Raw genomic sequence first — 69,916 nt, forward strand, 5'->3', positions numbered from 1 at the left:
CGGCCCACAGCTGCACTACCAGCTCCCCTGTCCCTGGCTGTGCCAGTGGGATTGGGTCTTTGGACTTGCGTCACCCAGGGATGCAGGGGCCCAGGGCGGCAGTTTGAGCCACTGCCCTGGGCCGGCCTCGGTGGAGCAGTCTCACTCCCAAGGCGGAAACCAACGCACAAGCCAAGTGGGGAATGTTTATTATTGCAGTTGCCCTGCTTGGGAGATGGGGAAACACACAGCTGGGAGGGGGATGCAGCTCCTCTTCCTGCAGGGAAGCTGTATACTGAGCTGCTCCTACAGGAGAAGGAGAAAGGGGCTCCCAGAGCTCCCCAATGCCATGCACTGTATAGCACCCGCCTTGCTACTGACTGACTCCACGAGGCCCTACCACCAATCGCATGGAGGGGCAAGGAGACGGCCTTGCCTCTGGGGAGCTCCCACAGGTGGATCCTGCCCCCCAGCAGGGAGTTCTGCCCCTGGGTCTCACGTGCCTTGGAAGATTAGGCCAGAGGCAGGGTTGGCTTGTAGGGGGTTAGGTGGGTGGGAGGGGGGAAGGAATGATGATGGGAAACCACGCTTCCCCTCTCAGCTATGTATAAAGCTGCAATCTGATGGCCCTACCGTGCAAAGACAGGCTCCCACCACAGCTGCTGCCCACAGAGGATACATGCCTGATAACCCCTGCTGACTGAGCAAGGCCCAGCCACAGGGAACATGGCTGCCCAGCTCCTGCTGTTTCCTCTTCTCCCTTCCCTCACCTCTTCTCTGCACCCTCTTTCCCCTCCTTCTCATCTCCTCTCTGCTCACTCAGGTCAGAGTCTGCTTCTTCCTTCAGGTTCCTGCTTCCAGTCCTCAGATTCCCACTCAGAAACTGCCTCTTACCCTGTCGCTGCCATTCGGCCCATCACAGGCATGAGGGAGCCAGAAATGGTCCCCACCCCACTATGGCCTATTTATTGCATTTACCCCACAAGGCAGTTCGGGGGATAAAAGCAACTCATCCCGACGTACTACAATCTATATAACTTCCAGGATCAATGAACTCAGGGGAGAAAGGCAATCTTTGCTAAGGATCCAGGACTTTGTCCCTTCCACTAAGAGCTGAGAAGGCTCCTAGAATGTATGCGAAAGCCCCAGTGGCTCCTCTGGTAAAACCAGCACAGACCAACCCTGCCATTCCTTACCTGGCTACTGTAAAACACCAGCAGAATTAGGGATTTAGGGCCCTCTCTGACCTCTTCAGAAAGCAGCCAAAAGGGCCCAGCCCCACTTATTTCTCTGCGTGGGTCACTGCGGAGGGATGGTCACTGTCACAACTGCAACCCTGCCCTCATTTTACCCCCATGGGCAGAGTTCTACCAACACCCGACAGAGGAAGGCTGGGATGAAGAAGATAGGAGATTGGGGGGGGGGGGGGGGCGGTGGAAGTGGGAGCGCGGTGTCCCCTCGGTGGCAGCAGCAGCAGCAGCTGGGACTCCCCTGTTAAGCAGGGCCTTCACCCCCACCCCCCAGCACTAGCAGCCCAGGTACCACCCCAGGCGGGAGGAGAGAGCCAGGGGAGCTTGTGCGCTCCAGCCCCTCAAATATAGCAGTCAGACGAGGCCTGCGTTACTCGTGTCCGGGCCGGAGCTGGGCAGAGGGAGCACTGCTTTGAGATTAGCCCCTTAGGGGCCTAACACGGATACCAATGTCACGATGCTCGCAAAGGCGCTAAGGGCAGCAGGCGCAGGCTGGCACGTGCGAAGCAGGACCTGGGCGAGCTCAGGCCCCATCACCCCCCCTCAGTCCTTTTTGAAGGCCGTGCCGTGGAGGTTGTTGTAGTGAGCCCTGATGTACACAGGCTCTGGGCTGTAGCGGTAGGAACTTTTGCTCATCCTCCTGCTGCTGGGCACCTCCCTGTAGGGGGAGAAGGCGGATTTGCGGGACACAGGGTAGTCGGACTCGAAGGCGAGGCCCCGCTGCAGAGCCTGGGGCTGGAAGGAGCTCGGCTGCAGGAAGACGGGATCCTCCAGCCCCAGGAAGGAGAGGGGATGGTGGCCTCGGCTGGTTCGCCAGTCTCCTCGCAGCTGGGATGTCTCCAGGGACGGGGAAGTCACAGGCCTGGTGCCCTCCTGACTTCGGCATGGCTCAGCAGGGGGCTCATTCTCACGCGCTGTCTCCTCTTTCTTCGCCACCAACCTGGGCAGCTGAACAGTGAGAGAACATGTGTTAACCCCCCGCCGGCCTATGGCGATGGGCAGATGCACTGCCAGCTGGCTACTGCCTCCCCTGGCCCCAAGCTGGGGCCAATAGCTGCCAAAGGGACATCTGAGTACTGAAGAAACCGCACTTAGCTCCTGTCTACTCTGCTCTGTAACTCAAGCCCACCCCTCCGACATTCACCATAAGAGTTGGGGTTTGCCCCAGTCTTTGGCCAGAATCCACTGCCACACTGTCCCCACCCCAGAGGTGGCTGCATTTCCCTGGCGCAGCACGTGGCGGAAGGTGCTACAGAAATAAACAGAGGAAGGACACGTCTGGCCCGCCATCCCCTGCCCTCCTTCCTCATTGGCATTCGGCTGAACCCCCCATTCCATCCCAGAAAGGGGGAGGAAACCTGCCCCACAGCCCTGCTCCAGACCTGCCCTGCGACCAGCCTCCCATCTCCTCGGTGGGTGCAGTGGGGGGGGGATGAGCCTCAGCCCAAAGAGGCCTCCATCTGGACCATGCTGCCCAGGGGGAATAAATCCCTTTAGCTAAATCCCCGCGCACTGGGCAGGGACAGGGAGGCTTCACTGCAGCTCTCACTCACCGAGTTCAGCCCAACTCGGCACAAACAAAAGGGATGGGAGGGGGTTGGGGAGCTGGCGCAGTGGCTCTGGGGGGTAAGGAATGCCAAGACTGCAAAGCATGGCCCCCGCAGACGCCCTCCCTGGCCTTCAGCATCCTCCCTGATTTCCCTGCAGTGGGAGACGGGGCGGCAGGACCAGCCACACCAAACTCATTCTCTGCTCAGTGGGGGGACCCTGTGGGGTTAGCTCCCCCCCCTCGTCCCACACATTCCTGCTTCAGATTGGAGCCAGCCAGCCTCCCTGCCCCCTCCCCACAAGTGACTGCTCCCAGCCTGAGAGGTCACTCTGCTCGTTCTGGGCCCGTGTGCCGAAAGGCGGGCGGTGTGCTGGCCAACGGGCCCAGTCCAGCCCTCAGGACCAACTCAGGTCTGGAGCTTCGGCAGCGCTGCTGGGCCCAGACCTGCCGTCAGACTTTGCTCAGGCTCCGCGGGACTTGCAGCTGTCCCACCCTCCCCCTCAGGCTCCAGGGGACTCAGACCTCTTCCCTCCTCAGCCCCAGACTCCCTGGGTCCAGACCTGCTCCCCTCCAGCCCTGCTCAGTCGCCAGGGGACAGGCTGCTGCCAGAGGCTGGGAGATGCAGTGATTAGCAAGAGGGACTTTGGCTGCCTGTGGAGCAGAGCTAGGTTCTCTCAGGGTGGAAACGCCTGGTTCTGACTTGTCTCTGCCGACTTGTGGGTGCCGGACTCCTGGGTGTTAGGGCCCCTTAGCTGGGATTTTCACTGTAAGGCTTTTCCAAAGGCCCCCTGGCCTCAGTGGGGAGATCCAAGGAGGACAAAGGTTCCCCCCTGGCTCATTTGCTCAAAGACAGAGGGTCAAACCTGCCTAGGGATGGGGAGGTGCACAAGTAAAGGCTGATGACACCCCAAAGACAGGGCCAGCGGCCTAGATCCAGCCCTCCTCCATCCCCAGCCAGGATCTGCCCTGCCCTACTCCATCCCCAGTCCCCTCTCTTCTCTCCCCACAAAGCCCTGGATCCTCATTCTCTACGCTGCTCAGGCCTCACACCCAACACAGAGCTGGGGCTCCGGGCCAGTCCTGCCCCTCAAAGCAGAAAAGCCTGCAGCCGGAACTCGACTCCAGACAGGTCCCCAGGGGGCAGGCAGTGGAGTCCTGTGGGTTCAGGGGGGCAGCCTGTATCTCCATGGACACATGACTAATGGGCTGAGAGCCCTGGGTCAAGCAAAGGGAGGGAGGAAGGGAGGCAGGAATCAGCTGGAGGGGAGAGGGTCATGCCCTGAACTTTCACCTTCCCAGGAATTTCTGGTCACAGACCCTGACTCTCTCAGCTGGGATTTCCTAGGAAAGGCCACGTGAGCCGCACTCTGGGGGTCTGGCTGCATCAGTCTGTCCAGTGAATGGACGGACAGACCCCACACGCAGTATGTGGCTTTTGGGCCAGCCAATCTGAGAGGCCACTTTAGCCAAGGGGTGTGACAGAGCACTTGGCTGTGCGCCTCCCACCTGACTGGCAGTAGCCCCTGCTTCGGGGCTCCAGACAACGCTCTCCAGCGACCCTGAATCACAGCACCGGGTTCACAGGAGGAGGGGGGCAAAGGACTGGGCTAGCAGGGGGGCTGCAGATCAGGACTGAGGGGCATTGGCAGGGCTGTGTGTGAGCAGGCCAGGGCTGGGGTGCATCGGCAGGGCACACCCCCCTCTGCACCATGGCCTGTGTAAGGGGAGCCAAGAGGCCATCACTTCCCCAAGCCCAGGGAGTGTCCCCAGCCCCCAGCTCATGGACTGCTACATTCTGAGCTGAAGGAGCCAACTCTAGCATGGCCCAAAGCAGCCCCAGGCTGGCGCTGCAGGGTCACACCTCTTAGCCCTGGGTAGGATTCCTTACACTCCAGACAGGAGGCCCAGCAGGGAGAAGATGCAGGCCCCAGCCCAGAAGGGGCTGATCCTGGCTAAGAGCATCCTGCCCTCCCACAGCCCCCTCTCCTGCCATGCCGAGGGAGGGGAGCTCTCAGAGGAAGGGATAAACTCACCAGCATGTGGCGGGAAAGGGTCTCCACCATGCTCCCGGTAACGCTGCGCCAGGCATCCCCCAGAACGCCCACCGTCTCTCTGGCTATGGAAGCTGCCTTGCGGGGAGTGAGTTGGAGCAGCTCCCCAGCTGTCCCCCAGGCAGCAGAGGGGACCCTCCTCACGCTGGAGATGGTGGCGAGATAGGTAGTTTGCAGGTTCTGAGCCATGCTGCTCACCAGGCTTGGAGTCTTGGCACCCTCGGCCATCTGCAAGGAGAAACGCCCAGCCACTCTGGTTAGCGCCACCCACAGCCCATGCTGGGGAGCTGCAGGCCCCATCTCTACCGTACAGCCCGGTCCCTCCCTCTGAGTGCCCCAGCCCCCAGCAGCCCAAGGACTGAATGGATGATTTGGAGTCAGTGCCATTGGCTTGGGCTGAGCGGCTTGCCCTGGGGGCTTTATCCTGCTCTCCCTTGCCCAACTCCCCAGGCCTCCAGAGACAAGACAAGCCTGCCCCCCCCCCATCCCCCTCAGACCCTTCAAGGCTGTATTTCCAGCAGAAGTTTGTCCAACTCCCCTGGTTGTGGCGGAGGTGAGGGCAAAGGAGCAGGGCTCTCACCCCCAACCTGCAGCTTCCCTTGTCCCAGCAGGCCTGCTGCTAAGGGAAAGTTTCCACTCAGCCGTCTCCAGTGCTTGGTCTCCGGGCCAGATCCTCGGTCCTGCTCCAGCAGCACAAAGCAGCTGTGAAGCCGCTGGATCTAGCCTTCCAAGGATTCCCCCCCGCAGAGGTGAATCCACCCACACGTGTCAGAGCTTCAGTAGCGGCTCTATATCACCCGCTCAGTGCCCAGTGCAAGGGGCACTCGTGGGCACAGAGGGGTGTGGCAGGGCACCCCAACTCACCAGCCTGAACTGCCCCCTAGGGCTAAGGGCCTACAACTGGACGCTAGAGCAGCCTCCCCCGCTCCCCCCCTTCACTGCACCCAACACAGCTCAGCCAGGCCAGAGACTTTGCATCTGCCACCTCCCTTTCCATGGAGAGTGGCTGCAAGACAGGGGCCTCTCCCGATCCTCCACCAAGTGACGGAGGCTAAAGACACTCCCTTCCCACCACTCCATAAGCACATCCAAACCCTCAGCTTGCAACGCCATCCCCACGGCTCCAACTGGGAGGGCACAAACGGGTGGGCTTCCCTTGAGGGCACAGGGGTGCCGGGGCCACCCAAGGTCACTGAGCCAGTTTCTTGGGAATAAAGACCAAGGAGCAGAGGGGCACAGGGAGCATGGCCCATAGGCACATAGTGACTTCTAAACAGAACTTTATGTGACAGTGTGGTCTAGCGGTTAGTGCTGGGAGCCAGGACTCCAGGGTTCTGTACCCAGCTCTGCTACCGATTCCCTCTATGGTTTGGGAGAATCACACCCTTCCCCCTCCCACCCCCCTGAGCTTCAGCTTCCCCTCTGTACCTGATCCCTGACCGTATTAAGGGCCACAACTGTTGCCTGCAGGGGGCTTTGTAAAGGATCCCCACGGGCCCATCGGAGCGGGTGGGCTCACCGCTCTGCCCCTCTCTGTACCTCGTTTGCTTTGGTTTCTTCTTTCTTCAGCTCCTCCTTCTCTTGCCCCTGTTCTGGCTCCTTACTCTTCCCCTGGCTTAGCCATCCAGCTGCTGCATTCTGCACGTCACACAAGACCTGCTGGGCTTTGGCTGTGCTCTGCCTGGCCACAGCACCCTGCCGAGAAAGAGAGAGAGTAGAGAGCCACTGCTCACAGATGGCACCTCACAGGGCCCCCACAGAGCGGGGCAGCTGCTGCACTAAGGCCGCACTCGGGATGTCACGTCTGCATCCCTTGTGCTCATCACTGGTTTCCGAGCCCAGGTGGCAATGCGGGATGGACAGCACAAGGTTGAGAGATCGGAGCTCATTCACTGCCCCTTGCCAGGGCTTCAGATTCCCACAGCAAAGCTGAGTGGCCAGACAGAGCCTGCAGTCCAGTATCAAGAGACGGGCAGCTGCTCTGACACACAGCATGACACTGGGCCTTTGCATGCAAGGGCCTCACAGTGCTTCACGCGGGGCAAGCCACCCTCAATCCACCCCTCAGTTCCCATCTGCCAGGGGGACAGCGCTGCTGACCCAGTGCCGATGGGGCTGCGAGGCTAAGCCCATTGATGCTTTGCAGGCTCAGGGACTACAGTGAGGAGATAAAGGCTAAAGGAAAGCCTAGCAATAAATACATTAAAACGCCAACATTGCCTCTGTCAGCCTCCTGTCCCCGCCCTGTGATGGAGCTGAGGGCCACACAGGGAACGCTCACCTGCCACTGATGTGCCGCCTCTTCTGGGTGCAAAGTAGCAACGGTTTAACTGATCCACAAGAAAGCGGCACAACAGATTGGGACAGAAGGTAAGGAGAATTCCAGAGCCACTAAAAGCCACGGGGGGATTTGGCAAGTCGAGATGTACCGTAATTACCCTGGATGGAATTTGGCGAGAACACACAGCTCAAAAGCCTAACTCTTTCCAAAGGTGACTTTAGATCTTTAATCACCACCCGTGGCCCAGAGCTTGAGTTAGGTACCATCCAATTCTCTCCCCGAACACCACTCCCTGCAGCACAGCAGCCTCCTGTAATGCTGGGGTACTGAGGGCAAGAGAGTCCTAACGAGTCGCTCACACCCCATCCCTTGAAGCAGCTCCATGTTCCTTAGAGGTCTCCCAGCCCAGCTTCACTTGTGAGTGCTAAGTGGAACGGCTGGCTGCCAGAATCCATTCTGGGTCAGGGCTGTAAGTGTGACGGCTTGTCCAAAGGTCAGGGGACAAAGAGACACACATGGGAAGAAATCCCAAAAGTGGCAGGAGGCTCTGGGGTTCTGGGGAGGGTGGGGGTGGTTTCCAGCCCCAAGGGAGCCGAGTGGAGAGACGGTGGGTGGGAGGGCGACTTTTTACTCCTGATTTTATCTGTGCTTCCGCTGGGGCCTGTTGCTTTGGGAAGGATGTTATGTCAAGGCCATTAATTAACATTCTACATTTAGAGCCAGTTAAAAATAATCCAGCCCATTAGTTTGGTTGGGCCTTGCGTGCACTGATGCCACAGAGATTACGGGGGCCCAGGTCCCTGCCAGAGCTCAGGATCCTGCCTGCCTTGGAGGGAAAGCGAGCAGCTGGCAGGAAAGCAGAAGCCAAAGAGCCACTTGGCTCTTGCCACAGAGCAAGCAGAGAGAAATACATTCATAACAGCAATGCCCAGTAACCTGCTCTCCACCAATAGCAAGGCCCTGAAATATACTGGCCAAGCTCCTAGACAGGGAAGTGGTGGATAGGCCTCAGCAGTTATAGGATGTTGGGTGGTAGGAAGCCTGGGTTCTGTTCCCGACATGAACTTGCTGTGACCTTGGTGACCTGGGCAACTGTGTCTCAGTGTCTCCTCTGTGAAATGGGGATAAAACCCTGTCCTACCCTGCTGGGAGGCCTGACTGATTAGGGTGTGCAAAGCACTGAGAGCGCCGCAGGGCCAGAATAGACAAATGCAAAGGTGAGAAGGGCCACAGAGGGGCACAGTATAATTCATTATGATGATGTTTACTTCCCTGTCTCTATGCTAGCATCCTTCAATGCAGTTCAAGAGATGGCGATGGGGCAATATAACTGCTGCTACAACACCCAGCACAGGGAGCACACAGCCCTGATTTCATCTAGGTCCTCCATTAAACCTTGGCTGTCGTTTGTGTGGGTTGGGATCCAGCAGCGAGCTGGACTTTTTATAGATCCCAGGAACCCTCAGCCCAGGTTTTACGGCAGATCAGTCCTGGCACTAAGATGCTAAACAGGGTCCCCAGGCGTGTGCCGTGCTGGGCAGGGCAGGGGCACTCACCAAGCCTGGGATCCATGTGGCCAGCTCCTGCCCTCTGTCTCTAGTGCGCTGGATGGTTCTGACGGTCTGCTGGTAGGCGCGGTGGGAGACGGTGCTGGCCAAAGCACCAATCCTGCCCCAGGTGCTAGGCTGTGGCTGTGGCTGCGTCATCTCAGACCCATGTACCCTTGTTGGGTCTCGAGCTAAAGGCAGAGCAAACTGGGAATGGGCATGGGGAGAGGTGGGAACGGCGCACTCGGCCTGCGATTCACCCGACCAGCTCTGCACCCCCTTTCCATGGGAGACTCGTCTTGGAACGGCCCTCCTGGGATCTCTGGGGTCGGTGGCCCTGGGATTTCTAGTGGTGCCCGGGAACAGGTCTCTGCACTGGAACTGTCCCGCTACACCAGCAGCACAGCAAAGCCCCTTGCAGTTCAGTACTGCCCGTCACCCTTGGTCTTTCATTTCAGAAACCCCTTTTCCACCCTCCACGCTTCCCCCGCAGCCCCAACCTCCCCACAGCCCCCTTTTCTCTGCTTTCAGGCCCCACCTGTGGGATACATCTGACCAGGATGATAGCGCCACCTTGTGGAAAGCTCAGCAGCTGACTCCCTGCCAGCTGCTTGGTTGCAGGAGGCAAATAGCACCTGGGTGTGAAGGGCTCCTCACGTGGGGCCCCTCGCACAGGCAGAATCACTGTGTCCTTGGATATAACAAGGAGGAAGGAACAACAACTGGCGGAGAAGGGAGAAGGGTATTCCCAGTGCCACCCCACCTCCCCATTGCTAGGACACCACCAGGGAATATCCCAAGGGAGTGAGGTGAGAGAGAAGTACACACACACCCTCACGCCGTTCCCATGGAGGCGTCCGCCAGGCGTGCGGGGAAGACATTCGAAAGCAGCTCCCTTGGGCCTGGCTAGAAGCAGCCATTGTGCAGAGAGGGGCTGGAAAAGCTGCCCATGTTCCTCAGTGCTGAATGGCAGCAAGCTCCGCTCACCTGGGGCTGCAGCCCTCCCACAGACCTGCCCAGGCTCCTGCCCCTCCCCACATGACCCCAGGCCTGGGCTGGGCATCTCCTGAGCAGAGGCTGACAGACCCACTGAACTGGCCAATCTGAACTGGGCTGTGACCCGTGCAAAGGCCACCGAAGCCATTTTCATGTCAATCTGATTTGAGGCCAGGTCTCCCCATAGGGGAAAGGCTTCTGCATTAGCACCCAGTGCCCCCCGCCGGCCCCCGAAGCGATCCCTTGACGATTGAAGAGGCAGGGCTACCTGGTTCATGCGCCTCTTCTGGCAGGAGAAAATCCACCAGCGTCTCTAACTGTCCCAGGGCTCTGTCTACCCCAGCAGCTGCCATGTGGCTAACCCGGCTGCTCCAGGTGTATTCTGCCGTGCTTCTTGCCGTGCTCTTGGCCAACTCATAGCCCTCAGCGGTCATCCCCAAGACCCTACCTAAGGTGCCAGCGATGGAGCTGCCAATGGTGCTCCTGGCACTTTGAATGGGGGTGGAGATGGAGTCCTTCAGTTCAGTTGCAATCTGCAGGAGGAGAGATGGAGAAGAGTCCTGCAACATGCTCCAGTCACCCAGGTCTCACTGCGGGAAGGTACAGCGGCCAATGGAAACTATGGCTGCATGGGGAGATGGCTCAGAAGCAGCCGCATAGGGGAGGAGCATCAGCGCCTAGAGGGGCTGGGTTGAAGGAAGCTGTAGGGGATGAGGCACGGAAAGCCACACGCTCTCAGGTGCAGCTGAGCAGGTGTGACATGGCCCCAGGGCCTGTGTGGCTTTAGGGATGACCCTAGCCCACCCCCAGCTGTGGATGACTCTCTGGGGGCCCACAGGAGACTAGCGGCTCCTAGCATGTTGCCCTATTAACCTCAGAAGAGCCCATCACCATCCAGTTATCACCCACATGGAATCAGAGAAGGACGCCAACACTCCCACTGTCCCAGGAAAACAGGGCACTCCTCCAGGAGATATGTGGGGTGGGCAACGCCCAGGGATGGACGGGTCCCACATGAGTGTGGGTGGTGCCCAGGAATAGATGGGTCCCATAGACTGATGGGGGAGTGGGGTTGGGTCTGTTACTTACTTTCTCCACTGGGTACTGGAGGGCAGGGATCTTCTGCTCCAGGTGATCCAAGCCCCTGCAGGCCAGGACGTTGGCAGCTGTGACTGAACCAGACAAAGCCTGGATATTAGCATGGTGGTAGAGGGCTCTGTGCTACATGGTGGGGAGTGGATGATGCAGTCGGGGTGCTCTCTCCTGAGTCCGAGCAGATCCTGATATCCCAGTACAATGCTAGCTGGCACTGTGCAGCAGGGAGGGGTGCAGGCGGCATAGCAGAGGGCACCCTTGCTCTCTGCGTCAGTATTAGACGCAATGCCCTAGAGCAGTGCGGAGGTTGGGGGCGGTGGGGAGCAGGAGGTGCAATGCTACTGGAGGCGCTGTCTTCAGTAGAAGATTTAAGTGTAATGTCCCAGCCCCTCCTCCCCGACAGGCTGAATGAGGCGCCTGCCTACATCCCGGAACCTGAATCGTACAGGCTGAATGAGTTCATACTGTTTGTAAAGCACTTGGAGGTGCTTGGATAGTGGTACAATGCATTAGAGATACTGCTGATGGATTCTACCCCCTCTGCCCCTTCCCTGGCTGTGGGGGGCATGACCAGCTGCATTAGCACCCTCCCACTCCACATCTAACCTGATGTGTCCTGGGTTTCCGCAGGACAGACATGGGTCAGAGGGGACAATCAAAGGGGCGTGGCCAGGTTCACAACAGACCACAGCCGCTGCCTGCTTGTGTCACGTTTCCCGCTTAGCACCACGCGGGTGGGTGTGGGTGAGGTAGTGGGAAAGACGCCTGGCTGAGTAGCTGGGCTGCGGCTGGAAGCTGGGTGCATCAGGGGCTTTGCTGCTCCCTGGCCCTGGCATACTGCAGCCAGTCAGAGTTAGCCTTTGCAAATAGCACTGGCAGGTCTGCCAGAGGAAATCCATGGCTGCCAAGCCAAGACACTGCTCTGAGGGGCAGGGTGGGTCCTGCTGTTCCAAATGTGTCCTAGAGAGAGAAGGAGCTCGAACGCTTTCGCTGTGTTATAGACACAGGTTTCCAATGGCTTAAACCAGCCCAACGAAAGCTTGAAGCTCAACCACCTACCTAAGCTTATGTGGGAAATATTTAGCACATGTATCGCACTATTCATCCTCCACTAACCCAGCCCAGGGACAGCCAGAGTCACATGCACACACACAAGCAGGATAGCTAAGAAATTTGCCCCAAGCCATGGAGCGAGTTGGTGGCAGGGCTAGGCATACAACAAGGCGTTCCCAACTCCCAGTCCTGTGCTTTGGCTGCTGGCCAGAATCTCTCTGCCGCAGCCTTCTTCTCACAGGCAGGGGGTTCTCCGTAGCTGCTCCCGTGTGCTGACAGACCCTGGTTCCCACATGCTCCCTGAGCCCCGCTCCACCCATGACTGGGAAGAATCCAGACTCACATTGAGGCTCCAGTCTGCGCACCACAGGCTCCATGCTCCACACAGCCAGCGAGCTGGCCCCCTTGACTCCTCGCTCATAGGCCGCACACACCGATGCCACGAGCGGGTGTGCCTCTTTGGTGCTAGTGTACGTCCTCTGAAGGCTTTCACAGGTCGCATTCACCACCGGCAGCTGCAAGACCCTCTGCAGCACATTCTCCTGTGCTCCGCAAGAAGGGGACAAGTTAGGGGATGGGGCGCAAGAGAGAGCCCTGCAGGAAACACTTGATCATATAGGAGCAGGAATGTCAGTGACACCCTTTATGCAGCAATGGCCACAAGTCTTTCCTGTCAACTAGGTCAGCGTCTAAGCTCCTGCCGTAGCTGTGAGCGGGAGCCCGGGGGCTTATCCTTTGTTTCTTTGCAGCTATCAGGATGGGCGGGGGGGGAAGGAGAAAGAGAGAAGTAGTTATTTAACCCTCATCTCCATGCACCCACGGGGACCTTACCCTGCTCTAGCACATCCTGTCACCATAGTGATGGGTGAGGTATAAGACCCTGAATAGAACAGAAGGGAGAGTGAGTGGGACACAGCACAGCTCCATTTAATGGCAGTGCTCTCTGCAGAAGAGCCCTCCTACATGCAGCTCCCAGACCGCATATTGGAAGGCTGTGTGCGCCTCTGTCCATGGGCTTGTTTGCAAGGGCTCTGCGGTGTGGCCAAGTGGGGTGATGATGATAATTCCCAGACAACAGTCAGACACCACTACAGCTGGACAGAGCTCTCTGGACTGAAAGCATTGTTAGAACATTGTGCTCATACTAAGCAAACACTACAAATCAAGACACTCCTAGTTAAGTAACAATACCTTGGCTCCAGTCTGCCCATTTACGCCTAGCCCCCATCACCCAGTGCAGCACATTCATCTGGACATTACAAATTGGAGAGGCGCTCCAAGTCACCTCAATCTAGGAGGAGGAATGGGGTAGATTGGGTTAATCAACTCCTGACAAATGGCAGCTATGAAGCAAGTGCTGTCTCTGGACTGCCTGTTGCAGGGAAAGAGATGTTGGGGTTTTCAGTGATCTCCAGGTGAGGGGGAGAGTTTGTATTTGTGTTGGTGCCCATATATGTTCAGAAATGATTGTAGGTCTGTATATACAATAAATATGGTAGTTGATGGTATTTCCAGTATGAACTGGGACAAGCAATCACATAACTCCTACAGTGAGGCCAACCCAACAGCTCTGGTTTGGTACTGAATTCTCAGCATGGTAGGAGGATTGTGATCCATACTGGAAGAGTGGGTAAGGCCAGTCACTGGGCATAGGAATTGTTGATGGATTGGCAGATCACAGACGTAGATAAAGGGTCAGAGTTAAGGTTGTTTCTGGACTCTGAGCTACTGAATTTTCAGGCTTTAGTTTTTTGGACTTTTTTTTGTTTTTTTTTTTTAGGGGGGTGCAACAAGGAAGTTGGGGTTTTTAATAACTACAATTTTCTAATGATGTTTATCTTAACTGATATTTACAATATTAATTGAATCAAAGATTTTGTCTGAGAATTTCTTAGATATTTTTAAGAGAAAGCATTTAAAAACATAGATCTTGCTGAAGATGATCCTTGTTTTCTTCCAGCACAGTATATTGCTATAGTTACAGATCTGTTGCAAAGACGATGCAGATTTTTTCAACGGAACACAATACAACATAATATTTGATTCAAATACTCCACTGGCAGTATTAGCAGTGGTCCATCTGATATTGCGCATGCACAGCGGTCTTTGCCTCTCCACCTCCTTCCCCACACTCACCTTCGTGCTTCCATTCTGCATTTTCTGGCTTCTGTTTGCTGCCATCATGCCACATCAGTTTCAAAGGGAAGTTCAGAACCTAGTCAAGGAGCTCCCTGGAAAAACAATGCTGGAAGTGGTCTCAGTGCCAGTCTCTGCTGGAGTCTCAAGCTGTATGGTACATCAGGACCTCTTACATCCTAGACTGGCAGGGGCAGAGAGCTGTGTTGAGGGAGCACATGCCTCTGGTGGGAGACCTGGTATTGCTTAACAGCAACTCATCGATCCAATTAAGCAGCAGAATTTGTGACTCCAAGAAGAGTCCCAAATGAGCCTCCTCAGTTAAAGAAAGCCGGGGACTTAAATAAGAGACAGAGGCATCAGCAAAGCTGGGGAGCCCAAAACTGGAGTAACCGTTCTGAGTCGGGACTCGCATGCATCGCAGAGCTGTGGGGGGACTGAATAGCAGAAGGTGCTGAGAGTCACGATTGAGGTGTGCAAGGTGGAGGGTTGGGGTGGGGACTGCAGGCCAGGACGAAGGGGCATTAGCAGAGCTGTGCACAGAACGAGGGATAGGAGCAGTCAGAGGTGCGGCAGGTCAGGATTGAGACGCACTGGCAAAGCGGAGGATAATGGTCGGGGCTGGATGAGCTGGCGCTGTGGTAGGTCAGAAGGCAGACACATTCCACCTACTCAGGAGCACAGCCCAGGGCTAGTTCAGATACAGATTTCAAGACACTCGATGCCCCGTCCAATGCATTTCAACAGCACAGTGCACACTCCACCCAATGTGGCCAAGGCATCCCAAAGCCATCTCAGGAAGGAGCCTATATCTATTTCCAAAACCCTAATGCCACCTTGGGGGCACCCCTCTGACTTCCCCTATTACCACTTCCAGCACAGATTCCTTCTTTCCCAGCAGTAGATTAGATGCAGAACTGTTTCTCCTGCTGTCCCTTGCCCCTCCCCTCCATGGCACTAGGGAGGCTACACTAGGCACATGCCTGCTGTTAGGTACTCACGGAGCAGCAGTCGGACGCTGTTGTCAGCAGAGTGCCAGGAGCTGAGAGTGTCTGGTTGTGCTGTCCCTGGGAGCAGATCCTCTGACATAAATGTGTCTTACCCCAGACAGTACCACCACAAAGCCCCACCTCCCAGCTCCACGGGTCAAGGCGTCTGCAGGCTGCTGTGTTAACATGACGAATGGCTCCCTCCGGCCATAGCAAATTCAAAACAGATGATTGCATAACCAGTCTGGAAAATACCCCTGCCGTTCTCCTTGCAGATCCCAGAAACCGAGATACAGGCCCTGCGTCTAACCTGACCCTACCAAAATAATGCAACAAATAGGGAGAGAAAAATCCCTCAACATTAACACCAAGGGAGCAATGGAAACATGAGCATTAGGCGGTCGGGGGACAATCAGGAAGAATAAGTCTTGCTTGCCAGACCTGGTGGCTTTTGCTGACGGTGACAATGCCAGTGGATGGAGAGCAGGAGGGCTTGTATATTTGGGACTGAGACTGTAGCTCACAAAATCTCACTTGGAAACTTTGTCCAATGAACTAAGACACTGCTGTGTGAATCGAAAACGGGCGACAACGGAGATGGCTAAAAGAGAGCGTGGCTAGGACTGGATTTATTTAACTTCTTTAGTTGGAAGTGGCACATCAGTACAATTCACAGACACGGAGTGGGAATGAGTGGTGAATGCCAGAGGACACAGAAATAATGCAAAGGGCCCTAATGAGGTGAGAAGCCCAGGGTCAACTTAATGGGAGGGAGGAATCCCAGGGGTCAGCAATCTCTGAAAGAGACTGGTTGTTTGCAGATATGATGCTGTGGGTGTCTTGAAATAGCCAGCAGTGGATGGCCAGGGGCGACCCCTCAGCCACCACAGCAGAAAGTCCCCTGCTTGCTGAGTGGCTGCTTCATGCTTCCAGCTCCCCCAGCCCAGCAGACAGGGGCCAGAAGGGGACAGTGCAGGTCCTTGAACACCCACAGCTTCACAACCTCCCTCAAGCTGGATGAGGGAGGTCAGTGTGTACCACACACACACACGCACACACACACACACACGGACCCCGCTGGCTGACCCACCCACCCTGCTTTGGGGAGAAAAGGTATTTCCAGGCAAGCAGGGGAGTGGGGGACTCAGAGGCTGAGCCTAGGGGAAGACACCTTCTCCTTCCTAAAGACAGTAGAGCATACCAGGAGTAACCCCTTCACACACACCTCAAGCTGCGTGAGGCTGGCACTTCTACCTTCCTGGCTCAGCTCCCCACCCAATGGAGGTGAAAAGGGAAAGGCAGCAAACCCTGTGTAAACTTTCCAGGCCATCCTCATGATGAGTCACTGCACTCCAGACAGCAGGACAAAGGGCAGCAGCTGCTCCAGAGCTGTGGCAACGGGCTTCCAGCTGGATCTTGCTATCCTTAGTAAAAGCACAATTGACCATTCAGGAGGGGAAGGTATGTGGCTGAGCCTCCCTCCCTATTGGCCTTAGCAAGGAATTAAGTCACAACTCAACCTCTGCCCTGCTAATATCTTCATTTCAGATCCCTCCCCCTGCCCACTGCAGGGTAAAGGCCACCCCAGCACAGTCCTGGCCCTCTGTCCACCCCAGCCTTTTTGCAGCACAAAGGCCTCATCGAAACCTCCCCATCCACCCATCTGTTTCCAGCCCATCGCCCCTCTCCAGCTAGCCAGGCGTGCTCTGTCCATGGCATAGGAAACATCTCGACTTCTGCAGGCAATGGTTAAAGCTCACATAACCTTCAGAGAGCTGGAGCCTTTATGAGCTTAGCCTCTCCAAGTCTGCTACATACCCAGTGATACTGCAGAGGGAAGGGGTTGAGCCGGAGCTCAAGAGACACAGGGATCATGGATATTGTACAATTACTCAAGGAACACCTGGCTGCTGGTGATTGGAGGAAACTCTCTCTAAATCAGTGCTGAACTCAGTGCCTTGCATGTTGTTCAAGAGCACCATGCTGCTGGAGGTGCCATCTTCAAGCTGCTCTTTCTAGAAGGGATGGGATATTAGCACCAGCACCCCCCTCCCCCCCGCGCACCCAAGGCCCAGTTTTGATCATTACACTGTGCCTCATCCCCCACTGCAAGTGGCAAAATTATTCTTCACTCCCAGTCCTAAATGGTTGTGCATTATTAAATAGCCGCTGCACTTCACCCTAGGACTCTGGGACCCTCCTGGGTGAATGGCAGTGTCTCCACAGAAGATACTAGCACCAGAAGCACCAGCTGATGACAGTAGTGCTGCCTGTGTTGGACAGAAGGCCCCCAGCCCCAGGTACCTGCTCAGGGGCAATAGGTCAGATCTATTTCCATTTCACAAGGACCCTCTCACAGAATTTGCCTTGGTGCATTTCGCTACCCAGAATGTCAAGTGCCCTTAAAATGAAAGGTCTGTAATCCATCTGCACATGTGGGCAGTGCCTCTCTGCCAAGTCCACCTTCAGCCACCTCCTCTGCACATAACCCTGAAACAGACACAGATTCAAACTCATCTTCAGTTTATTAGTTTTCTTTCCCTAGACAACGTACAGCAGCAGCAGCCCTTATTCCAGCAGCCTGTAGGAGGCCGACCTAAGAAAGAGGCACTTAAAGGATTCACTTATTTTGGTTGATTCTACAGCTTGTTAAATTAAGTACATTAAACCCCTAGCTTCCAGCTTGCGGGGACAACCGCAAGTATTAGCTTCTAAAATGCAGTGACCTGCCTAAGGAAAGGACTAGGAGAGGCCTGTTGGAATCCCATAGAAGTGAGTCTGGAAGCCTGAACCAGGCTTGTCAGAACCAGGTGGTGGTGTTATAGGGTCAGCCTCTTTTGGGGGAAGTTTTTGAAGAGGCCAACCAGCCTGAAAAGTTTTCCTCACTTATCCTCCTTCTCTGCATGAGAGCTTTTTCACTCGTAAGCTGGGTAACCTGGACTGGGGGTGACTAGGCTGGTGATTCAACAGCCCCTCTGTACCAGAAAGCTGCTGGGAAAGTTTTTAAACTCACCACCCTGCCCTCCCAGCTGTCATTTATTCCAAACTCACCACCTGCCCCAGCCCTCAGTGGAGATACACCACCCAGTGGGCTCCTTCCAGCATGAAGGGCAGTCTCTAGCTGGAAGCCTCCCTGATGTTTCAGTAGGTTATCCTCTACATCTACCATCAACCAACTGATACAGAGAAAATGGTTCCAAAACCAAGGCAAGATCTATTTTATATGGGATCCCTTCCCAACAAAAGCATCACATCATAATTTAGCTTCCCTCAAGGAAGCAAGATACAGAGGTCTGTAAATGAGGGGAAATTAACCTCCCGCACCCCAAAGTAGATCAGACACAACTCTTTTTACCTCCTTTAGTTAGTTCTCACTATAAAACAGGGGTGATGGCCAGTGGAAGGGGTGGGCAGCAACTTGCTAGGAGCTAAAGGGCTGACACAATTAACAAATGGAGCGCAGCACAGCCACTTTCATCAGTAAAAAGGGGAGGAGGACCATAGAAAAAACAGATTCCAGCATGCAAGGCTCCATCTTGGTCTGAGCAGCCAGGACACACAGCACACTGGGACCTGTAGTTTCTATGGGCTCTACTTTCATATTAAGAAAAAAAGGCAGCGGCAGGCCACATTGAAGAACTCTGCAGACTTTTGATCTCCATGCCACACTTTAATCACCTGGTTGTAGACAACATCCTCCTATTTAAAACACTTCATTGAAATGCTAACATTTGACATTCAAAGTGGAAAGATCATTAAACATGGCCCCTAGCAGAGAAATGATTTAAGATTACTGGAGGCATTTTATTAGCCTGTTTGCTGAATTTCAGGGCCTTTGTCTTTCAGGAAAGAGGACTAGGCAATTTCTGTCTCAAACCAAAGCACAGACTACAACGGAGTCCACTGATCATGGTAATATTAATCAGCTTCCACATCCGCTCAGAGACTGGGGGTGGGAACGGGGGATATCTCTGCATTGATGGGGAGCAGAGATCACAGACCCGGCTCAGACCAAGAGAAAGGATTATTTTGGCTCTTGCATCATAAATAGATTCTACATGTGCCGCGCCACAGATGCTTATGAAACTGGGATTTCTGTAAAGTCAATCCTCCTCACCCAAAAGGATGTCAAACAATGCATGTCATACACAAGTTAGACATTTAGACACAGTATTTCCCCTCAGAACCTATGTAATAATTCAAGACAACATTCCACCTACATGGCTGGTGAGTAATAACTACAGCCCCTGGGAAAATGAAAGGGACTTGAGTGATAGAACGCACACAGAGCAGTGGCAAATAAGAAAGCCACTTGTCCTTTTCCAAGCAGGTGGCTGTGATACAGGTGGACTCTACAGAGGGTCAGACAAAAGGATTCTCTTCTTGCAGCTGCCTATCAAAGGATGTTGGCATCCGCAATCCCATCCCAATCCGTAAAGAGAACGGACACTATTGGACATGTCATGGCAGTCATTCCAGCTCACTCACCAGCAGCCCTGAGGCAGATTTCTCTCAATAGTATGAGGATTTAAAACTGATGATATTTGAAAACTTTCAGCAAAACTAAAGCAATATCAGTGCAAAAGCTGCTTCAGAGAGTATAGAAATTATCACCCTCCTGGACTGCAGGGGTTTTGTGTGTATATTTGGGGGGAGGCTAGTGCTGGTGAATGGTGCCAGATCAGCAGTGTTGGAAACTGAAATCCTCTCTTACCACCGCATGAGCAGCACTGAAGTAAGCTTCCCACATACACTGGTAAGGGGCAGTGTACCTAACCATGACCTGGAAGGACCACTCTAGCGAGGACTTCAGATTTCATGGCCCAAGCAATCCTTGGCCTTGCATTGGCAACAAGGAAGGCAGAGTGGGTGGTGTCTGGGATGTAGACATCTACTCACTAGAAACTGGATCCAGTCCCACCAGTACATAGTCAATGGTGGCCAAAGCACCACCAAACAGAACACTCTTCAGATACTACCAGACCAACCTGGATTTGAACCACTGCCTAGAGATGAAAAGCTCCATATATCCAATTACCAGTCCCCAGGCATCACCCAATCCCCTCACAGAACTTATGTTTTAATTCAGACCATCTGAACTACAGTTTCCAAAGCCTTCCTGATACCAACATGCTTGAATGTGCTTAAAAAAAAGACACCTTATTGTATAACCCCCCTTTGGTGAATTCTGCCTTTCCAGTGTCAGAACCATTACTTATGGCTTTTTATATAAATATATGTAGTTGCCTATGCAGCTATTCCACATGTCTATATTCAAATACAGGAAACAGCAACATCTGCTTAACTAGCAGCAATTTGTAAAACCTTGATTTCCATGTTGCAAAATATTCTACAGGGATGTTTTGTTCAGTCTCTTCACCGTTCTCCTCCATGGCGTAGTGTGTCACAGCACAGAGCAGCTCCTCACCTAAGAGGATACCAGGAAGGAGGAGGAAGTAAAGCCGACTCCTCCAGAGAACAAAACCTCATATGAATAATGATTTTCAAACACATTCATTTTTGAAATACCGTCCAGGGACTGAAAGCTGTCAGGGAAGCAAACCTGCCAGCTCACCGTGAGTGATGCAGCTGCTCTTGGATCAGTGCTTCAGCTTCATATGTGGACTTGCCACTGTGAGGATCCCCACCAAAGAGGAGAGGAGACCACAGAGCCCAATAACTCCTGGGTTGGTTTTGTAGATTCCCAGCCGGTCCAAGGGACTAGCGAGATCACAAAGGTTCTTCACTGTGTTCAGCAACAAGGGAGGGTGTTTCCTCAGTGCGTAGTACAGCAGGAGGAGAAAGGGCTGCAACCCTCCAGCACCTATGCAGATCTGGTCCTGATCTTGTTCATCACAGTGAGAAGAGTTCTTCTTTTCCTCCTCCCTGTGAGCCACCTGTTCCATCCACCAGGAGATCTCATACAAATCCCTGGCCAGATTCATCAGCAGTGAATAGTAATAGCATTTGGTAGCCCAATTCCGCCACTTCTGCTTATCAATATCAGGGATGAGTCCAACACTCTTCACCCACAGGATTGTGTCACAGATGAAATACAGGACACGGTTGAGGTTGGAGGCTGTCAGGCAGAGACGGAGCACCGGGTCTGGTAGCTGAGTAGTTCGCCTGGCTGCTACCATGGCATGCACAATGTTGCCCAGTCTGAACACTGCAAGAGAACCCAGAGAAGTTAGCATGGCTCACTCCTGTAGGCAGGAGACACAGCATGCCATTCTCCAGGCTGCCATCCACTTCTGCTTTTCAACAACTTATTGGCCTTGTATTTGCAAAAGCTAGAGGCTGACAATAGTAAAGCCATGCATAGGAGACAGATACGATGCAAGCTTCCCCCAGACAGCTCCGTTGATGCACCTCAATATTTGCCTGCAGCATCCCCTGCCATTCCAGTCCTAGGACCTCAAAACAGCTCTTCCAATGCTTGCCCAACTGTTGTGACCTAGAGAACACCCTCCACTACTCCAGTCCCATTCTGGGGGTCTCTTTGAACGGACAATCATGCTAAATTCAATCTATGGTGTGAGAGAGTGATATAGACAGAGACTCTGCTACAACCTGAAGCGGATTTAACCCAGCTTCCTGGAAGGAAGGTGCTAGTGTACCAATCCCATTGCACCCGTGAGCTATACCTTTTCTAAGTTATTCTTGAGGGCTAATGATTCACATATTTCAATTCACAGCATCGATTACAACAAATCTGCTTTCCAGGGACCCCCGGGGGGGGGGGGGGGGACGGCGCGGAAGGGTACACTTTACCGGGGCCCAGAGGCCCGGGGGGGAGAGGGAGGTCAGCCCAGGCAGCAGCCCCCATTACCATGAGGAAAAAATTTTTCATGGCTCATGAGATTGTATGTATGAAATGAGGGATTGTGGTATCTGTGTGGGAGGGGGCCCAAGTTACAAGTTTGTACTGGGCCCGAAAAAATTATGCTTGGGCCATGCTGCTTCACTTATTCCACAGCATTGGCTCCACCATGTGTATTTTGAGCAATACTAACCATGCAACACAACAGGTAATAAAATGAGTGTAATTCTGGCAGGAGAAGAATGTATCTACTATTCTATGAATATGCAAAATGAGATCCTGTGATCCAAGGCTGCGTGATAAATTAACTACTTAAGAGCTGGCACAACTGGCATTTGCTTAGATGAAATAAGCAATGTGAAGAGAGACCATCCCTCTGGACATAGGGTACTTACATTTACGGCCAGAGCGCATGCTAGATTCCAACTCCTTGAGCTTCACTATCACCGTCTCTTTGTCAGCCTTACGTTCTAATAAATAGCTAAGCAACATGCATGTGTACTGAGTGGCTCTGGAATGGAAAAAATGAGGAAAATGGTTCACGGGAGACACAAAGACCATTCATTGGGGAGAGGGCAGAAGGGAACAATTTCTTCACAAGTTAGGGACTTCCCATGGACCTTACCCATGTGACAACACTGGGAGGTATGGTATAAAGATCACCCAGGGTATTGCTGATTAAGTGCAGCATTTGAAGACATGCAATGTGAGTGTGACAATGGAGAACCATGCAGCTGAGCAGCAAGCAGCCAATAAAGGGTTTTGTTGGTGGCAACATAAATGAATATTGTCTGAAACATTCAGAGGCAAATAGTGCAAAAACACTAGCTTGCAGCAAGGCTCTGGGTCTCTGAAGGGATAAAACCAGTTTCCATGATGGAACAAGATTCAGATCAGTAGAAAAATCTTTTTTTCAGAGTCTGTTATTTGTATCATGGCCCCAGCAATCGCTAAGCAGCAACTGATGCCCACTGGAAGGGGTAGAATATACAGAGGATCCATGGAAGAGGTAAGCTTCATAAATCTCCTAACCCACTGCTGAAACCCAGCCAGCTCTGGGGTGGAACACAGCAGCTGTGCATGAGCTCACACCAACACTGCACAAGTTAAAACTGGAAGTGAAAAATCAACGTCTCCAATGAGACCTGGTAGTTTGCGAAGAGAAAGGCACAAATGAGTAAACTGAACTGAACTGAACTGAACCGGTGGGAAGGGGGGGGGGGGGGAGGGAGGATTTGTAGAGGGACAATTAAGTAACTTGAGCTGGATGATGGCAGGTCATTGGGGCAAACCTAGGAACGTGCCCCCGGAGCAGTAAAGGCCACAGCTGGGAGCTGCCTCTTACTTTCCATCCAAAGGCTGGTAGCTCCCTGCAGCCCCGCACTGGGGGAGCGTGTCCCCTACCGAGCCCCCAACAGCACCGCACCGCACCCCCGGCCCCGCCCTGGGGTCAGCACCGGCTGCGGGACCGGTGACTGCCCCCCTGCTGAGCCCCTAGCACGGCGCCGGCTCAGGGCTGGCTGCGGGGAGGGCCCGCCATGGTTCCCCGCGCCGCAGAGCAATCCCGGCTCCCTGCGCTCTCAGGGGGGCTCAGGGATCAGCCGGCACCGCTCACCGGAAGAGCCGGTCCCGGCCCTGGGTCTGGTTGGTGAAGTTCACAAACGCCTCCATGCTGGCGGGGAGGCGAGAGTCCGCTCAGCCTCCGAGTCCCGCCGCAGCCGTGCCCGGGCTCGGACGGGACGCCGAGCGAACCCACACCCCGCCCGCTGCCCGGCACATAGAGACTCCTCCCCGTGCATAGGGGACGGGAGAGGAGCTGGGCCCGGAACTCTCCGCGGCGGGGCTTGTCTCCACCCGGAACGAAATCAGAGGGACCAGCACAGCGGTTACCATAGCGACCGATCAACGTTGGATTACAGGTGAGGGAGGGAGGGAGGGGACGGGCCGAATCACCGAGGGATGGGTCCTCAGCAACCCCCCGCCCCCCGGAGATGGGGATCCTCAGCAACCCCCCGCCCCCCGGAGATGGGGATCCCCTCAGCCAGCCCGCCCCCACCTAGGGGAATGGGGATCTCCTCAGCAACAGCCCGCGGGCATGGGGGATCCCCTCCGTAATACCCACCAGGAATGGGGATCCCCTCATTAATACCCACCAGGAATGGGGATCCCCTCAGCAACAACCTATCCCCCAGGAATGGAGATAACCCCCCAACAGACCCCCTGGAAATCCAGGGACTGAGTCTCCCAACTTTGAGCCAGGTTTGGAAATGAAACACTGCAGTAAGACGGTGCTTGCCCCAGAGTCACCTGGTCTCCAGGCTCATATCAAAGCCTGCCTCTCTCATTTATCTGTCTCCCCCCACTGTAGAATGTAGCATGGATCCTGATTTGTACCCAAGCAGTTCTCCTTGCTAGTTGTTTTGTCTAGGGCCTACTATCTGCTCCCAGGCTTGTTTGTGGGGTGGTAAATGGCAATCCTGCAGCTTCCAGCTCTCACCCACTTTCTCTGTATGAGAGGCTGAGTCAAGATAGCCCGAGCTCCTGAGCCAAATAAACCTACAACGGTTGTTTAACTGGTGACATTTCAGAGTTCCTTTAGCATCATCACTGCCTGGGGCAAGGAGGAAAAGCTTGTATAATTTGGGGCATGGATTCCTGAGCTCGCAACCTGTGGGTTCTTGGCTAAGGGAGCACCAAAGCATATGCTAGCCTAGCTGAGTCTGTGCTGATCTATTAAACACAAACAGCACTTAGGCTTGCCTTCACTGCTAAAAAAGGTGCAGTTTTACCTGGGGGTACTAACATCCATGAGCTGTCCTAAAGTAAAAACACAGTGAAGATGAGGCCCTTTAGTTTTACTGTGAGGTAAACTTACTGAGGTCAGCCTTATACGGCCCCTAGTTTGCCTTGTGGTAAAACTAAAGTGCCCTGTTTTCACTGTGTTTTTACCTTGGGATAGATAGCTGAGGTGCGTTAGTTACGCGGAGGTAAAAACACCTTTTAGCAGTGAAGCCAAGGACCTAGAAGAAAACATCAAGCATGTCTAAGGTGTTTGGGTTTGATTAAAGTCAGTGTATTACGATCCCATAGTACTATGCTAGCAGCCTTCAATCTATGGGGGAGGAAACTCTTCCATTTGCACCATCTGTGTATATGTCCCTAATAACTTTGCAGGAAAATGACCTTTTTGTGCTGGATTTTTTTATGCTTGTTTTCAGCTCAAAGGGAAATTTTAGTAAAGTTCCATTTGGCCCTTTGTGAGTTCAGTAAGCAGGAAATATCTTGTTTTCCAGGTGTTTTAAAATGATATTTCTGTGCTCTGATCGTTGTGGTAAAGCCTCAAGGCCCCCATCAGGTCTGGAGCCTCACTGTGCTAGGCAGTGTACAAACACCTAGGAAGTCACACGCCCTGTTGGTTAATCTAAGAGCTTCTAGCTTGCTATAAGCTTGGTTCATAGTGACACAGGCCTTTAACTAGTGTGAAGAAATGTGGTTTAGAAATAAAGTTCTAAGTGGCTTGAAAAAAGTGTTCCAAACATGGTGATAGTTACCTGCCTTTGAAACAAGTTGTATCTCCGATTTTCTGCCAGCTGGCTAAGCAGGAAGACAGGCAAAAACCTGCCCACTTGTATCCTAACTTATCTATAACATCACACCTAAAACCCGTATAACTAGCTGTGCATTTTAGATGTCTAATCACCTGTGTACTTAACCTACAAATATCCATTTGGATGGTACTCCCATGGCACTGCACTGAGCTATAGAGGAGACCATGGAGGGCAGTGGGGAAAGCAGAAGTAATCCCTACAAAATAGATGTGGTCATTTCTCCATATGCCGATAGGAACTAGCTATAACAGAGAAGGAAGCTTCCTTAATGTTATCATCTGTTTCCTCCCATTACCTCATGGATCTATTGACTGTAGGATTTCCTGGGCCTCTCTGTCTACTGTGACTACTGAAGGCAGGAAGATGCCCGTATACATCCGGAAACATCCCCTGGAGATCCCTCCACCCTCTGAAAAGGACTGGATTAAGGAGGATGAGGAGAAAGATTTCTTCCTGCAGGATCCCGATCAAATCTTTGATTCATTGCCTCAGCCTTTCCGGATGATCAATAAACTGGTGACCCTAGTGTTCGAGCGGGCCTTGGAAATCATTGAGGAGAGGGAGGCACTCCGAGAGGCAAAGACACTGAAGGTCCAGCCCACGTTGAACCTGCCTACAGCTGAATTCCAGGTAATGAGACCCTCACAGCAAAGCTGCCACCTGTCATTGCTGCAGCTTGTGCAGGCAGTGTCAGCTCAGGTGCCTTTGCTTTCTTCTTCCATGGTCATCCCTCTGTCCATTCAAAATTCCTGAGACTCCACCAGCATTTCCTTCGCTTTCAGTTTCATGCCACAAGGCTGCATCTATAAGCTTGCTCGTCTGAGAAGTACAGGACAAGTCCTATTTCAGAGCCCATCACACCTTCCTGAAAGAGGAGAGGTGCTATTAAATCATGCCAGGCTCACCCTCTGCTTCTCTGCCCCAGACTGACCCCTAATGACTAATTCAGAACCACATTAAATTTGTCCTCTGTACAATAAATCTGCTGAGCTGAGATCATGGGACTTCGCTGGCAAATGGCTGGTGTAGTGGATCAATCTCTCTGTCAGGGACTGGCGGGGCATGGTATCATTTTCACTTCTGCTTCGTTTTTCATCTCTGCAGGTAGCGGGAAGAGCCAACTGTCTTGCAGCCTCTGGACACCATGTCTTTGTTGGGCTCTCCACAGGGCTTTCAGTCTTCAACATGCCCAACCGTAAGCGGGTCTGTGCTTGGGAGTCAGCCAAGCTAGAGATTTGTGCACTCCGTGTCACCAACCTAAGCAACGAGACCCACCTTCTTGTTACCGTGGATGAGATGGGTAGGTGCCCCATGAGTTTCCTCAAGTCCTACCCGGGGAGGACTTTGAGGGCAAGCTTGTGCATCAGGAAGGAATGGGGGTGGCAGGGTGAGAAACTGGTATCTACTCAGTAGAAAAGAGCTAAAGCAGGACAGAAATAAGCACGACTAACATTTCAGAGAAGGTGACTAGTAAACAAACTTCAGAGTGGGGGTGGTCCCGTGATTAATGCCCTACTGAGGGACCCAGGTTCACTTTCCCTCTCTCTGGAGAAGGAGAGTTTGGTCCCAGGGGGAAGCAGCACACTCAACACCTCTCACAATCTGTAGCAATACTCTGGGCCAGTCAAGGAGCAGTGTTGCTGGGCTTGAAGGGCAGGGGGCGGGCTTTCATCAAGCCCTCCCACTTCAGGACAGTCTGCGTGCTGCAGTGTGGGAGTTACAATGAGGAGAAAAGATCTGTCAGCTCCATAGTGAGTACAGTGGCCCCACTGTAATGCAACAGTTCCAGAAAGGTCTATTGGCTTCTGGTTGAGTCCAACCCTAATGAAGTGTGCTTTAGTTCTCTTTCCGCTAGAGAGAAGAAAGCTGGAGCTGAGCAAATCCCCTTGGAGCACAGGCTGTCTCCCTGCTGGACTTGGGCCAACCCAGGGAGCGTGTGGTGGGGGAGGACATGTGAAATCCCATGTCCTGAGTGTAACACCCCTAGCAAGACAGATGCATAAATCATGGTAACCTAAATACTTTCCAACTTCTGAGCATCACTGCATTGAATCCAATAGATGAAAAGTGCACAAAAACAACAGGCGCTCCTGCTCACCTCCTCCTCTCCTATTTGAAACTCCCTTTCCCTTGGGGAGGAGGCCTGGATGCAGCTCTCTCTGGGTAGGACTATATTGCAGGCCTCCCAGCAGACAGACCTCACGCTCATGGGGCTCAAGCTGGCACTGTAAAAGCAGCAGTGTGGATGTGGCAACAAGAGCAGTGGCTCGGACTAGCCACCCGAGCTCAGAGCCAGGGTCGGGCAGGCTTGGACTTGGCAGCCCGAGTTGCCGTCTGTGCCGAAACATCCACGTCGCTATTTTTAGCATGCTAGCTCAAGTGAAGCTAGCATGAGTCTGTCTTCCCTGCCTGGGAAGCACACTCCCGCTGCAGCGTGGACGTACAGAGCAGTGTTGATGGCCCCAGAGGGAGTCACCAGACGGCAAGCTGTGGCCGAGTCTTCTGAGAGCCACAGAAGGCATCTAGTCCTAGCCATTCTCTCCTGCACATGCTGTCGCTGCAGCCTTCCACGGAGCTGAGCTTCACCCTCACTTCTTGCCTCTGTTTTTCTCTTCCAGGACTTGCCCGTCTTTTCTGTTTTTACAAGGACAGCCTGCTGCTCATTAAAGTCCTAAACGAAGTGGTAAGTTCTCTGCTTGTGCCACAGGCACTGGGACAAAAGCATGATTACTAACAGCACTTCGGAAACACACTGCTAAGGGCAGCAGCTGGCATGGAGATCAGAGACCATGTTAACTGGGTCAGTGGTGCACAACTCACCTGTAATCCCCTTTGAACCTGTATTATCCCTAGTGGCACAGACCCCAGGTTATGCCCAGAATCTTCTGAGATGCCAGCATCCCAGAGGTGCATCAGCATTCACCAACAAAATAGCTCAACACTAAAGCAGCCTGTCTTCAAATAATGTGGAGTCTGACTTCAGCAGACTGGGCCAGAGTAACCCAGGCACAGGGATGAAGGTGCTGGCTGCAGGGGCTCAGGCACATGGGGGAGGGGGGACATTTGTACTTGTTTTTACACCCTCTTTAGCATGTTCAAAGCTGGTAATGCTCCTCAGCCCTCCCAAGCTGCTCGCAGGGGGCTGGGCTTCGCAGGGGGCTATATCTGCATGTCAAGGCTCTGGTGACTCTGGCCACATGACACATTCTTGTCATAGTAGAGCCTGCTCCCTCCCGCCTCTGTGTGCTGCATACCTGCTTTGTGACAATCCCACCAGGGGAGTAGGATGTCCCACTGTTGCCCTCCCCGCCTGCCAGCTTCAGAGCATTCCCTCAGGCTAGGGAACCGGCACACAGACCCTGCAGGCCTTCTGCTCTCTTCCTCTCTCTGCAAACACCCCAACAGGTCCCCCCTTCCCTCCTGTCCAAGGCCAGCCTTATAGGGATCACAGACACCCTTGCCCCCCACCCCAGCCAAAGGCCAGGCTCAGACTCCAGGTGAGGAAGAGCCTCTCAATCACAGCTGAACGCTTCCTGCTGAGGACCCAAACCATAGGTGGTTGTAGAGATTCCTGTCCAGGCCTTCAAGGCCCTGCCCAGTCTAACCCCTGCCAGTGTGTGCTCTCAGCTCTCTCTGCCTTGAATTGCCTTTGCTCTGCGCATGCTTGGAACAACAAGAAAACCAGGATCTTCCCCATCACCTGCAGCTCACCATCCCTAACCACGAGGAGCAAAACAAGCTGCAGGGGAAATTTACAATTGCTCAAGGAGGTGTCCTACCCAACATCCAGGCTGTGCTGCTGCCCAAGAAAACGAGAGTCACAAGGTCAAGAGCAAGTGAAACCCAACGAGAAGAAACAGAAAGCTTTACACCACTGCTTCCTTTTTGCCTTTCTCTCACACGCCTCTCCTTGCAGAAGCTACATTCTGCACCCACTTACACTCCTGGGTGGCTTTCAAGGGCAGCCCAATGCAGAGCCTGTTGCACTAAGCCAGCAGGGGCATGACTTTGCTGAGGTGTGGAGCAGAAGGATATGGACACAGCAGTTTAGCCTAATGCACACATCAAAAGGCACTTCTGGCAGCCCTACCTGAGAATCCTGGAGCAATGCGGGATGCAGGAACAAACCCCCAAGCAGAAGGGCATCTCCTTCCAATCCTGCTCTCACACTGACCTCTGCGCATGGAATGTTCTTCCCAGACCTGTTCCCCAAGGCACCTGCCTCTCTTCATTCAAATCCCCCTGGTGCATTAAAGACCCTTAACAATCAGGGCCTGAGGCAGCAAGCTTCTCTGTCCCTACTCAGGAGCTCCACCGTGTTCTGATGCCAACTTGCCTTTCTTTCTCAGGAAGAGATCAGCAAGCGAAACACCTGTGTGGAGGCGGAGCTCTCCCAGGGGGGCGATTATGCAGGCATCCTGCTGCAAGGCAAGTCCCAGGGATTTGCGGTGTGTCAGATGCTGGCTGTCCTGCTCCAATGTGGGGGAGGGGAGCTGCAACTCATGTAGCTTTGTAAAACTTACTCAACAGTCTAGGAAGGGTCCTTTGGGATTTCCCACTCCCCTCCTGAATCAACCCAACTTGTCCTTCCAGATGAGGAGAGCTTCTTCCCTTTCATCTGCCAATGGCCCAGCATGGACCCAGCCCATGCGGCCAGCTAATCTGGAAGGCAGCACACTCTGGGACTGGTCAGTGCTACCTTTGGGTCTGCCAGAGAGGCCTTTCAAAGCAAGGCGGACTCCCTCCTCCTCCTGCCCTAATCACCGACCCCGGCTCCTTGGCCCAGGACCCGCATTTACACTGGGAGTGTATGGGCCTGTATACTAAGAGGCTCTCTTCTTTGACACAGGCTGGAGACCTGCACAGATGCTATCCACAAACCTGCGACAGCAAACAACCCCCGCCAAAGCACAGAGGTTTCCTAGTCACGATTCTAGTCTCAGAGCAGGGAGGGCCACGTGAGCTCGTGAATGCCACCTTCTGTCCCAGAGGCTCTCTGTGCCCCACAAGGGGGCTCCGTCTGGTGGAACCTTGAGGGCTAGAAAAGCGGGGCACGTGACACTCCACAGGTAGCCAATAGGAGACCACTTTGCAACATGACCAGTGGTTATAGCTTCCCTCCCTTGACCAGCATCCATGACAAGGGGCTTAGTGAGGATATGAGCTGGGGGAACCTATATGTGAAAGGGAGCCCTAATCCCATTCTCCAGGATACATAACGGCAGAGTCCTCTTGCCAGAGAGCCCTTTTCTCCTCCTTTCCAATTGCTCAATGCAGTTTCCCAATGCAGGCAGCACAGAGGCTTGGCTGGAGATCTACCGATTGCCTAAGGATTCCTGGCTGAAGGAGACAGACCATGCCCAGGCAGCTGCAGCTGCAGGAGTGTCCTCTTTCAGGGAGAGGAGGTTCAGCCAGGCATCGACGGTACACAATGTTTTTATATCTTTTTTGCCCTTTCACCTCCATCTCTTTCCACAGCCCTTGTTCTCACAGACGTGATGGCTGCACAGCCCAGGCTGAGCGGCTTTGTCAGTACATTAATGGGGAAGAGGGCAGGGACATTGTCTCCCAGCCCACATTTCACAAGCCCCTTGTATTGTTGGACCACTATTGTCACCCACAACACAAGTTTTCCAAGGAAGTTCCTCTGGCTCAGAGGCCAGACTTCAATGTGCTCCCCTCCCCCTAAGTGTTGCCCCCAACTGGGGAGGCATCCAGTGCAGGGAGGGTTTCTCAGGGAGCCATGTCCACCCCCTTAATGCCTTCATACTGGCAGAATGGCCTGAAAGCCCTTTGCGTAACTGAGTGAGACATCTCCAAGTGAGAATCAGGGAAGCTGATCCTCCCATGTGGGCCTCTCTTCATTTTTCAGTCCCACACCAAAGAGACATAGCCCCACCTGCTGGGATCACAAAGGCCAGCTTGTGTGAACTAACCCCAGCCTCCTTCTATTTCTTTGGCAGAAAAGTCTGGAACTGCCAGGAGAGGGCTCTGCAGAAACGGTAACCAAGGCCTGAGTGAGAATTTACCAAGCTCTCCAGATGGATTATAGATGTTGAGTTGGTGGCTGCACCTTGACCCCCTGTATTCCAGCTCTTGGGGAAGAGCGCTAGGAATCTGGGCTACCCTCTTTGTTCTAAGCATCCAGTGGATCCATTGCAGTGTTCACCTGGGCTAGTCCCCTCCCCTGTCTCCCCTCCAGATTCCAGACCATCAGAGGCTGCCCTTGCCATTTAATAGGAGCTACTCTTGAGCACTGACAGGCCAGCTCGCCTCCCCTTCCCTCCCCCCCAATGGCTCAGACCCAAGGCAAATGAACACCTAGCATTCCCATGTCTGCTGCTCCAAGTACTCATGTCAAGAACGCCCCTTCCCCCTTGCATACACTTGGGTCCTCACTCTCACCAATCCCTGTGCAGATATCTAGCCAAGTCTCTGTGCAAGGACCAGTGCTGAGGGCAGGAGGCTGATGCTGGCTTCCTGCTTGTGGCAAGTGTCCAATTCCCCATTCCCAACCAAGCAGAGGGGATGCCGCCTCATCACTGGTCATTTGAAGCCCACATTGGTTCTTGACGTCAGCAGCAATCTGAGTATCCCTCACCCCTGGTCCTCTCTCACTGGAGCATGAAGACATCACATTCTGCATCCAGGGACCTTTGCGGAGGGATCCCTAATGGCAGTTAGGGTACCATACAGGGTAGGGTATCTTGATGGGGCATCTGGGGAAGAGCGAAGGTGGAGCACTAATGCAAGCAGGATCCCATGGGGGTGTGCGCGTTTCCCTTCTGATGGAAGCTGTGCTCTGGCTCCCTCAGGCTGGTGGGGTATGGCCTACGTAACGTGCACTGTGACAGTGAGAGCAGCGGGCTGGGAGGTGAGCGCTGCAAACCCTTCCTGGGAGGAAGGTTTGATTCCCAAGGGAACCGTTCTGCAAGTGTTCAGCTGTGACAGCTTGGTTGTTGGTAGCATGAGGCAGCACAGGCCACAGAGCAGCTCCTGGAAGTGCTGGTGTTCAAGGTGACTCTCTTCCCTTGCAGGAATCACCCATGTCTGCTAACAGAGTCGAAACTAAGCTGAGTCTCCCCGTGCTACTGCTGAAGGTCAGGTCACCCAAGCCTCTGACAGGTCAGGCCCCTTCTCTCAGGCCCTTTTCTTTTGATGAGAAAGTGGGAATTTACTCGAGTCCGGTTAAGTAATAATGGCTGTGTGTCTGCATATTTGTCTCTCTCTCTCTTTGAGTGCTTGCATGTGTCTGTCTCTGAGTGTTTGTGTTTTTCTCCGAGTCTGAGTGGCTGTATAGCAATATAAAGAAAGAAAATTACAGTAAAGCGTCCCCTGGCTCCACGCTGCCTGTGGATCACCTTTGCTCCTGGAGTGGGCCTCCCTGCTTCCACAGCGATTGGAGCCCCCGCTGCAATAGTGATGGATCACCTCAGTTATTAATGATTATTACGTATATTTCACTGGTGCCCAAAGGCACCGCCTGTGACCAGGGCTCTCTGGTAGTGGGTGCAGCATACGACCCCTACCCCGAGGAGCTTTGACTCTCTTGCCCTTGCTCACTGACTGGTCTCAGTGTCCTTTCCTCCCCTCTGCCCTTATTCTTACCAAAAGCAGTGCCTGGCCCAGCCTGGCTGTCTGAGCCCACATGACCCCTGTCTGATACCAGCTATACAGGAGTAGAGCAGGGGATCAGAGAAAAGAGCCCAGAGGGAGGCAGCCTGGGGCTTGGGCCCCTTCCCCAAGACAGGAGAGGCAGAAAGCAGCCCCCATTGTTACTGCGAAAGGAGCTGGCTCCTGGCAGAGGCCCTGGGCCTTATGCTAGGTCAAAGGCTCTGCCCTAGCTTCCAGGCACCTGACGACCACCCTGCCCCCTCCTTGGCTTGCTGCACTCCTCCGCTCTGCCTCACAGGTCCCAAGTCAGTGGGCTCTCCCTTACCCTCAGTCAGATCTGCCCTAAATCTCAGCCCTCAGAGACAACATAGGAGTAGGAGTAGGATAAGGAAGGGAGCAGGCCCTATGCTGGAATGCTATCAGGGAGAATGCTATGGAAAGACCAGGGACTAGCACCAGAGCACTGCACTGCTCTGGATATCCTCAGATCAGCTCCTCCAGCCCCTGCCTTCAACCAGGAACTGGAGGAAGATAGGGTAACCTGGCAAATACCATCAAAACATGAAATCTACACTGCATCACCCCTGTCAGGGAGAGCTGGTTCCACCTAAAGGAGGAGAATGGACTTAAGTCCCCCACCTCCATGATGGTATGACCCCCCGCATGAAAAGGGAACGGTTACCCCTCCCTCAAGAGCTTGCCTGTTTCTCAACGGATTCTGCTTCTTCTGGGGTTCTCTCTCCCCTCTGGTGTTCACACTCCAGGAAGCACTTTTAAAACCCCGTTGGAGGCCTTGATGAAGACTGATGATGGCAGTGTGATCGGCGTGGGACAAAATCACTTGATCAAAGACTACCAATGGGAACAGCAGGATGCAATCTTTCGCAGCACCTTCCTAAAGCCTCTGGAGAGAGAGAGTGAGCCTGAGAGCAAGGAGGAGAAACCCAGGTGAGAGGGAGAATCATGCAGGGACTGCGTCTCCATCCCTTGCGTGCTGACGTTTCAGCCTAGGGATTCAGGAGAGTTGCCATCACACACCGCCATCTCCAGGGCACTTCCCAACTGCAACTCTGAACCATGACCCAAGAGGCTAGCTCTCTGGTCCCAAGCCAGGAGGGTTGGGCCACAGCCACTTTTGATTGCATTGGATTGCTCTCTATTTCTCAAGGTCTTGCCATAGCATGTATTTATTATCTCTTCCTTTCTCAGCCATGCTGTGTTTCATTTTCTCCTGCCCGGCCGCATACTGCAGATGGGACCTGAAATCAAGGCACAGGCAGGTAATATAAAGAGGATAGAGATAATGCATAATTAATCTGTGAAACTCACTGCTGAAGGATACTGAGTTTCAAACTAGATCAGGCATTGCCGATGACAAAGAATAGCATCTACAAAGACTTAAGCCAGGATGAAAATCAATCCTCAGGCACTAGGCATCTGTGAAATGCCAGCTGCAGTTCATAAGAACTTCCCCTATAGCACAGTACTGCACAAGAGAGGATTTATATCCTCCTCTGCAGCATCTGACATTGGTCACCCTTGGAGGATGCTGGACTAGATGGATGACTGGATACTTTCCTGTAGTCCTAAACCAAAGCAGGGTAGAGTGGGCACTGCCCTACGCCAGGAAGTGCTGTGAGTGGGCCAGGGCCAATAGGCGTCATTGCTTACTGCCTTCTGCTGGTTCATGATTCATGACAGTGAAGGTCTCTGTCCCTGTGTCCATCCATCTCTTTGTTCGTAATTCAGCAGCCACAGAAACTGCTGCAACAGATGTTCCCAGTCAATGCTCATGGAGAGCTGGTGCTCTCCTCTGGGAAGAAGAAAGAGGAACAGAGCGGAGGGGGGAAGAGAAGAGCAGAAGGTGCCAATCAGGTTAACTTTTCTTCACAAGGGACAATTCTTATTGCATGAAAGAAGTCCCAAATATACAAATGCTTTCCCAATGGTACTTTGTCAGAGGGATGCTCTGGGTTTCTGAATGACAGGAGGCAGGGCCGGGCAAGGGGGAATGAGTGAGAAGGTCTCCCTGAGTCAATCTCTCTGTTAAGATGTGGTTCCCACTATGAATGCTTTTGAGAACACCCACTGCTCCTGAGTGGTTGAGTCACTGTGGCAGCTTGGCTGGAGTGGAATTCTGGGATACAGTAAAAGAAACATCCTTCCTCTCACAGCAGTTCCTGTTCTCAGGTAGGCCAGCAAGTGGCACCAATGCGTTAGTCTGCCATCCTTGCACCAATGTCTCATCACTCAAACCAGCTGTGTGACTGAGGCTCCAAGGAAGTTGACATGAGAGCTGCAGGCATCTGGCCTAATGTATGCTGGCACGTGGGCATGGCTGTTGAAGACAGAGGGGCGTAGTTCACACCATTCCACAGCAAATCTCTCTCTCCAAACACTTCTTCATCCCCAATGGTTTGGGTAACTAGGCTTCTTGCTGCCTGGACCATCTCCTGTAAGGGAGACTGTCAGGTGTGTGGAAGAAGCTGGTGGGCTGTGGATGTCATACCCAGTCATAACAGAGAGGCAGGGAAAAAATATCACTAGGAAAAATAACTTTTTTCTATTTCTGACTCTCAGTGAGCAAACTCGAAGACATGCAGAGCCCAGACAAGTTTCTCCCCGTGTGCTGATGCAGCTGGCACAGCAGACTTCTGTGTGTATCTCAGATTCCTTCCCCGTCAGGGGTTGTTTTTAGGGCAAGCAACCCAGGCTTCAGAGCTGCCCACTCCCCTCTCCTTTCTCTAATCTCCCTCTTCCTGCTCCCTTTCCCAGATGTACCCATTGGCATCAGTGTGCATTGGAATGGAAGCCACAATCTCTGTCTGTACTTACTCACTCGACCATCAAAGGAGAAAACAGGTAAGAAGAGAAAGGATTGGTTGGGAGGGGGGAGCGGTTATTTTCAAACTCCTGCTGTGGATTTCAAAAGAAAGTGATTTGTACTAAAAGGCTTTTCTATTTAACCCTGCACTGGCAGGGGATCTTCTGACCTTTCCCAATAGCCCCCCTGTAGGATCTCCCTGACCTGTCTCAGTAGGGCTCCCGCTCTTGAGCTGACATTTCCCAGAGGGCAGGGGCCCTGACCTTTTCATACCTTTCCTCCTGGCAGGAAGCTGTGTGTTTGTCCCCATGGAGCTCAGTCTTAGGTTTCTGATTTGGTAATTCATAGCAATCAGCAGTAAGCCCACAGCATGGAGGGAAATTGGGGTGTGACCTGAGGGTGCTTCCATCCTGCCCGGGTATGAGGAGGAGGCTTAAAGGCTGAAAGTCTAATGATGCCAGGATGGGGATCATTCTCCCAGACAAGCTGGGATGGGAACCCTGTAAAGGCAGCATCCTTAGCCCCATGGCTGGAGGGCAGGGAGTGCTTCATTTCACTCTCGGTTGGCCAAGGCTCACAGAGGGGGCTGAGCCAGCTCTCCTTCACTAAAGGAAGTGAGACATGGGAGAGGAGAGGAACTGGCTCCATGGCTCGTGTCTCTCCATTAGGCCAGGATTGCAGTTGGATGGCGAGAGTTCCCAGCTGGACAGTGTCCCAAATGAGAACACATAGCAGGAGGTTCCTGACCTGCACCCATTGTGCTCAGCCACAGAAGGCTAATACACACTGGGAGCTGATGTGGAAGGGGGAGGCTCCCCATCTCCCTGAAGATGAGGCTCAGCCATTCACAGGCCATGCTTTTCCCTCCAGAAGCTGAGCTAAAACCTGATGCTGTCTGGCCATGTGCCGCTCCAATCACCTGCTCAGCTGTCACCTCCTGCTCCTCTTACCTGGCTCTGGCCTGTGAAGATGGGACGATAACTGTGTGGGACAAGTGTCTAGGTGAGTTGCTCTCCCATTGCTGGGGTCCCTGTGGGAGGCTGGCAGGGGGATTCTCTCCCTAGGAACTTATGGGGTCTGGATGTGCTGGCTGGGGATCACAGGGGATGGTTTCAAGAACATTTTCCAACAAAACTTGCAGGCTCACTTGTGCCCTAGCAGTAGGTGGCCAAACATCCCAGCTGGCCTTAGCCGAGTAGCAGACTCTCTCGTGCCATCATGGCCCGAGTTTTCAAGGGCCAGTTCCAGTTCTGACAGAACTAGCCTCTGTCCTTCACGAGGACAGTGAAACCAAAATGCCTGTGGGGCTGGCCCGCAGTTGTCATCTCTGAATTGCAGCAGCTAGGGCTATGAGCGCCCCTGCCCCAATGTTCATGGCACATTCCCCCATTTTGACGACAGCCTCACAATATCTTTGGGGCTGAAGCAGTGTTACCACATTGTGATGTTACGATTCATGATGCCAGGTTCACAATATCACCGTGCTGTGATGCAATGGCTGTCCCAGAGAAAAGTGCAAGAGAATGCCCTACTCTGCACTTGGCTTGTGCTGCTATTGCATTGGAGCAGGCCTCAGTCCCACCCAAAGCCATGGGGTGGTGATACAGGGTCATCACCCGGTGATACTGCACTGCCACATGGCAATGTAAAGATTGGGTCCGTTGGGCCAAAGCTGAGAAGGTGGCAACCCCGCCACGCTGTGCTGTAGCCAGGAGGACTGCAGGCAAATGAGCCCAAAACAGAACTCTGCCAGTTTCTGGCCAAGCCAGTAAGATGCAGCTATGCTCAACTGCCCTCCCATACAAGTCACTAGCTATCTATGATACTTACAAAGGAACCATGCTGAGCTTCCCTCGCATGGAGGTCACCTCCTTGGGGTGGAGGCCAGATTCAGTGCCAGCCCCTGTACCTCCAAGCTGCTGTTTGTTTCTGCCTGTTGAGTGCTTGTGCCTTTCCCAGGATTCCCACTAGCTGTGACTGCCCTTCCAGAGGGATGCCTCATTCGCAGCATCCACTTCCTGCGGAGTTCTGCAGCCCCAAGGGACCAGCTGCCTAGCCCCAAAGTGCAGCTTCTGGTGCTGTGTACAGATGGGTCTCTCCACCTGGTTACAGTGTCAGGGGCCAGAGAGTCCAGGACCGTGCTCCTGACAGACAGGTGAGGTGGGCTCTGCAAGGCCCCACTGAGCTTCTTCCTGGGCCAGATAAATTGTCTCAGTAGAGTGGTGGGGGTTTCCCTTCACTAGTAGTGAGTTGCAAGTGCTTCCCCCTCCCTTTGCAGTGGAGACTCCCCTACTGCCTTTGGGGAGGCAGGAATTCACCCAGCAAACTTTCCAACCCTGTTATCAGTACCAAAGGCTCAGCTTTAGCAGCAACAGGCACTGTGTTTAGCAACACACAGTCGCAGTGCCTTGATCAGTCCTTCAGGCAAGGATCAGGGGCAGATCTCTGGCTGATTCTGATGTGCAGTGCGACTTGGGCTTATGAGACCACAAGCTCTTTGTCCTGTCCCCCTACCCCTGCCTGGAGCCATTTCTCAGCCAGCATTGTCCCTGCTGTAGCCACCTGGCGCTCCTGCTGCTGCCTCCTCTGCCTTCTTCTCGGGAGAACTTGGAACAGAAGTCGGGGTGGAATTCCCTGCCGTGTGCCTGCCCAGTTCTGGTTTGCTTGTGCTTCTGCTTCTGCCAGTCAGAGCTTCAGGGGAAAGGCCAGCTCCCACAGCGCTACTGCTAGTCTGTGGAGTGGGGCTTCACACCTCCAGGGCAGGTGGGTGTACTCACAAGGAGATGCACATCCACACCCATCCCTAGACAGATGGACGTGCAGATTGCAAGCATTCCAGCAAAGGGTCTGTAATGGACTCTGCAGTTTGCTGATCTCAGTAGGGCAGCGTTTGGCCCAAATCCCATATGAATCTCTGCGTCATGCACTGCAGCTCCAAGCAGTATCCTAAGGGTGAGTTTATTTTACAGGTCCGAGGACCCAGAGCAGACCATCAGTGCAGTAGCACCCATTCCGGCCTTCCCTGGTGCAGTGAGTGTTGCAAGTCACTTTCTCTAGGGCCCTGTGTCCTCTGAAGAGCATGGCTGGGCAGTAGGGCCTGGGGGGCGCAGCACTAGAAACAGGTCAATGCACAGAGGTTGAGCAGCAGGCCTCAGTTACTGAGGACTGAGATGAGGCTGAGTGGCGGCACCCTCAGGAAATCCCAGAGCCTGGAGGTGTGGAGAGATCCCAAGGCAAGTCCAGCCCAACCCCGTTATAAACGACAGGTGGAAGGTGGAGGCCTGTGACCAGCCGAGATGGATAGCCATTTCAAAACAGGCCCCAAGGCCTTGCAGAAGATAAAGGGTTAAAAGCCTCTGGCTGGAGCCAACCATAGGGCAGCAAGCGCTGAGCAAGCTCTGCTGCCAGCACCTCAATCCCAACCTAGCATTTGAGCGCTTCAAGCCATGGGCTCGCCACAGCTCTGCCCCATGCACCTCATTTCTGATCTGCAGCGTTCCTGCGTCCCGCTAGGGCAGGAGAAAGAGCCCTGAAAGTCTCAGTCTCTGCTGCCTCCTGGCCAGGGGAAAGGAGTCCTGGCTCGGAGTGTCATTCCCAAGTCCCACCCCAGGGAGGAGCCCTGCAAGTGCTTTCGGTGCAGCTTGTGTGCCCCGTTGCTATTTCAGGTGCTGGTGTTCTCCTGGGATGGCACAGTGTGCCTCACAGACACCGCCACGCCGCAGACCGTTTGCCACTTCGTCACCCCACCCTCCCACTCAGTAGCATGCCCCTGGCAGCCAGTTTTTACCGTGGATACCACGAACCAGTGCCTGCTCCTTCGAGGTAGGGATTCTGTGACCATGCACTCCTGTCACAGGTGGGAGGGGAAAGGGGGGCCCCGGGTCTCCATCTCCTGCCAGTTAGTTTCAAGCTAGCAAGTCCTAGGAGACAGAAGGGGCAACTCATGATATGAAATGGGATGAGGGGGCTCGCCATGTGCTGCAAGATCTGCACGAGCTGTCCTGGACACGAGGCAGATTAGCGTTGTTGTGCAGCCTCTGTCTGCACACTGGCCCCACAGCAAGCTGCTTACAGGCCGTATGCTGGCCTTTAGGGCCTCCTAGTGGTGTGAAGCAGCAGGACTGCAGTGTCCATCTCATGCTTCGATCACTGTACAGGCTGAATTGGGCCAAGGTAACAAGCTGCCTCCCCTTTCCCTGGAGGAGAGGGCACTGGAAATACAGCTGCTGTTAGGCTGAACCGGCAGCCCTGGGGCTGAATTTCTGGTTGAGTTTGAGTGCTTGTATCATTCCCCGTCAGCTGGGGCAGGGGTCCTCAGCCTTACTCATAGGGTGGGCAACATGCCAGTAGAGAGAATGTCTTCTAGATGTCTCCCATCCTACTTGCCATCAGTTGGTTGTACCTCTCTTCCCGTTAGCCATCGCCTGGCCCCGCCTCTCTCCCATTTGTGGTCCTTGAACATCCTTTTTGATACTTGCAGCAGTAGGCTACCTGGAAAAGTAGCCCTGGGAAAGTATTGAAGTATTAGTAGCTTCACCAGGGTGATGTAGCAGCTGGGGACAAGGGGAAAGAGGCGCTAGCATCACATGCCCAGCCAGTTCTTTGCCAGCCCCCAGCATGTGCTGTGCAGGCCACAATGTGAGAACATCCGTGCAGGTGGATTTCTAGCAGAGCCCATTTCAGACCTCAGCCTGGATGTTTCTCCAGATCAGTGGCTGGTTGGTAGCTCAGGACTGGTTTGTCAGTTGTGGAGATCACTGCACTAAGTGAGGCCGTTCTCTTCTCCATCAGCTGAGTAGCTTGAACTCAGAGGAACCTGGGAACAGTGTACGCAGAATGGTGCAGCCATCTGCATGGTGGCCTTGGGTCATTCTTGGCTCCAGGTGATGGCTCTGCAGAGTGTGTGAGATAGCCGTCTTCTCTCCTCCCACCCACAGGGGATGAGCAGCAACAGGCGGGTCCCCTGACACAGACCAAAGACAATCGAAGCTCCATCTTCCTTTTTCATTTCAATTCCTACCAGTCCATGGAGGTTTTCCCAGCAGTACCAGAGCCTGCTCCTGAGTCCTTGCAGCACCGTCCATGGGACAAGAGATGTGATGTTTTCCTCCATGAGAGGTAAGGTTTTCCCACCAGGAAGTCTGGAGAGTTGGAAGCTGGGACTTCACTCACGCTCCTGTTAGGGCAGGTCCCACCCTAGAGCAGGAAGGGCCCAGTGAGGTTCCAAATGCTCTGAGGCAGGATGGTCACTCCAAGCATCTGGTACGGATTTGTTCTTGTGTATCACTTGGGTGAGACTGGAGTAAACTCCGGGCTATACAGGGGGAATGTGTCCCTGCCAAAGAGCAGACAGATACTCCACCTCAAGCATCCAGCTCTTCTCCTGGGAACACTGCTCTAGCATAGCAAAGGAGAGATTTTGGTTCTCTCCAGATGATTCTGTTTCCCCAGGCACACAATTGCAAGGCAGATTCCTCCTTTATTGAACTTACACAGTAGGTTTTTCTGCTTGAATAGGAACTATTGCATTTTTGGTGCAGGCTACACTTAGCAAGGTCTCTGCCTAGCAGGTGTAGGTATTTTATATAGTCACTAGATGGCAGTGCTGTATCACTTAGTGGATGACCTGTGCCTTGAGCTGTTCCTTTTGAGAGCCTGACCATCTGATCCAAGTCAGTGGGAATCCTTCCATTGACTTCAGTGGGCTTTGGATCAGGCCTTAAATTTGAGAGGCTGAAGCCTAGCAGTGGAGGAGGAAATGAGCTAGCAGGGCTTTGTTATCTAGCACCTTTCTTTCTTCTCCTACTAGGCCTGAGCCATGGAAGTGGCAGGCTAGCTCAGAGCACAGAGAGCCTTTCATCCCTATATGACCAGCTCAGTAATGCCTCCCTTCCCCATAGATCTGTCTTGAGGAAGAACCTCTCATGCCTCCTTCTACTATTAAAATTGGGGGCCCCCCACCACACACACAAACTAGTACCTCATTGCTGATAGTCCGATCTCAAGTCACCAACCCACAGAAGGACAAGTTTGCAGCAGATCGCAGCTAAGTCCACAGCAGGTACACATGCAGCAAGTCTAATAGGTGGGAGCACAAATGGGGGGCTGCTTGCTGCGGACACTCTGGCCCATAGCAGCCCATCTCAGTCTCTTGACTGGTATGTGAGGAGGTGTCTGGCTGTTATATACTGTGTACATTAATCCATCTGCATTGGAGGATGGTGGTTAATTTGCACCGATGTATTTTGAACTGGTTCTGTGGCGCCCAGAGGGCTCAGGATGGGGGAAACAAGGTCTGAGCCCCTGTGTTCTCTTTGTTAGACTGCAGCACCTGCCAGGACTCAGCCAGCAGATACCCAGGTGCTGGAGCCAGCTGCGGAAGCATGCAGCCACCCTGCAGAAGGAGAGCCGGAAGAAGTGATGGGGGTAGGAGGAGCTACAATTAAGATCACCCTCACTAGGCCCACAGGGCTGGCCCAGCATGGACATTTTAACAGCAGACTATTTATTTTAACTCTTATTAATCTCCACCCTGAGGCAGCTCATCACAGTGACTGACTCCCCCCTCACCCAGGCCCACTGAGCAGGGATCAGCTCCTCCTCTCATTCATCAAGAGTACTTGCACCATTTTGGGGGCATTCAGATAGCAGCATCTGCTCATGACAGGAAGGGACCCAGCAGCCCAAGCAGTTGAGCTAGAGAATATGCAGTGTGGCTTTGAGTCCCACAGGGATGTGGTGAGTCAGAGGCTAAGTAGCAGTTTCCTGCATGCAGTTAGGTCCACATCCCTCCCTTTTAATAAAGGCCTTTGTACACTGTTTGTGTCTATGGTACTTCAGAGGACTGGCACTGAAGTGGCATTGCTCTTCTACCCCATCAGCTTTGGGGCTCCCCACATGCAAGGAGATGAGCCTTCTAGTCAGTTTGGTGACTGGAGACGGGAAAGAATAGGTCACTGAATGCAGATGGGCAAAGGCACCTTTGTTCCACACGGTATTAGTGGCCTTTATGAGCAACAGGGAATCCAGATGTTCCTCTGAATCACAAGCTTTATTGACCAGGGATGGGCTAACCCCATGTTAGAGGCCTGTGCTGGCACTAGCCTCTAGCTGCTTCTTCCAGCCAGCCAGCATCACTTTCCTACCCAAGCCCCATGTGAAGAAAGTGTTGCATTTAATCACATGCAGGGTTGAGTTGGATCCTCAGTCAGCCCAACAACAACTACCCATTTATCTAGGTTCTTGGCACTGTGGTATCTGGACCCCTGCCATGGGGAAGGGATGAGGAAGAACAGAAGAGAGGGGAAGGCATGAGAAAGATGGGAGGGAGGAGCAGAACATTGCTGAGAGTTGGTTTGATTCCTTGTCTCACCTCCTTGCAGCCTCACTAGCCCTGCTACCTAAGCGGGGGACTATACAGAGCAAAGTCATTATTCCTGGACTCCTTCACTTGTCATGTCAGGGAAAGGGATCCCCTTTCCCTGCCTCTGTGATGCTCCTGGGACTGACAGGGAGTAGGAGTAAGACACTGGACTTGAGTCCCATGAGATAACAGAGAAATCCTGACCACCTTTGGCCAGGAACTCTAGACTATGTTGCCAACAGTCTGTGGAGGTGCTAGTTATTGATAGGACACTTCGGGGTGGGCATTGCAATCGCAAACTACCTCTGCTGCTGTTACTTTCTCAGGACTGTAACCTCCACGTTGGGCCTTGCTGGGTATCCAGAGCCAGGCAAACTTGACTGTGCTTAGGATTTGCTCCCCTCTGATCACCAATTCTGCCTGGATGCAGCAGCTGTTCCTTGGGGAATCAGTAAGAAGACTGGGTCACTAGGAACAGGAGAAGCTGCCAAAGGATTCCTGGGAGCTGAACGGGTTGCGGAGAGCTAGAAAGCCATACTCAGCCTGCGGGTTGCTTAGAAGCAGATGTTGAGAAGAGCAGCATCAGGCCCAGTGTTTGTTTGCTGACTCCATTGAGCAGCAGAGGGAGCTCAGAGGATGTCTTTTTAGTTTGAGCTGATCTATGGCCCAGTCCTGCATTCCTTATGTACCTGCAAATCCAGCTGACTTCAGTGGGCTTTGAATCAGTCCTTGGCTTTGGAGGTAAGTTTTCCAAAAGGCTGAAGCTGAGCATGTACAAGCTGGGGGCACCATTTCATCACTGGGGCACATGGAGCAAGCCCAAACTGCAGCTACGAAAGGAAGGCTGCCTGTTGGGAAAGTCAGCCCTTAACGATTTGTTTAACACTGGACAGTGCCACTTGTGCCTTTCTGTGGTCAGCTGCTGTCACTCTTGGTGCTCTAGCCTGCTGCCCCTAGGGTGATGGTATGCAGACTGCTGCATGCTTTGACTTTCAGGAAGCAATCTTCTCCTTTGGAGGCCGGTGGCAGATCTGGGGACAAGAGACCAACCTCCTCTGGGGATATGTGATAGCAGACCAGGCAGCAGTGACATTGCGCTGCACTCGAGTCCAAATCCTACAGGCTTCCCTCAGGTAGTTCTCCCACTGACTTCAAACTGGGGAGTTGTGCTGGAGTGAGGACCAAACCATTTCCCCCTGAATGTTTGTGGCCTTCGTGATCTATGGGAGTAACATACAAGAGCTAGAGGAGCCCATTCCACCTAGGGGAATTCCCCAGGAAGGTGACAATAGAGCAGCACGCTGACAGTTGACTTTTTAAGCACAGCTTGGTCATAAATTATGTCTGTGGCTGGTTCCCAGATTCCACACACAAACTGTGACTCAACAGCTGACATCCTTCTGCTCCTAGTGCTACTCATCAGTTCGTGAATGTGTTTAGTTAAAATGCATCGTACGTGGCTCTTTACCAAAGAGGACTGGAGCGCAAGTCAAGGGTATTAGGCACCCAGCTCCAATTGAAATAAAAAGTTAATGCCTAAAAGCCTTTAAAATATGGCTCTGAGCATCTGATCTTCTAAAAACAACCAAAATGTGATTCTCACGAACATGGTAGCCCCGTTGGCTCCCAGGAGTAAGCAGCAGAGAACAGCAAAGGATGGGGCCTCAGATCATTATACAGAAGCTAGGAGAAGAGCCCCCAGTCTCTACAGAACTGACCAAGATTGCAGGATTCTCCTGCAAATCCTGGAAATGCATATAAAACCTAGTCCCCCTATAGAACCCTTCCATGTGATTGCTCCCCTATGTTAGTAGCTTGTAGCTGTATTTGGATGGTGGTCTCCCTCTGGTGGCTAATTCAAATGCCCCCAAAACACTAGTTTTCTAAACCTCAAAGGCTCAGCATAGAGTTATTGTGGTTCCCCAGTTTGGGAGATGCCCATTTTCATTGCAAGGCCCCAGTGTTCAGTCATTTGTCACTTGCGCAGCATTGCTTTGTTTTGGCCTAAATTTTCATGGATGGTTTCAGCTCTTTTTTAGGGAAAGTGTAAAGAAAACCCATTCAACTGGCGAAGCAGAGGGCAGGAGTAGGAAGGAAGATTATCCTTTTCACATAAAGATAGATTCAGATGCTTATTTTGCTGCTGAGAACTCAAGATTTATTTAGCTTTAACCATTGAAAGCTGCTCATCTCACTGAGAGATGCGTGTGTGTTACTAAGAGTCAGAATTAATAATATCTGAAATTATTAATATTGCTATGGGAAGCCAAACATTAATTTAACCATAAATTCCTTTATCAAATCTAAAGGCTAAATGGTATGTATATAATTGCTCTAAACAGGCCTAAAAAGCCTAAATAATAAGCAATTTATTACACCCAATACAGTAAGAAAATATTCATAAGCAGGTGATCAGGATACTTACAAGTAGGCAAGGGTTGACTGTCTCATTCTGGCATACTCCAGCATGATCAGGTAGATTCTGACAAAGAACCTTCACATTCTTAACTCTTTTATACCCTTTCAACAAATAAATGTCATAGCCAATTACCACGTTAGCTAGCAACTAATTTGAGACAGTTCATCCTCATTTTTAATTTTGAGCCAAATAAGATTTACAACCTCCTTTTCCCCAGGGTCTTTCCTCTTTCCCTATTCCGCTCCTTCCTGCTGACCAACAACTTTTTTGTTGCATATGAGTTCACATAGGAGGGAACACTGGTATGTGGGGTGGGAAGGTCATGTTAGCTTTTTAAGAGAAATTCTTATTGAAAACCATCTGCAGTCACCCCTCTCAGTCAGAGGCCTTTTTAGAAACTTCCCCTTATTTCATTAGTTATTCTTTGAACCAGATATCCTCCCTGCTTCATTCTCTTTTGGCCTTATAATGCATTATTTCAAGGCCTTCCTTCTACTTGCTAGTCAGGGCCTTGCTTTACAACACAGATATATTTCTTTAACCAAACTTAAGCTAACTCCAATTCTTTACTTTTTTTTTAAATGCTGCACTAAGAGTAAGGGAGGAGGGTAGGGACAAATAAGAAGTAAAGAGCCTGATTTCTACAGCTGAGCCTTGTGATTTCTTTGTGCAAGAATCCCCTTCTCCCCCTTGCTTCCTGTACTTCCTTCCACAACCGTCAACTTCAAAGTGGAGGCTCAATGGAGAGCCACGCGGAGCGTTTCGACCGCTCAAAACAAGCAGCTCGTCATTGACCCTGCTGAGGAACCACCGGGTTTTGATTTATGTCGGAAAGACTGGTGCAGATTGAACCACATCAGGACACCTCACAGAAGATGTGGACAAACCTTCTTTAAATGGAAAATGAGGCAAACGCCTGTATGCGACTTTGGTCACCAGTCACACGTGATGGAGAACATCATATCTGAGTGTCCCCTTCGTTCTTTCGCCAGGGGCCAGAAGGACATTCACCAGCTCACTGCTGCAGCAATGTGCTCGGCTAGCAAATCTAGGTACCAATTTGTAATCGCTACCTCCTCAAGCCATGCAAAAGAAAGAAGAAGAAACTTCCTGTGCTGCGGAATGGCAACCAAGATGATATGTGGCCACTCTGCGGCATTACGGCTAGGTCAGACCTCTTGCCGCACACACACTGACAAGGGAAATCCACACGTCCTGACACCATCCCCCAAAGAGAAGCTGTGACTCCACTACAATCATCCCTGGAAGAGGGGGCATGATATGAGTGCAGATTTATTCACCTTTTTAATAGGGGATCAGTCTGTTCGTCTGAATGCATTTACCCCAAATGTGCTTATTAACAAACACAAAACTATGATGAATAAAGCCCCTCTAATGTGTCTGACCTTGATAACCAGGGGTTGGGAGATGCCATGCGGAGCAGAAAGGAATAAACAGCTGCAGTGTCTTAATTTTTAGTCATGACTTTAACGCAGGCCATTCGTCTCCCCTTTCCCCTGAGGGCTACAGAATTGTTAGTAAGATCGGCTATTTAAAACGTGCATTATGCTTTGGAGAGCAGCAAACAGCTCCTTAAACATTCTGGAGAGGATCCCAGGCAGCTAATCTTCCTCTGCTAAGGGGTACTCCTTCCACTCCCACTGCAGGTTAGGGTGACTGCAGAGCTGGGGACATGATCCTGCTGTTGCTACTGGGAGCTAATGAAAAGCCTTGAGAGGTGTTACAAATATCAATATAAAGGAAAGATATAAATCCCTGGGGGTTTTGATTGCTGTTTCTGAGGTACTGAAATCTGTCTTCAGTGAAGTCGAAGGAACTTCCTGGGTTTAACTGAGTGAAGAACTTAGCCATCTGTGATCTTTTAAAGAAAAAACAATTAGTGAACGCAAAGGATTATGCAAGCAAACTAACAATAGCACAGAGATCCACATGGGGGAGCTCAAGCTGCACAATTTGGAGAGAGCTGATTGTTACAAGCTTTTATTCCATGGAGTGATTGATTGCTTTCATGGGAGATGGTTTTTTGCTTTAATGTCACTACATTATCTGCTGCACCTTCTGAGAAGCCAAACACCCATTCTGCCTGTTTGCTCAGGCAGCTTTGTTGCAGTGATGGGGAATCAGAAACTGATCCAGTTCAGATTATGTTCACACCTGAACACAAAGGGGCAGGTCCATCTAAATATTTACCAGGGGTTCCCCATTACCTCAGTGGGGAGTGTTGCAAACTTAGGTGAGGTGACAGCTGGAGGGGAGTGGCACTCCTCATATCCTGGGGGCCAGCAGGAAGCCAGGGCCATTCAACTGGAGGCCTCCACACGTTTGGCCCCCAATGGTGCCCCTGTTGTGCCTGGCAGCATTTCTCCATTGAACATAGTAATAGATTCCAAGGCCAGAAGGGACCATTGTGATCATCTAGTCTGACCCCATTTCTAACACAGGCCATAGAACTTAACATAAGAATGACCATACTGGGTCAGACCAATGGTCCATCTAGCTCAGTATCCTGCTTACTTTGCTCAAGAGCCTTTGATGAGTGACCTTGTCAAAAGCTTTCTGAAAGTCCAAGTGCACTATATTCACTGGATCATCCTTGTCCACATGTTTGATGATCCCCTCAAAGAATTCTAATAGATTGTGAGACATGATTTCCCTTTACAAAAGCCATATTGACTCTTCCCCAACAAATCATGTCTGATAATGCTGTTCTTTACGATAGTTTCAACCAATTTCAACCTGGTATTGAAGTTAGGCTTACAGACCTGTAACTAGCAGGATTGCCTCTGGAACCTTTTTTAAAAATTGGCATCACATTAGCTATCTACCAGTCATCCGGTACAGAAGCTGGTAACCCAGAAAGGGTAACACAGCCCCAGGCTTTGGTAGCTTTCCCCTGAGGCATGTGCAGCAGCTGGTGAGGAAATCCCTCTGTAGGCAAATGTGAGATCCAGCGTGGAAAAAAATAATACATATTACACAAAGCTCTTTGGGGCAAAACATGGGCCTCATCCATGCAATAATATAGATAATAATTAAAACAAATTATCTAAGACAAAGCCAGTCAGTGGGGAAGCAGGCTTAGTGGGATAGTGAAGGACAAATGAGCAAAAAAGCCCAGCCCAGTTTTAGGCTGCACACAGAAAGCCTCCAGATCTCATCCTGGAGCAAAAAGGTGACAGCCCATCCCCATGGGCCCAGTTCTACTCCCCTCATGCTTGCCACCAATAGCACACTGCTCTGCAAGTAGCCCCATGGCTACAACAGAAGCATAGAAGACTGAAAAGGCCCGAGTTCATCTAGTCCATCACATTCCCTGCGGGACATTCCCTATGGTTTTGTACAGCCTAGTTTCATCCTGCTACTCAATGATAGTTCCCTGGCCCCAGCACCAGACTACACGGCTCTCCTCCTTCCCTTGTGCTTAAGCTCTTGAAGTGTTTGCAGACAGTTACAGTACATCACTTAGCCAAGCGCTATGCCTTTCGTTCGTTTCAATCCCCTAACGCATCCTTCCAGCTCCTCACTCATTTTCGATGGGTTTCTCTGAACTCACCCCCCCGCCCCCGTTTGTCTGTGTTCCCAGGACTGAGGTGTGCTGAATATGCCAGGTGCAACCTTGGCCTCATCATACAACACCTGAGCCAGCCACCCTTTGGGCCCGATTCTGATCTCACTGACACCAGAGGAACTCTATTGACTTCCAGAGAGTTACTCCCAATTTATACTAGTGTGAGAGAACAATCAGGCCCAGGAATAGGGAGTCAACCATGTTTGCTGGCAGCCCAGAATTCTTGAGGACTGCCACCAACCAGAGCAGAGGGATTTATGACAGCTGATCAGAGGAGACAGACTTGGATGATCAATAGGGTGCAATTGTGGAAACATTTCTGTAGCCCAGTTAATTCTCCATGGCACTTTACAAACATAGTTAAAGACAAATAAGGCACGTGCCCCAGAGATCTTACAGCCTACTGAGGCCACGTAACAGAATGATGTTTTAGAGAAAGGGGATCGGTAATGGAAAGAAGAGGATAAATTGCGAGAACAGCAAGGAAGGACCTCCCACCCCATGAATGTCCATGTTTAAACTGAGAACTCACATCACCACAGGGTTGCCTAATACACAGCACACACTATCTGAAGGGCAAAGTGGTCTTGGTTGACTTGTATGAAATGATGCTGTTGTGCCAAGCTGCTCAAACTGAACAAGTTTCTTAGAAACTTTGTGTCCATACAACTGAGCAAACTGCTATTCCCCTCATGCACCAATACTGATATGCTTCATTCAGGGGGAGGTGGGGTGTGGAGGACAGATATCATTAAAGGAGTTTACATAGGGAATTTAGGTCTGTGGGGAAAAAACTGCCCTGGGGCCTAAGGAAAAACAGCAATAAGATGGGGAAAAGAAATCTACAAGACAATAGCTGACTAATGACAAATATAAAATCCTCTCCAGAGTCAGAGTGGACGAGAAAAGCATTCAATCAATAACACAGTGGGGAAATACAGACGCACAACCGGACTTAACAGAGAGATTTGCAAAGGCACAAATGGGAAGTAGGTATCCAACTTCCTCTAAGAGTGGGCACCTACATACAGAGGAGCTTTTCCAAGAGCCATGGGTAAGAGAGAATCCTGGCAGAAATTATTGCAGCTGCAATAGTGGATAGCCACCAGTGTCATCCCATCGAGTTTTCAAGCCACTGCAATAGCATCTCCCTTTCATACCACTGCTGTCCATGAGAGCAGTCTGTGGGCTCTATATTTCTGATCAGCCTGATTCTTCTTTTGCTTTCAAACAGTGAGGGTCATTTTTTAAAAAGTTTTGCTACCAAAAAAAAAAAAAAGTATTGGCATTGGTAATAAACTATGTTGCTCACTTTTAAAGGCTGCACACACCTGGAGCAGTGTAAATCAGGAGCAGCTCCACTGTGGTCAATGGAGTAACACTGTAAAACTGGTGTAAGCAAGAGGAGAAGCAGATCCAGAATTCTTTTGCTATGGTATTTTCCCCTCAAATGCTCCTGATCACTATTGTTCAGGAACAAGCTGTGTTTTGATTCTTTTCCATGCACATCACATTATTCTTTAGTCATGGGAGGTGCTCAGATTCTCAGAGAATAAGCCCCAAACATAGGAACAGATAATTAAAAAAGGGAACACTAAATATTTTCTTAAAATGGACCTGAATCAAAAACCTTGCTCTGTATATCCCCCCTTTTTGTGACAGTCCAGATCAGGGTCTGAACTTTGCATCTCTCTCTAAAAAATGGGCTGATGCAACTACCCAGATTTGGGGGGAAATTTGGATCCTAACTTGGTAACTTGGGTCCATCTCTCTTTCTTATGCATCTTCATTGAAGGCATGATTGGATTTCCTCAACATAGTACATTAGGACAGTCTCAGTGCAACAATTATTTTGATGACAGACACACTCATTTCAGAGTCTTTTGAAGAAAGCTAGCATAGTTTGCAATTTGATCATCGTGACAATTGTTTCCCAGTCTCACTTGGAAATATACTTTCATCCTTTACAGCTACTGTAGAAGCCTGGCTTGCTGTTTCAAAGAACATCAGCTGGCAGTTATAAAGCACTGGCAAAACTACTGGATGCAACTGAACAGATATGCAAAAAAGCACACTTGAAAATCATCATCATTGAAAAGGGTAGATTAAAATTTTAGATGCCTTTCCAAAACAGACCTACTCCTGACCTGAAGATAGATCAAGCACTGGGATGAATTCAGAATCATGCATATAGATTGTAAATGTACCAGCCAGCTTTAAACTATGGATTTAGATAAGCTGTTGCTGTCCTGCTATCTCCCAGGGACAATGACAGGGTTTACCAGTGAGCCGTTAGCCTTCATACAGCAAGGTATTTTTAGACTTTAAACTATGGATTCAGGAAGCACTCCAGCAATAGTTTTCCTAAGGTTGAACTGTTCCAGAAGAAAATTTCCAAAGCATTACTCAGGCAGCTTCTCTTAACCCCAGGCATGTGCCTTTTTTGTGTTCCATCTGTTTTAAAATAATTGTTTCAGCAAATCTATTTATATATTAGCACACAAGAGTGTCTAGCTATATCTGGAGTTTCAAGTTAACATGAGCCATTAGTTAATACATGTGGGTATAGCTGATGGAAATTTGTAAGTGATCTTCAGTGAACATTTTGGAAAGCTTTATTTAAAAAAAAATATTCCTTCAAAGTTAAAAAATTTCAAACCAGTGCTAGGCAGAGGGGTATTATTAAAGGCAAAGCACTAGGGTCATGATTTTCAGAAGTTACTAGTGACTTTTGGGTGCCCAATTTGAGACACCTTTGAAGGGACTGAGCCTTCAGGAAGTGCTGTTTCCTTTCCAACTTCTTAAAATCAGGAACCTTGAAGGTGTTTCCAATAATAATAAATCTAATAAATCTTAGCCAGCGACGTGCTTGGAAACAATTAACACTCTAATGTGTGATGGCAAGGGCAAGTTCCCTCCTGCCTCTTTCCAGACAAACGATTCAGGGGCCTTCTTCAGGTGACTGACACAGTTCATTCCCACCACCTTTACAGATCATGTACCAGTTTTAACAGTAACCTGGGACTCCAAGGCTCCTGAGCCCAGCAGCGGGGAGACCTCCTGTGACCTTGGCTCTATCAGCCTATAGCTCTTTCGCTTTCTCTCTTCCCACCTTTGCACTTTCTTCCTATGCCTTTGTACCTTCTGAGCTAATGAGATGGTTAGGCTGGAGAGCGAGTTACAAGCTATAATCAATCTACCAATACGGCACAGTTCCCATTTTCAGGTGTGCACAGGGTAACTAACTGAAGTTGCAGTGATCAGGATGCTACGTGACAGAGTGCTGGGCAATATGTCTAGTCCCAAAATGCTCTAAATTTGCCCTGAGATGACTCTTTAAGGGCTACTTCGGCTTAGGTTGTTCCAAAGTCCTGCTTGGGAACATGGAATGGGCTTTCCCATGTCACTACAAAAGGGAAAACACTGTCACAGGTTACGGCATTGTTGCCAATCACGAGCGATATGGCCACCTTTTCAAAGCAGCTTCTAAAAAATGTACATGCGGACGGGCGATCATTTCAATATTCATATGCAGCTGAGCATTAGCACATGCAGTGACGTGCTCTTCCCCTACAGAGGTATGGCTTCGCAGTTTCCAGTGGGTGAGCTTCCAAAGTTTGTGAATGCATTTGTCAGCACCTGCATTAAAAGTTTGGCCAAAGTCTTCAGTGGGAGGGAAATTTGCATGGGTTCCTACATATTATGGGCCAGATCCTCAGCTTGCTGTGAATGGGCATAGCCCCATTGAAATCAATCTATCTGGCCCTATGGAATATATATATATTTTAAGAGAAAAAATCCTTTTCCCACACTAGAGACCTTCTGAATACACAAGGGCTCAGTCCATGGAGAGGCATTTCAAATGTTCCATTTCTTATATAGCAATCAGTAGTCATCTTTAAGACAGTCATCTCTAAGGCAATTACAAAAAAAAATAAATCCAGATTTAGCAAGTAAAATATTTTGAAAAGAGGGAGATTGTAGGTACATTTGGAAGGTGTTTTGTTGACAAAGGTACAACACGGAGGGTATTAAGGTGCACTTAAGGTAATTATGCCTTGTTGTTCTCAGCCTCAATACAGATAATAGCTTTGAGAGCACTGGCTCTTAGATCCCACTGTGCAAGCAAATACTAAAGACAGGCTAAGGTAAAATGAGCAAAGATAAAGAGATGAAGCTAAGACCATTCTTGATGTAACTACATTGACTTCACTGCAGTGGCACAGGGATTATTAGGTCTCATTCCACCCCCCTGTGCAATCTTCTGTGATCTCCAGCCATAGTGTAGGTTTGTAAGCTAAGACAAAGTTTATTGAAAAAGCTCTAGCCGCCCAGCCCATATAGATGGTTGTGTCAATAATACAGCCGCTAAAAGATTCTTCAGCCACTGTGGTCCATCAGTGTAGGAAGCGGCTTAGCCCTAATGGCAGATATTGCATCACAGAATGCCACAGAGCTCATTGGAAAAGGTGGAACCTCATGGATGGCCAGTAAAGTGTTTGGTTTTTTTAGTAGTACAGTCAAACCACCCCCCCAGTGCCAAAGCGGATCAGAGCAAGTGGTGTGAACACGGCCCCAAACCCCTCAGGGGACACTCTGACAAAGTTAAAACCTGAGAGAGGCCAAGTATTTGCTGCAGACACGTTGAGTGGAACCTGGGGCCTGAGATCAGAAAAATTTGTCATAACTTTGGCTGACCACACAGACAGCTCCTCCTGCAGTTGCTCCCCCTGAAACTTCATCTGAAATGTGTGTGAGACAGACAGACAGACACGTCTACATCACAACTGGCCCCTGGTAGACAGTCTCAACAGAAGCCAAAGATTGACTAGATCACGCAGACTGAACTCCCCTCTCACACTTAGAAGGGGAAATCCAGCCAGACAAGGCAGTGATTGATCAGCTGGGGAGGCCACACTGAAGGATGGAGGGCCTGATTTGGGCCCATGGCTATAAAATAAAGCCACCCTCCCCTCGTGGAACCTCTAGGGAAGGGGTCTGCTGGGACTGCTGCCCGCTCTCTCCTCAGGAGCAGGGACGGATTTAGGGGCAGGTGACCCAGGCAACCACATGGGGTGCTGTAAGGTATTCAAAAGTTTAACAAATGGGGGGAGGGACGGCTCCTCGCCTGGGGCACCATTTGGTCTAGGGCTGGTTCTGCTCAGGAGCAAACCCCTTTGCCCAAGATTTCTTTCCCCATGGCTTTTTCGTGATCATTTGAATCCTCCTCTTGGCTGAAGAGCCATCCCCATCCAGGCTGGGCTGGGCTGATAATGTGTGTTAATGGCCTAATCTCCGGTGAACATGGTTGCTGCTCTATTGAATGGGAGATAGGGTTATTACAAGATGGTCTGGAGGGACTGCCGCACCATTAGGGTTTGCTCCGTTCCTCAGAGCTAATTTTAATTAAAACAGCCAATAACTTTCCAGGCCTCTGACATCCCAGGTGTAGCAAAGCAGTGAAAGCATCCAGGTGGTTTGATTTTTTTAATTTTTTTTTTTAATAACTGTCCATCGCAGCCAGGGGTGAGGGGGGAGAGAATCAGGGACAGGCTCTCCAGCATCCCTCCCACATGGGAATTGCTAGATGACCCCATACACATAGGTATGCTGACAGGGCTGCGGCTTTGCTCTGCAGCATTCGGCAAGAGGAGATGTTATGCCATGATACTGGTGAGGCCTTCCTTCCTTCCAGAGCCACCAGTTTGAGTTTGGTTTGCACCAACCCTTCTCCAAGATTTCATCTTGCCAGTCATCGCCTACGGGCAAACAGGCAGGCAGGTGCCGTGGGCCCATTTGACCATGAATAAATAACAGCCGGCTCTTTAACACTGAATCACTGGAGGCTGAGATCTGATACTCAGCATGAGTAAGTGTAACATGTTGAGTGCCCATTGACTTTAAGGGGACCCATTCAGTGGATCAATATTATTCAACGTGAGGAAGATTATCCAAATGCTTTATCCTTTGGGTGTTCTCAGGTGCTCCAGGTCTCCCATCCACAATATTAGAATATACAGTGATATGTTTTCCTTTATTTATAGGATCTGCTCATGTCTATGAAGAGCCACACAGGTGCGACAGTAAATGACTGAAACGAGCATGCACTTAGAGACAGAAAAAGCCTTCAAATAGGAAAGTGCTTTGAGACACTGATTAGCCCAACCACCCTGATTCCTCCTCTCCACCTGCCTATGCACTGCGAAGAAGTATTACAGATATCAGGCTCTGAGAGTCACAACAGATGGGCTAATCTATCTTTATCCAATACCTGACTGTTGGTGTAAGCTACGTGATCAATTGTCTTTACTTGTACTTATGCCTATGACCTATACAATCAATACAAGCACATCGCCGAAGTGATCTCAAGGGTGTTGTTGACATTCAGTGTGGTACAATAGTGATAAAGTTCTTGGCTGTAGGTGACCCCCATCTACCACGCTTCTTCTCAAGCAACCTACTTTGTGAAAAAGGTTAGTCCAGATATTATGAAAGCGGAGCAGTGTGTGATCTATGGGAATCTGAGCAGAGAGTTTCACATGTAGCATGGCCCATAGGGAAATGTTTGGCCAAGAAAGAGTATCTTAATGGGTGGTCTAAGCTATCAGCTTTATTCTTCCCAAGATTAAACCAAGTCACATAAGGAAACAAGATTGTATTAGTTTTTCTCTCCAGAAGCCACACCGGGCACTGTACCGTGCTGCCAAAGAAAAAAATAAATCATTTTTGAGCCCTGATTTTGGTCCTTCCTTCTTGTGAGCAGCAGGGCCTAGAAGACACACTCGAGAGGGAATGCCTCGCACCAGTCCCACCACCCTGCTCTGACTGACTCACTAGCAGCACTGACTTGCTGAGGAGGGGCTGGGGTGTATCAAGCCTTCCTTGGCTGGAAAGATGGCTCATTTCAGTAAGCCTCAATTCATACCTCTCCTGCCTTCTAGTAATTTTGAGAGGGCAGCACCAAGTCCCAACTCACTGTACACATATTTCTCCCCACTGAGTAGACATTTAAGAGAAGCCTGATGACAGCCTTGCACAAAAAGGGCTCAGTCCATAGTGTCTGCAGCTCTCAGGTACATACATGCCCTACCCGCCCCACAGAGTGCATGTACACTGCAAAGAGCTCCTACGGGCTGCCATAGCAGGGACCACTGCTAACACGCGTGAGCCTAGGGGACAATGCAACACCGTCCTTTCATCGGGGTGGGAGCTTCTGCAAGATGAGCCGATCCCATCAATGCCTGCAGCTGGGGCTCAAGTCAGCCAGAGCAAGCAAAGAATCACGTCCGAGACCGCCTATGTGAATACACCCTTCACCAACTGGCCTACGAGCTCTGCATCGCCCAGCCAGTTGTACTCGTTCTCCCACTCCCCTCACTGCCCCCAATCTGAGACAGGTTAATCTAAGTTCCTGTGGTAACATTTCTTAAGGGGAGATCCTGGAACTCCTGCAGAACGTGTATAATAAAATCATTCCATTTTGCTCACAGATGCAGAGGAGAAAAAAAAAATCTGTTTTCAAGGAAAGTAGCTGTTGGGCTCATTCTCTCCCTCTTCCCACAGCGTGTGGGTGGAAGTGCTCACTAGCAGCTCACACAGATGTCTTTTTCCTAGTGCACTAATAGGTAAAGCGTGTACACGGACACAAGACCTCTAACCCGATCAGAAATGCCAGGGGAGTTACACCACAGATTACATTTGACCAGTTGGGAAGGATTCTCCCTTCTCCTAAGAGGTAGATGGGCTGGAAAAGCCTTTTGGTTAGTTGAGGAATCTCCCCCAGGGGATGGATGGCATAGGACAGCTGTAGGCTGCCATGGGCAGTCAGCTTACAACCCCTATTGTAGGGAGTGTGCTGGGGCAGGGCTGTAGGGCAAAGTGCTAGAGAGATTCTGGTGAACCTCTGGGCAGCCATGTGGAGGCAGCCCTAGGGAGGCGGCTGTAACTTAGAACAGAGCCCTGGGCTGCCCAAATTACGCACAGGAATCCTTTTGGCCCTTCACCAGCCCAGCAAGGGAGGAGGTAAAGCTGGATTAAAGTCACCTTTGCCCCCCACCCTGTGTGCACTCCCCCTCCTGGAGCCACCTCACACAGCGCCATCCATTACGTTCAAGGATTTTATAGTCCAACAGATGTTCTGCAGTGCTATTCCTCCCGCCCGCAGGAGGGATCGATGGGAGGACGGGATCCCTGCTTCTTAAAGATAATCACTAGCAAATGATACTGCTTCACCTCTCCCCCATACCTACACAGAAACATAGGGCCTGAAGGGACCTCGAGAGGCCATCTACTCCAGCCCCCTGTGTGTAGGCAGGACCAAGTGTTTGTCTAATGTGTTCCTACAAAAGCCCTCCCGTGGCAAGGATCTCATAACCTCCCTTGCAAGCTTAGTTAAGCACTGGACTATCTTTATAGTTAGGAAAAGCTTTCTAATATCTAACCTAAATTTCCTCTGCTGCATGATGAATGCTCTGACCTTTACTGTCTCTGAACAATCATTGTGCAGCTGCACACACAATAGCTTTGCACTTAGCTTACAACTTATCCCTTTCATTAGGGTGGATGCACAGACAATTCTGCAAGACAGCAACATACAGTTTTAATGATCTGGATCTCTACCAGCTCATTCCATTGATACAACGATACGACTGCAGGCCTTTGTAAATGCCCATGTGGACTTGGGCTTTTATGTGCCATCTACAACAATTCTGACCGGACAGAAGTTAATCCTGCCTGAGCGCTGGGGATGGAGTAGATGACCTCTTGAGGTTCCTTCCAGCTCTATGTTTCCAAGTCAGCACAATAATGAAGAAAACAGATGGGATATATTGTTCGCTACCTACCCCCACCCCCAAAAAGTATTCGAGTGATGCCCATTTAGAACTGTGTCACAGATCCATTTACTCATTGCAGAACTTTATTCTTGATTGTGATTGCTGACCCATTTTGTTCTCTATGTTTTCCCCTTAAAAATCATTTACAAGCTATTTCAAACACAGGCGATTTTGGCTTCTTTTGGGAGGCTCCACTGGTTGATTTGTGGTGTTCAATTCATTAAACCTCCCTCTGACCTGAAGTCGCAGCAACTCAGATTGAAATTAAAAAAAAAAAAAAAAAAAAAAAAAGAGTGGTGGAAAATGCCCCAGTCTCTCTTCAATCAATACTAGGCTAAATGACTGCAAACCTGGACCCATGGTACATATAATACATCATCTGATAACCCCATGAATTGGTTTCAGCCACTCTTCTGATTTCTTTTTAATGGCCTTTCTGCTAAAATGAAGAGTACCACCATGCTTTGTAGCTGCTCCTGGTATTGGGGTGATCTCAGCTGAATCTCTTTTTTTTTCTAACTACTAGATCCTAGTAATTTATATTGCTCTGAGTTGCCTCCTTTTCATAAGTTACAATTACATCAAAATGCTCAGCCCTTTCTGGACGTGGATCTCGAAGTGTGGAATAGGAATCACTCCTCAGCAACACTCCTTGAGGTCTGGATGTATTATTATCCCTCTTAAAGATGAGGGAAGTGAAGCAGAGAGAGGTAAAGTAACTTACCAAACATCACACAGCAAAGCAGTGTCAGAGCCCCCCCAGGTTAAACAACTCCCAGACCCCTGCCCTAAGCACTAGACCACACTGCCCCCAATCACCATTCATTCACATGGAGCCAGCTGAGCTTTGAAGTAAGTGCAACAGTCCACCCTCCTACTTGGATATTTAACTAACCTGTGCCATGATGGATGGCTATTACCATCTGCAGCTCTAGCAAAAGCAAGTGGAGCGTCAGCTCTGTTCCCACTGGTGAGGCACCTACGTTACAAATACCATTTACACACCTGCCATTAACTATTACCTGAGTTGACAATCTCAGTTGAGAGACCAAAATCTGAATGGGTCCAGAGGCTAGACTTCCTTCTAAACCCTCCGTAATACCACGCTCCTTCCATCAATCCTTCCCACAACAATCCACCCAGCTAGTTTTTTTAACATCAGACAGATATTTTTAGCCAGAAAAGCTATTCCAACATTACAAAGAACAGGCTAAACTAACTGTGCACGATCTCCTCCCTGCAGGGAAACGACATCCCTAAAAATAAAAGCTTCTCACTCTGGTATCTTTTCTCCCACTCCCCACATTGGTCTGGAGAGACCCCACCCCCCAGATCTCAGAGGTTACTGAATGAGTCACAGAAAGAAACTGAATAGGGAGGTTGAAGGGGAGCCTATGTGACAAGGCACGATTAGACCCCCTCCATCTCTTCGGGGCCACTCCCAACAGATGGAGTGCAGCTCTTGGAAACAGGTTCACATATTGAATTCAGACTCACAAGAGGCAGTTGAATGCATTTCCTAAGAAGGAGAGGTTGATATGGCAAGGCAGAATTAGAACAAGTATAACCAGTAGAAAGCTCATCACTGGGAGACGCAGGTCCCCATTCTGGGCTGCACTCCAGCTTGTTTACACCAATCCTACCACATAAAGGGGACTGGATTTCTCTCCCCCAGCCCCCTAACAAGGAATGTCATAACCCTAGGACGGTTGACACCTTCCTTTGCAGTCCCTGGCACTAGGGCAGGTCTGAAGTATCTGTGGGATTGGCTTATTTGAGGACTTTCTAGAAGGCTGGCTGGGATGTTTATTATAGTTTTAACTGGTGGCAGAGCACTCACCACCTTTGGGATGGCTGCCTTTTTATGCATCCCTATACATTAAAAGTGTTTGAATAATGAAGAGCTATCGTGGAGAAACGAGATGCTCCTGATGTATTGTTATGAAGAAGCGTGAGACTCAGTTTCCCCTCTGACCTGGAAGTGTTCACCACAGGGCGTAAAGGGGTAAACTTTTCTTGAAACACAATAAGCAATGTGGTGACTGAGGGGGAGGCATGAATGAACTTACAGCACTAGGGGGTAATTACTGCAAATCTCTAGCCAGGTAAATAAGGCTGTTGAAATTGCATATACTGTATCTGATCAGGCTCGGGAGAGAACAAAGGATGGAGAATTGCATAAAGTGGGCAGTCTAATATAGAGGAGGGGTCCCTCTCACTAGATCCAAGAGCGATAAGAGGTTTGAATGACTTTGAAACCTACCATGGTCTCTCCCTGGAAGACAGGTGACAACCAGTAAAACAGGCATACATACAAGTTGTGTATTGTTTTCAAGTTCTATTTTCTCTGTAATGCTTTTGTTCTGAAAAATACCTGGCTGTATGAAGGCTGGCTGCTCCCTGGGAAACCCCATAATTGTCCCTGGGAGATAGCAGGACAGCAATGGCTTATCTAAACCCAGGCTTGCTAAGGGGATCACAGTGAGTTGCAGAAAGAAATTGCCACCTAAATGCCTGGTCTGGAGGGAGAGACCCAACAATACTCGTCCTAAGAGGAGTGATGCCTGGAAACCCTCAAGAAGGCTATGAAGAGATCAGAGGCACTTATGCCTGATCTGTGACAATCATGTCTTTGTTCTCTTTGCAAACTGATTGTAAAAGGGGGGAAAGCTGTAGAATGCTTTGTTGTGAGTTATTTGCTCAGTTTTACCTTTTACACAGGGCCAAAGAGCTAAAAGCTCCCCCTTAAAGCAGTGCGGTCTCTATCAACTTCCCCACAGAGACCAACTTCCCTTTAATGGGCTCCTTCTCATTCGGGAGCCACAGCTCTGCCTCAGCAAGAACCATTTAACTACTAGCAGCTTGGATTCCTTTCCCCCCAAGTTAAGAAGCCACTGCAAAGAAAGCTATAGAATAATATACTCTCTGGTTACAAGGCTTTAAGGTATGTGGAGACAACGCTGCACCTTAGGTATCGTCCTCCTCTCCCTTAGGAGAACACTTCTCACACATGCAGGCCACACCCCAGAAGGACCACAGCATTGGGCTGTAGGTAAGCAGTGGAACTTTCTTACTCACGTTTCTAAGCACACACCCATCTCTCCCCCACCCCTCAGTGGCTTCTTCCTACAATTAGAGATTCAGTCTCAAAATGTGGCAGCTGTTCTGAATACAAACAAAGCAAGAGTGGTTACCCTAGTGACCTACATCTGAGCACCTCAAACAGCTGTTCTTCTCACAGCCAGTGCCAGCCGCTGATAACAGAAGCCTCTGATTGGAGCCAGAAATTCAGATGTCCTGCTGGCCCACCACAAGGGAGGCACTATACCCTGTGGGGATCAGGCGCTAAAGCCTCAGCTCAGTGTTTCTCCATGGCAGGCTCTGCCCTGGTGTACTCCCAGCAGGAGGGGCACAATCCCTGATAACCTGGATTAAAAGTTAATGAGCTTCACCTGCTCTTGACTCCAGCCTGATTCCACAAAATAGTCCTGTTCCTCCCTGCAAGGGCTAAACCCAGCCACAGATATACTTTGTGAAGGAGAGAAATGGCCATCTGTGAATAAGTTTGAGCGGGGGCAGGTGTAAAAAAAGCTATTAAAACAAACCCAATGCTTTTACCAAGCTGTCGTCAAAGGGCTTGATCCTGTAAGGTGCCCCAGTACCTCGACATCAAGGTCGCGCATGCTTAACTGCACCTCACAAAATTAGTCAACAGCTGGCAGGATCACACCCGTAGTTGCCACAAACCCATCCCCTCCAATTCAAAGCCCCACATAAGAGAAAACAATGGCACTCTCAGACAACACGCTGCAGTGACCATTGTCATAGAAACACAGGGATTGCCATCCCCCATGAGACCGGTACACCCAATCCAGGATCCTTTCTCCCACAGGGGTTTTAAATGAAGGGGCTAAATTCTTGTGGTGGCCAACCCACCTAACCTCTGTGTGAGATGGTAATAACTAGCTCTTATACGGTACTTTTCAGCAGTAGATCTCAGAGCATTTTACAAAGGAAGTCTCTCATTATCCCCATTTCGCAGAAGGAGGAAGTGAGGGAGGTTTATGCCCTGAAATAGGAGGGTTTTGTCTAGGGAAAATTTTTTCATCAAAACTGGTAATGTCCCCTCCCTAGTTAGCATTACCCATGAAGCTTTGAGTTACCCACAAGTCCCCGGTGCAGGATCAGGTATGGCTGCTTTCTGCCACCTCAAACTCCCTCCCTGGCACACATGCCACCTTGGAGCCTCTGCACCTCCATTTATGCTGGCCCAAAACTTCTTTTGAAGAGAAGGGTCCCAATCCCCCCTCTTAGGTGCCATTTTTGCAAACATTTCTGCACATGCTTATCTTTACTACTGTCAGCAGCCCTACTGAAATCAATGGGGCACCACACATGGTAGCAAAGTTACACTCACGCTTAAGGCCTGGTCTATACTACAGGGTAAGGCTGACGTAAGCTGCCTTGCGTTGACCTAGCTGTGGAATTTGGCTCCCGCTGACATAAAAGCCTCCCTACACCAATTTAGTAATACCAGCTCCCTGAGTGGCATAGAGTCATGATCAATGTAATTAGACCAATGCAGTGTCAGTGTAGACACTGCATTGTTTACATTGACTGTCACTGGCTTTCAGAAGCCATCCCACAATGTCCCATGCTGACAATACAATTGAAACAGGCGCTCCTGGTGAGGATGTACAAAACTGACACAAGGAGTCAAGTGTGCACACACACACACACAAGCGATTTAGTAATGGCAGTGGCTGTATGCTGACACAAGTTAGGTCAACATAATTTTGTAGTGTAGAGATGGCCTAAGTGTTTGTAGGATTGGGGCCTTAAATGAACCCCAGGGCAGGCTGTGGATGTGGCCAGAGTACGCTGTGCTACAATTATTCTCTGCCCATATGCGGCAGTGAGAGACAGAATGCAAGTTAGAGCAGTTTAGAGGTTTCTCTACATTACAATTATGGGAGCCAGGTGGGCACCTGGCTGCTCCAGGTCATGGGGTGTGCAGACGCGGCTTAAAGCCACCATCTTCTCTATCCCTAGCACATGAACAGAGGAAGTGAGAATTGGGGCCCTTTTAAAAATGAAGTCAAAGAAGTCATTCACTCTGTAATGCTCTGTTAAGAGTGCTCCAGGAGATAAAAGACAGTTTTGCCAAAGCTTTGTATTCAGATATGGTGCTTTAGTCATCCATAGTACACATTTGGAACTGACCTCAGATCTCTATATACCCTATAGCTATGACCTGAATTTTAAAGTCTAACAAAAAACTCACCTCAATTATTTTAACCACTTAGCCGTTGTGTTCCAGTATTGATTTGGAAACATACCAATTATTTAAGTCAATTGTCTATTAAAATTCATTTTCAGTTCAAGGTCAGACCTACAGATTGAAACCAGATGCAATACATAATTCCTATCAGTATTGTGATGTGACACAAGTTCATTACTATGTTTCTTCAGAAGTAATTTCTCCTGTCAGATCTGACTTAAATATGCTAGCGTAGCTATTACGAGCTCTATTAATTAAGAGAGCTTTTTATTACCATTAACAGAAAGTTTAAAATACTGCAAGCTTAGTTAAACAGGCACTGCAGCTAACTAACTATAGTATATAGTTCCAACTTGGAAAGAGGAAGTGGCACTGCAGAGAAAGAATAGCAGCAAAAGCCCAGCCTAGTCAGCCAGTTAGAAAGGCCAAGTTTGACGATTAAGCTGTGGGTGTGCAGAGACTGCTGCCTATCATGTTGATCAATATCTTATTGCTTGTATTTCCCCTGTCTGCCTGTATCCACCTGTTGCCTCATCTTACACTTAGATTGTAAGCACCTTGGGGCAGGGACTGTCTCTTTGTTCTGTGTTTGTGCAGCACCTCGCACAATAGGGCCCTGCTTCATGGCTGGGGCTACTAGCTGCTACAGTAATACAATAATGATAGTAATGCTAGGATGCCGAAGCAGCAGCATGGTTATCAGTGGTATTTCTAATGCTATCTAGAACAGGAATCCAAGAATGAACTTTGAGGATTATATCACTGGCATGTCGGTCTTTGTAGCCAGCTAAATGTCTTAGAGGGAACGTTTTTTTAGGGTGTAAAGGGCTGGAGCAGAGAAGATAAGACAATCTGCCCTGTACCCCTTACAAGGCCCATGTGCGTTAGGCAGAGCCCAAAGTAAGGGGTAGCGACTAGGCGTCCTGTCCTGAGGAGGAGGAGGTGACCTTGTGCCTGAGACATGCTCCTCTGAGGCACTGTGCCTCCCAGGGCTCTTCTCTGGCACTGGGATGGGCAGTAGTTCCCCACACCCTTTTATGGCGTGCATCATAGCACTCTCCTCCACCCCAGGCATCCCGCCAGCTCTGCTGGCCCGTACACAGGGGGCAGACAGCTCCGTCTACTCCCCACCCCACCACGCTCATTGCTCCCAAGGGCAGTATTTGCAGCACAGTCCCTGCACTCCTCTGAATGCTGGGTGCCCCAGCATGGCCTTATAAGGTGAGAGAACCCATCCTCTTCTCCCCTGAGCAGCCACATTGGGGTGGGGGCCAGGCTAGCCCCTAGCAGATACATCACTGTGGTATGCATAGAATAACTGACATCCTTCACTGGGGGCACGCTGCCTTGCTCCGTGATCCGATGGGTCTTTTCCATATCCTACTACAACAATGCCAAATACATTAGCAAAGAGGAGCATTCACCTATCAGCTGGGCCCAGCTCTGCCACCCTTTCAGGTGACCTGTATCTTAGGCCAGGTTAGACTTGTTTATCCTGCACCCTGAGGAAGGAGCAGCTGTGTCACTCCAGGAACAGACCAGAGGATGATTTCTCATCCGCTGCTTCCCCCTCCCACCTGGTCTAGGGGTGGAGTAAATTACTTCATCTCTTCCGGTGGCGCTGCTGTGAGACTCTGGCCAGAAAGTGGGGAGGGAGGGAGGAAGGGAGCCAAGAAGACCCCTCTCCCTGAGTCCTCTTGCCTGTGTCTTCCCAACCAGCTGCTGGCTGTGGGGAGTATTGGATGACTAGCTCCTACTCTCCTAGCCCGGACTCTCCCCTCCTGCAGCCAGAGGGACAGTCTACTCTTTGTGAGCAGCCCAGCTGGTTCCATTCAAACCCCTGGAAGTGAGATGCTCTTCAGCGTACCGCGGGCAGCACTGGGGCCATTAGAAAGAGGCAATTTTCTCTTTAACGTCTAAGGAGAGCGAGGGCCTAATTGCAATACCCCCTGCTCATGCTAGGGAGCAATTTACTCCACAAGTAATCCCACTGCCTTCCGTGGGATTATTTATGGAGCAAGGGGCTAGTCACATCAGACCCCAGCCCTAAAGAAAGGGGATCTGCTTGGTGGCCTACATGTCTCCTATGATCAGCAGTTGATTACCAGGGTTACAGCAAGGACTGACGATTTCCACGGGCCACACTCCCGTCCCACTATTTCCCAGCTTCGTTCTGTGCCACTGATGCACCAAATGCAAAGAGCTTTAAACAATGAAATGCCCCTTAAGAAAAATGTTTGTTCAAGTCCTTTCTGTGAACATCTGTGAACTCTTGAGTATAACTGGCTGCTGCTGGTGCTTATTGTTTGTGAAGAGAGTGGGGAATTACTAAATTGCCTGCCTTACCACAGTTCACGTGTGTCTTCTCCCCGCTGCTTTACAGCTTTGTTTTATGTAAAGGGTACAGGGGACTTGGCTCTATGGATGAACAATCTACAGCAGTGACATTCTCTGGAACACAGGAGCAAACATGGGATTCCATGCAGATATCTTATGGAAATATAATACGTATGCATGGGGTTGGGTGTTCTTTGAACAACAACAAGAGCTGGTTGACATTTTTACTCCCAGTTTTCCATCAGAAAAATTCAGCTTCATCCCACCTGACATTTTTTGTCAGCGAAATGTCAGTTTTGATGAAAAAAAATTTGTTTCCCCTTCCCCCCAGAAAAATTTTGAACAGATTCCAAATGGAAATTTTCATTTTGAAACAACATTTGAAGTTGAAGCTAAGTGAACATTTTCATTCCAAGATGTCAAATGGAAACAAAATGCTTTAGTTCTGAATGGGTTAGAAGTTTCCTGCAGGAAAACGGATATTTTTTCCAGCCAAAGTGTTGAAAAAAGATTTTTTTTTCATTCAAAATTTCAGCTTTCTGACCAGCTCTGAGCAACGAGTTTGAGAATGTTTGAGCTGCTCATGCTGTATCTGAGACTCCTACAGGATGATCAGCTCAAACCAACCGACCTTAGAGGTGTTCTATGTCTGCCAAGGTGTGAATGGGGATTTCAGTCTAGTAAGTGAACTCCCCCCCCCCCCCCCCCCCGCCAGCTTTATGTGTGCCAGCCAAGAGAAGGAAGCTCTCTCAGCCTATGTTTTGCCCATCTGCCTACGATGAGGCTGAATTTTAGTTACAGCTTTGTCATAATCCATAATTCCTCCAAGACTTTCTATCAGCTACTTTAGACACCAGCTGAGCAAAAGGAAACAGAAAACACCAAAGAAAACCAAGCATGCCTGTGCACACACACGTCAAGTGTAGTGCCCAAGTTGTACGGGACCTAGGCATTAATATTAGTTCAGGATTCATCAGGCACTCACAGAAGAATAATCACAATTTACCCAGGTAAATCCACATTTTTTTTAAAGCTCCTATTACTGTGTCATAAAAATGTTTCTTCTCTTCAAGGCTTTATAAAGCTCTTTAAAATTTATACATCAAAGAAACTGTATACACCAAAGAAAACACCCTTCCAATTCGTGGCATTCATGGCACTTGTCCACTTGGACATCAAAAAACAGATCCAAACAAAATTTAATAGGTAGTTTTTGTTTTGTAGGTGAGTACATATAACTTTAGAACGCTTCCCACCCAAATTGCTTTTTCTTTTTGCTGGTATCAATCTCAGTCAATCATAGTCTCTCCCTGCTGAGCGGCGCTTTTCATTTTCTAGTGGCATTTATAACAGTGAAGTGGCAAAGTTTATTGTACTGGCAAAACAAATTCCCCTTTTCTGGAAATGCAGTACATTACATCCACAGCATTCACAAGAGTTACCAGAGCAAATATTTGGGAGGGTTTTCAGCTGGATTCATCTTCCTAAATGAGAATGTTTTAACAGAATGCATGCTCCGGTTTGCATGCTATGGGCCAGATCCTGAGCTGTGTGCACTTGAAGCAAGCTGGGGTAGTGGAAAAGGTGTCTTTTGGCCATCTTTATGCCCTCCGGGTCCTGGAACTAGCTGGCCACAAGGTTGGTTCTTGTATTAATTAGAAGTTTAATGCTGATTGCCCACAGCCCTCAAGGGCTGTTCTGGTAGTCAGGGATCACTGGGGTGCAGGGAGGTTCCAGTCATGCTCCCTTTCCCCGACTTCACCCCAGTGCTAGGACACAGGATGGTATAAAACAGCCACAGCAGCTACTAAGTAAGGGGCCCTATATAGGTTGAATCTGGTTGGTTTATGGCTGCTATATAATGGTGGTCCAATGCAAAGCAAACAAGAACCTATAGGCCTATAGTTCCTACTGCAACTTTCATGCCTGGCCTGTGGTGGGTGCAGATGCTGAGCTGTAGCACACTGGCAAAAGTGGTTGGAGGCTTTCTACCGGTGAAGGCTGACAGAATGGAGCAGACTCCGATCTGTCACAGCGTTTAAACGTTATATCCCTGCGTGGGCTGTCAGCAGTGGGGACGGACTACATGGCCCTCTGGATTGAAAAGCACAACCCTCTGCTGCCTGAACTACCTCGCTCTGTAAGTGTAAAGCTGATAGCCCACTCAGACAGCTATGTGGTCCAGGCACTAAGGGGAAGGAGAGCCAGACCTTATACACATTTAAGGTATATCTACATTGCACGCTCCTTACAGAGACATGTAGAGAACACTGCATGCCCCACTAACATGGGTATAAATAGCCATAGAGATGGTGAGGCACTGCTTAGATGAGACACACCTGAACCTTAGGGCATACACCCTCCACGGCTCTCTATGCACCCAAGCAGTGCCTCCCATCTTTACATGACTGTTTTTAGCAGTGTGGTGTCCTGCTGCAGGGACAGGCTCTGGCAGCAGGAAAGGCTCCGGCACCTCTGGCAGCTCCCTGCGGCAGGGAAAGGCTCCGGCAGTGTAGTAGGAAGCTGCTATAGCCTTTCCCTGCTGCCCCCCCACCTCCAGAGCTTTTCACTGTGGCAAGTAGTTACACATTGCCACTGCCAGTGTAGACAAAACCTCAGAATGTCTCACAAGCCCTTTAAAGAGGCTTAAAGCAAGGTCCTCAGCTCCCCACTAGCATCTCAGGGCCCCCCACTAGCATCTCAGGGCACAAAGAAACGTTAAACCAGCAGCTGAGGATTCCCCTGGCTTTATGCCACCTACTCCCCCTTGTAGCATAAAGGATGGAAAGGAAGCATGTGGGAGGCAGGAGGAAGTGCTGCTCAGACATGGGAATGGCCCCCAGACAATTTAAGTCAGAGCAGCGGAGAGGCTGCACTCCCCCTCCCCCCAGGATTGGGAGCCAGAAAGGTGTCGGTGCTACCTCGGTCCCTCCCCACCCAGCAGTTTTGAGCCATTTTGGATCTCACCTATGCTGATTTTACTCTACTGACCATAGTGGGGTTCTGCTCTATTCGCACCAGCATAAGTCAAAGTAGAATTAAGCCCTAGAAAGGCAGGCATCAGCCTTTGCCCGAGAACCAGTGGGAAGGGGGGCATGACCCTGGTCACATCTCCAGCCCACCCAAACACACCTCCTAAGGTATGGGCAGCACCACTGTCCAAGATAGCCCTCTGTCACCATCCACAGCTATACTCAGGGCACCCTATTCACTTCTGCTCTGGGGCCACTTAACCTGGCTAAGCTGGCATAAAGGGGCTACAGGGCAAGTATAAGGTGTTTTTAGGTAATGCCCCAGGTGCTGGGAGCCCCTACACCCAGTTCCACCATCTGTGAACCGCCTCTGCAGGAGCCCCATGCACAGTTGGTGTTCTTGGGCTGGCTGCAGGAGGGCAGGCACAGGAGGGGTGTGGCCGGGGTGGAGCTGCACCCTACCAATTCTGAACTCCATTATGGCCTTGAAGCAGGAAGGCAAATTAGGGCCACTCTAAGGGCTGCTTTAACCTGTGCCAGGGACCAGCAGTCTCTAAACAGGAGGAAGTACAAGCTCTACAGTCTCTAAACAGGGGGAAGTACAAGCTGCCTCCTCTCTGTCTCCATTCTGCCATAGGTGCTATTACAGAGAAGAATCTGCCCCAGAGAAGGCAAATGTTTTAATTCTGGTTGACAACAGCATCCCTGCATAGGCTTCCCACATCTTTGACACTAAGCCAGAGTTCAATCCTATGTAAGTGCCATGCTGGAAGCTATCATTTTAAATACAAATAGTTAAAAGTGATTAAGTTCCCAGGAATCAGATTCCATCTCATTCAAGCAGGCGTAAATCCAGAGCAACACCATTGGACTAACAACAGCTAGCTCAGAGCAGAATCTGGCTCTAACTAAATAACTATATATGTAAATAACTGACATGTTTCCCCTTCTGTTTTCATAAGCTGTAGGTCTTTGAGAATTGGATTCCCGTGGATGGACTGTACAACATCAAACCATTATTTTCTGTTTTGACAAACACTTTATATTTTCGTGACTAACAAGGGAAAGAAACAACTTTAAAACAGGGCAGGCAGGAGCTGATGAAAGGTGGGGGGAAATGCACACCGGAGTTAATTTTAAAAGCTGTCAATTCTACTGGACAAAACCAAAATTGTTTAGCTATATCTGCTGTCAAATGAGATGGCTGCCCACTCAAATATTTTGTGATGCTTCTGTAACTATATTTCACAGGTCTGATTGATAACAATTTATCATGATGCCAAACAGCTTTTCCATTCAGTGACTGTAATTTGATCCTGATGTAAA

The 69,916-nt window shown here is 50.6% G+C and overlaps 3 protein-coding genes across 4 annotated transcripts; 1 reads left to right on the forward strand and 2 right to left on the reverse strand.

Moving 5' to 3' along the window:
• Positions 1–296: 296 nt before the first annotated feature.
• Positions 297–13,982, reverse strand: PLIN1 (perilipin 1). Its single transcript, XM_067556060.1, has 8 exons — positions 13,938–13,982; positions 12,145–12,343; positions 10,743–10,825; positions 9,922–10,186; positions 8,667–8,848; positions 6,369–6,524; positions 4,812–5,057; positions 297–2,177 (listed from the first exon to the last, which is right to left on the reverse strand). The coding sequence occupies exons 1-8, from the start codon at positions 13,980–13,982 to the stop codon at positions 1,773–1,775; spliced, it is 1,581 nt and encodes a 526-aa protein (XP_067412161.1). The 3' UTR covers positions 297–1,772.
• A 3,450-nt stretch (positions 13,983–17,432) lies between these two features.
• PEX11A (peroxisomal biogenesis factor 11 alpha) lies at positions 17,433–29,570 on the reverse strand. Of its 2 annotated transcripts, XM_067555695.1 has the most exons (3): positions 23,365–23,485; positions 22,145–22,260; positions 17,433–21,095 (listed from the first exon to the last, which is right to left on the reverse strand). In XM_067555695.1, exons 1-3 carry the CDS (start codon positions 23,418–23,420, stop codon positions 20,527–20,529), a joined length of 741 nt encoding a protein of 246 aa, XP_067411796.1. In that variant the 5' UTR covers positions 23,421–23,485; the 3' UTR covers positions 17,433–20,526. The 2 variants fall into 2 exon arrangements, with proteins under 2 accessions (XP_067411796.1, XP_067411797.1); XM_067555696.1 differs by lacking the exons at positions 22,145–22,260; positions 23,365–23,485 and adding an exon at positions 29,448–29,570.
• WDR93 (WD repeat domain 93) lies at positions 23,663–42,614 on the forward strand. The gene is made up of 17 exons (XM_067555693.1): positions 23,663–23,668; positions 25,675–25,987; positions 26,462–26,657; positions 27,976–28,040; positions 29,707–29,789; positions 30,652–30,781; positions 31,321–31,359; positions 32,395–32,482; positions 33,736–33,919; positions 34,181–34,251; positions 35,747–35,833; positions 36,666–36,797; positions 37,755–37,950; positions 38,765–38,825; positions 39,461–39,628; positions 40,741–40,913; positions 42,117–42,614. The coding sequence occupies exons 2-17, from the start codon at positions 25,721–25,723 to the stop codon at positions 42,214–42,216; spliced, it is 2,040 nt and encodes a 679-aa protein (XP_067411794.1). The 5' UTR covers positions 23,663–23,668; positions 25,675–25,720; the 3' UTR covers positions 42,217–42,614.
• Positions 42,615–69,916: the final 27,302 nt, after the last annotated feature.

This window comes from Emydura macquarii, unplaced genomic scaffold, assembly GCF_026122565.2.
Source record: "Emydura macquarii macquarii isolate MOO-44397 ecotype Brisbane River unplaced genomic scaffold, CSIRO-AGI_Emac_v2 contig_1644, whole genome shotgun sequence".
Taxonomy (NCBI): Eukaryota; Metazoa; Chordata; order Testudines; family Chelidae; genus Emydura; species Emydura macquarii.

Excerpts from the sequence above, each read along its gene's own strand:
- WDR93 (XM_067555693.1), top strand. The coding sequence starts at position 25,721 with ATGCCCGTATACATCCGGAAACATCCCCTGGAGATCCCTCCACCCTCT. Across the intron at positions 33,920-34,180 it reads AGCAAGGAGGAGAAACCCAG|CCATGCTGTGTTTCATTTTC; the intron begins GTGAGAGGGAGA and ends TTCCTTTCTCAG. Across the intron at positions 35,834-36,665 it reads ACCATCAAAGGAGAAAACAG|AAGCTGAGCTAAAACCTGAT; the intron begins GTAAGAAGAGAA and ends TTTTCCCTCCAG.
- PEX11A (XM_067555695.1), bottom strand. The coding sequence starts at position 23,420 with ATGGAGGCGTTTGTGAACTTCACCAACCAGACCCAGGGCCGGGACCGG. Across the intron at positions 22,261-23,364 it reads GGCCGGGACCGGCTCTTCCG|AGCCACTCAGTACACATGCA; the intron begins GTGAGCGGTGCC and ends TTTCCATTCCAG. Across the intron at positions 21,096-22,144 it reads CATGCGCTCTGGCCGTAAAT|TGTTCAGACTGGGCAACATT; the intron begins GTAAGTACCCTA and ends GTTCTCTTGCAG.
- PLIN1 (XM_067556060.1), bottom strand. The coding sequence starts at position 13,982 with ATGGCAGCAAACAGAAGCCAGAAAATGCAGAATGGAAGCACGAAG. Across the intron at positions 10,826-12,144 it reads GCGCAGACTGGAGCCTCAAT|TCACAGCTGCCAACGTCCTG; the intron begins GTGAGTCTGGAT and ends TGTCTGGTTCAG. Across the intron at positions 6,525-8,666 it reads CCACATGGATCCCAGGCTTG|GGTGCTGTGGCCAGGCAGAG; the intron begins GTGAGTGCCCCT and ends CTTTCTCGGCAG.